Raw genomic sequence first — 71,558 nt, forward strand, 5'->3', positions numbered from 1 at the left:
GTGATTTTCTCTGATTGGACAGCATTTAGAAAGTGAAGCAACACTCCATTCACTTCGCACAGTGAATTGAAGTGTTGGAACAGATTGCTTCTCTTTCAGAGAAACGCATGTGAGTTTCTGGTGAATGCTTGTAAGTAGCTTAAGGCACTTTCAAAGGAAAGTGATTTTCTCTGAAAGGACAGCATTTATAAGTGAAGCAACACTCCATTCACTTCGCACAGTGAATTGAAGTGTTGGAACAGACTGCTTCTCTTTCAGAGAAACGCATGTGAGTTTCTTTTGAATGCTTGCAAGTTGCTTAAGGCACATTCAAAGGAAAGTGATTTTCTCTGAAAGGACAGCATTTAGAAAGTGAAGCAACACTCCATTCACTTCGCACAGTGAGTTGAAGTGTTGGAACAGACTGCTTCTCTTTCAGAGAAACGCATGTGAGTTTTTTGTGAATGCTTGTAAGTAGCTTAAGGCACTTTCAAAGGAAAGTGATTTTCTCTGAAAGGACAGCATTTAGAAAGTGAAGCAACACTCCATTCACTTCGCACTGTGAATTGAAGTGTTGGACCAGACTGCTTCTCTTTCAGAGAAATGCATGTGAGTTTTTTGTGAATGCTTGAAAGTAGTTTAAGGCACTTTCAAAGGAAAGTGTTTTTCTCTGAAAGGACAGAATTTAGAAAGTGAAGCAACACTCCATTCACTTCGCACAGTGAATTGAAGTGTTGGAACAGACTGCTCCTCTTTCAGAGAAACGCATGTGAGTTTCTTCCTAATGCTTGCAAGTAGCTTAAGGCACTTTCAAAGGAAAGTGATTTTCTCTGATTGGACAGCATTTAGAAAGTGAAGCAACACTCCATTCACTTCGCACAGTGAATTGAAGTGTTGGAACAGACTGCTTCTCTTTCAAAGAAACGCATGTGAGTTTCTGGTGAATGCTTGTAAGTAGCTTAAGGCACTTTCAAAGGAAAGTGATTTTCTCTGAAAGAAGAGCATTTAGAAAGTGAAGCAACACTCCATTCCCTTCGAGCAGTGAATTGAAGTGTTGGAACAGAGTGCTTCTCATTCATAGAAACGCATTAGTGTTTCTTGTGAATGCTTGCAAGTTGCTTAAGGCACTTTCAAAGGAAAGTGATTTTCTCTGAAAGGACAGCATTTAGAAAGTGAAGCAACACTCCATTCACTTTGTACAGTGAATTGAAGTGTTCGAACAGACTGCTTCTCTTTCAGAGAAATGCATGTGAGTTTCTGTTGAATACTTGTAAGTAGCTTAAGGCTCTTTCAAAGGAAAGTGATTTTCGCTCAAAGGACAGCATTTAGAAAGTAAAGCAACACTCCATTCCATTCGCACAATAAATTGAAGTGTTGGAACAGACTGCTTCTCTTTCATAGAAACGCAATAGTGTTTCTTGTGAATGCTTGCAAGTAGATTAAGGCACATTCAAAGGAAAGTGATTTTCTCTGAAAGGACATAATTTAGAAAGTGAAGCAACACTCCATTCACTTCGCACAGTGAATTGAAGTGTTGGAACAGACTGCTTCTTTTTCAGAGAAATGCATGAGAGTGTCTGTTGAATGTTTGTAAGTAGCTTAAGTCACTTTCAAAGGAAAGTGATTTTCTCTGAATGGACAGCATTTAGAAAGTGAAGCAACACTCCATTCACTTCGCACATTGAATTGAAGTGTCGGAACAGACTGCTTCTCTTTCAGAGAAACGCATGTGAGTTTCTGGTGAATGCTTGTAAGTAGCTTAAGGCACTTTCAAAGGAAAGTGATTTTCTCTGAAAGGACAGCATTTAGAAAGTGAGGCAACACTCCATTCACTTCACACAGTGAATTGAAGTGTTGGAACAGACTGCTTCTCTTTCAGAGAAACGCATGTGAGTTTCTTCCTAATGCTTGCAAGTAGCTTAAGGCACTTTCAAAGGAAAGTGATTTTCTCTGAAAGGACAGCATTTAGAAAGTGAAGTAACACTCCATTCACTTCCCACAGTGAATTGAAGTGTTGGAACAGTCTGCTTCTCTTTCAGAGAAACGCATGTGAGTTTCTTCCTAATGCTTGCAAGTAGCTTAAGGAACTTTCAAAGGAAAGTGATTTTCTCTGAAAGGACAGCATTTAAAAAGTGAAGCAACTCTCCATTCACTTCGCACAGTGAATTGAAGTGTTGGAACAGACTGCTTCTCTTTCAGAGAAACGCATGTGAGTTTCCGGTGAATGCTTGTAAGTAGCTTAAGGCACTTTCAAAGGAAAGTGATTTTCTCTGAAAGGACAGCATTTAGAAAGTGAAGCAACACTCCATTTACTTCGCACAGTGAATTGAAGTGTTGGAACAGACTGATTCTCTTTCAGAGAAATGCATGTGAGTATAAGTTGAATGCTTGTAAGTAGCTTAAGGCACTTTCAAAGGAAAGTGATTTTGTCTGAAAGGACAGCATTTAGAAAGTGAAGCAACACTCCATTCACTTCGCACAGTGAATTGAAGTGTTGGAACAGACTGCTTCTCTTTCATATAAACGCATTAGTGTTTCTTGTGAATGCTTGCAAGTTGCTTAAGGCACTTTCAAAGGAAAGTGATTTTCTCTGAAAGGACATAATTTAGAAAGTGAAGCAACACTCCATTCACTTCGCACAGTGAATTGAAGTGTTGGAACAGACTGCTTCTCTTTCAGAGAAACGCATGTGAGTTTCTTCCTGATGCTTGCAAGTAGCTTAAGGCACTTTCAAAGGAAAGTGATTTTCTCTGATTGGACAGCATTTAGAAAGTGAAGCAACACTCCATTCACTTCGCACAGTGAATTGAAGTGTTGGAACAGATTGCTTCTCTTTCAGAGAAACGCATGTGAGTTTCTGGTGAATGCTTGTAAGTAGCTTAAGGCACTTTCAAAGGAAAGTGATTTTCTCTGAAAGGACAGCATTTATAAGTGAAGCAACACTCCATTCACTTCGCACAGTGAATTGAAGTGTTGGAACAGACTGCTTCTCTTTCAGAGAAACGCATGTGAGTTTCTTTTGAATGCTTGCAAGTTGCTTAAGGCACATTCAAAGGAAAGTGATTTTCTCTGAAAGGACAGCATTTAGAAAGTGAAGCAACACTCCATTCACTTCGCACAGTGAGTTGAAGTGTTGGAACAGACTGCTTCTCTTTCAGAGAAACGCATGTGAGTTTTTTGTGAATGCTTGTAAGTAGCTTAAGGCACTTTCAAAGGAAAGTGATTTTCTCTGAAAGGACAGCATTTAGAAAGTGAAGCAACACTCCATTCACTTCGCACTGTGAATTGAAGTGTTGGACCAGACTGCTTCTCTTTCAGAGAAATGCATGTGAGTTTTTTGTGAATGCTTGAAAGTAGTTTAAGGCACTTTCAAAGGAAAGTGTTTTTCTCTGAAAGGACAGAATTTAGAAAGTGAAGCAACACTCCATTCACTTCGCACAGTGAATTGAAGTGTTGGAACAGACTGCTCCTCTTTCAGAGAAACGCATGTGAGTTTCTTCCTAATGCTTGCAAGTAGCTTAAGGCACTTTCAAAGGAAAGTGATTTTCTCTGATTGGACAGCATTTAGAAAGTGAAGCAACACTCCATTCACTTCGCACAGTGAATTGAAGTGTTGGAACAGACTGCTTCTCTTTCAAAGAAACGCATGTGAGTTTCTGGTGAATGCTTGTAAGTAGCTTAAGGCACTTTCAAAGGAAAGTGATTTTCTCTGAAAGAAGAGCATTTAGAAAGTGAAGCAACACTCCATTCCCTTCGAGCAGTGAATTGAAGTGTTGGAACAGAGTGCTTCTCATTCATAGAAACGCATTAGTGTTTCTTGTGAATGCTTGCAAGTTGCTTAAGGCACTTTCAAAGGAAAGTGATTTTCTCTGAAAGGACAGCATTTAGAAAGTGAAGCAACACTCCATTCACTTTGTACAGTGAATTGAAGTGTTCGAACAGACTGCTTCTCTTTCAGAGAAATGCATGTGAGTTTCTGTTGAATACTTGTAAGTAGCTTAAGGCTCTTTCAAAGGAAAGTGATTTTCGCTCAAAGGACAGCATTTAGAAAGTAAAGCAACACTCCATTCCATTCGCACAATAAATTGAAGTGTTGGAACAGACTGCTTCTCTTTCATAGAAACGCAATAGTGTTTCTTGTGAATGCTTGCAAGTAGATTAAGGCACATTCAAAGGAAAGTGATTTTCTCTGAAAGGACAGCATTTAGAAAGTGAAGCAACACTCCATTCACTTTGCACAGAGAATTGAAGTGTTGGAACAGATTACTTCTCTTTCAGAGAAATGCATGTGAGTTTCTGTTGAATGCTTGTAAGTAGCTTAAGGCACATTCAAAGGAAAATGATTTTCTCTGAAAGGACAGCATTTAGAAAGTGAAGCAACACTCCATTCACTTCGCACAGTGAATTGAAGTGTTGGACCAGACTGCTTCTCTTTCAGAGAAACGCATGTGAGTTTTTTGTGAATGCTTGAAAGTAGTTTAAGGCACTTTCAATGGAAAGTGATTTTCTCTGAAAGGACAGCATTTAGAAAGTGAGGCAACACTCCATTCACTTCGCACAGTGAATTGAAGTGTTGGAACAGACTGCTTCTCTTTCAGAGAAACGCATGTGAGTTTCTTCCTAATGCTTGCAAGTAGCTTAAGGCACTTTCAAAGGAAAGTGATTTTCTCTGAAAGGACAGCATTTAGAAAGTGAAGCAACACTCCATTCACTTCGGACAGTGAATTGAAGTGTTGGAACAGACTGCTTCTCTTTCAGAGAAACGCATGTGAGTTTCTTCCTGATGCTTGCAAGTAGCTTAAGGCACTTTCAAAGGAAAGTGATTTTCTCAGAAAGGACAGCATTTAGAAAGTGAAGCAACACTCCATTCACTTCGCACAGTGAACTGAAGTGTTGGAAAAGACTGTTTCTCTTTCAGAGAAACGCATGTGAGTTTCTGGTGAATGCTTGTAAGTAGCTTAAGGCACTTTCAAAGGAAAGTGATTTTCTCTGAAAGGACAGCATTTAGAAAGTGAAGCAACACTCCATTCACTTCGCACAGTGAATTGAAGTGTTGGAACAGACTGCTTCTCTTTCAGAGAAATGCATGTGAGTTTCTGTTGAATGCTTGTAAGTAGCTTAAGGCACTTTCAAAGGAAAGTGATTTTCTCTGAAAGGACAGCATTTAGAAAGTGAAGCAACACTCCATTCACTTCGCAGAGTGAATTGAAGTATTGGAACAGACTGCTTCTCTTTCAGAGAAACACATGTGAGTTTCTGGTGAATGCTTGTAAGTAGCTTAAGGCACTTTCAAAGGAAAGTGATTTTCTCTGAAAGGACAGCATTTAGAAAGTGAAGCAACACTCCATTCACTTCGCACAGTGAATTGAAGTGTTGGAACAGACTGCTTCTCTTTCAGAGAAACGCATGTGAGTTTCTTTTGAATGCTTGCAAGTTGCTTAAGGCACATTCAAAGGAAAGTGATTTTCTCTGAAAGGACAGCATTTAGAAACTGAAGCAACACTCCATTCACTTCGCACAGTGAATTGAAGTGTTCGAACAGACTGCTTCTCTTTAAGAGAAACGCATGTGAGTTTTTTGTGAATGCTTGAAAGTAGTTTAAGGCACTTTAAAAGGAAAGTGATTTTGTCTGAAAGGACAGCATTTAGAAAGTGAAGCAACACTCCATTCACTTCGCACGGTGAATTGAAGTGTTGGACCAGACTGCTTCTCTTTCAGAGAAATGCATGTGAGTTTCTGGTGAATGCTTGTAAGTAGCTTAAGGCACATTCAAAGGAAAATGATTTTCTCTGAAAGGACAGCATTTAGAAAGTGAAGCAACACTCCATTCACTTCGCACAGTGAATTGAAGTGTTGGAACAGACTGCTTCTCTTTCAGAGAAACGTATGTGAGTTTCTTATGAATGCTTGCAAGTTGCTTAAGGCACTTTCAAAGGAAAGTGATTTTCTCTGAAAGGACAGCATTTAGAAACTGAAGCAACACTCCATTCACTTCGCACAGTGAATTGAAGTGTTCGAACAGACTGCTTTTCTTTAAGAGAAACGCATGTGAGTTTTTTGTCAATGCTTGAAAGTAGTTTAAGGCACTTTAAAAGGAAAGTGATTTTGTCTGAAAGGACAGCATTTAGAAAGTGAAGCAACACTCCATTCACTTCGCACGGTGAATTGAAGTGTTGGACCAGTCTGCTTCTCTTTCAGAGAAACGCATGTGAGTTTCTTCCTAATGCTTGCAAGTAGCTTAAGGAACTTTCAAAGGAAAGTGATTTTCTCTGAAAGGACAGCATTTAGAAAGTGAAGCAACTCTCCATTCACTTCGCACAGTGAATTGAAGTGTTGGAACAGACTGCTTCTCTTTCAGAGAAACGCATGTGAGTTTCCGGTGAATGCTTGTAAGTAGCTTAAGGCACTTTCAAAGGAAAGTGATTTTCTCTGAAAGGACAGCATTTAGAAAGTGAAGCAACACTCCATTTACTTCGCACAGTGAATTGAAGTGTTGGAACAGACTGATTCTCTTTCAGAGAAATGCATGTGAGTATAAGTTGAATGCTTGTAAGTAGCTTAAGGCACTTTCAAAGGAAAGTGATTTTCTCTGAAAGGACAGCATTTAGAAAGTGAAGCAACACTCCATTCACTTCGCACAGTGAATTGAAGTGTTGGAACAGACTGCTTCTCTTTCATATAAACGCATTAGTGTTTCTTGTGAATGCTTGCAAGTTGCTTAAGGCACTTTCAAAGGAAAGTGATTTTCTCTGAAAGGACATAATTTAGAAAGTGAAGCAACACTCCATTCACTTCGCACAGTGAATTGAAGTGTTGGAACAGACTGCTTCTCTTTCAGAGAAACGCATGTGAGTTTCTTCCTGATGCTTGCAAGTAGCTTAAGGCACTTTCAAAGGAAAGTGATTTTCTCTGATTGGACAGCATTTAGAAAGTGAAGCAACACTCCATTCACTTCGCACAGTAAATTGAAGTGTTGGAACAGATTGCTTCTCTTTCAGAGAAACGCATGTGAGTTTCTGGTGAATGCTTGTAAGTAGCTTAAGGCACTTTCAAAGGAAAGTGATTTTCTCTGAAAGGACAGCATTTATAAGTGAAGCAACACTCCATTCACTTCGCACAGTGAATTGAAGTGTTGGAACAGACTGCTTCTCTTTCAGAGAAACGCATGTGAGTTTCTTTTGAATGCTTGCAAGTTGCTTAAGGCACATTCAAAGGAAAGTGATTTTCTCTGAAAGGACAGCATTTAGAAAGTGAAGCAACACTCCATTCACTTCGCACAGTGAGTTAAGTGTTGGAACAGACTGCTTCTCTTTCAGAGAAACGCATGTGAGTTTTTTGTGAATGCTTGTAAGTAGCTTAAGGCACTTTCAAAGGAAAGTGATTTTCTCTGAAAGGACAGCATTTAGAAAGTGAAGCAACACTCCATTCACTTCGCACTGTGAATTGAAGTGTTGGACCAGACTGCTTCTCTTTCAGAGAAACGCATGTGAGTTTTTTGTGAATGCTTGAAAGTAGTTTAAGGCACTTTCAAAGGAAAGTGTTTTTCTCTGAAAGGACAGAATTTAGAAAGTGAAGCAACACTCCATTCACTTCGCACAGTGAATTGAAGTGTTGGAACAGACTGCTCCTCTTTCAGAGAAACGCATGTGAGTTTCTTCCTAATGCTTGCAAGTAGCTTAAGGCACTTTCAAAGGAAAGTGATTTTCTCTGATTGGACAGCATTTAGAAAGTGAAGCAACACTCCATTCACTTCGCACAGTGAATTGAAGTGTTGGAACAGACTGCTTCTCTTTCAAAGAAACGCATGTGAGTTTCTGGTGAATGCTTGTAAGTAGCTTAAGGCACTTTCAAAGGAAAGTGATTTTCTCTGAAAGAAGAGCATTTAGAAAGTGAAGCAACACTCCATTCCCTTCGAGCAGTGAATTGAAGTGTTGGAACAGAGTGCTTCTCATTCATAGAAACGCATTAGTGTTTCTTGTGAATGCTTGCAAGTTGCTTAAGGCACTTTCAAAGGAAAGTGATTTTCTCTGAAAGGACAGCATTTAGAAAGTGAAGCAACACTCCATTCACTTTGTACAGTGAATTGAAGTGTTGGAACAGACTGCTTCTCTTTCAGAGAAATGCATGTGAGTTTCTGTTGAATACTTGTAAGTAGCTTAAGGCTCTTTCAAAGGAAAGTGATTTTCGCTCAAAGGACAGCATTTAGAAAGTAAAGCAACACTCCATTCCCTTCGCACAATAAATTGAAGTGTTGGAACAGACTGCTTCTCTTTCATAGAAACGCAATAGTGTTTCTTGTGAATGCTTGCAAGTAGATTAAGGCACATTCAAAGGAAAGTGATTTTCTCTGAAAGGACAGCATTTAGAAAGTGAAGCAACACTCCATTCACTTTGCACAGAGAATTGAAGTGTTGGAACAGACTGCTTCTCTTTCAGAGAAACGCATGTGAGTTTTTTGTGAATGCTTGAAAGTAGTTTAAGGCACTTTTAAAGGAAAGTGATTTTCAGTGAAAGGACAGCATTTAGAAAGTGAGGCAACACTCCATTCACTTCGCACAGTGAATTGAAGTGTTGGAACAGACTGCTTCTCTTTCAGAGAAACGCATGTGAGTTTCTTCCTAATGCTTGCAAGTAGCTTAAGGCACTTTCAAAGGAAAGTGATTTTCTCTGAAAGGACAGCATTTAGAAAGTGAAGCAACACTCCATTCACTTCGGACAGTGAATTGAAGTGTTGGAACAGACTGCTTCTCTTTCAGAGAAACGCATGTGAGTTTCTTCCTGATGCTTGCAAGTAGCTTAAGGCACTTTCAAAGGAAAGTGATTTTCTCAGAAAGGACAGCATTTAGAAAGTGAAGCAACACTCCATTCACTTCGCACAGTGAACTGAAGTGTTGGAAAAGACTGTTTCTCTTTCAGAGAAACGCATGTGAGTTTCTGGTGAATGCTTGTAAGTAGCTTAAGGCACTTTCAAAGGAAAGTGATTTTCTCTGAAAGGACAGCATTTAGAAAGTGAAGCAACACTCCATTCACTTCGCACAGTGAATTGAAGTGTTGGAACAGACTGCTTCTCTTTCAGAGAAATGCATGTGAGTTTCTGTTGAATGCTTGTAAGTAGCTTAAGGCACTTTCAAAGGAAAGTGATTTTCTCTGAAAGGACAGCATTTAGAAAGTGAAGCAACACTCCATTCACTTCGCAGAGTGAATTGAAGTATTGGAACAGACTGCTTCTCTTTCAGAGAAACACATGTGAGTTTCTGGTGAATGCTTGTAAGTAGCTTAAGGCACTTTCAAAGGAAAGTGATTTTCTCTGAAAGGACAGCATTTAGAAAGTGAAGCAACACTCCATTCACTTCGCACAGTGAATTGAAGTGTTGGAACAGACTGCTTCTCTTTCAGAGAAACGCATGTGAGTTTCTTTTGAATGCTTGCAAGTTGCTTAAGGCACATTCAAAGGAAAGTGATTTTCTCTGAAAGGACAGCATTTAGAAACTGAAGCAACACTCCATTCACTTCGCACAGTGAATTGAAGTGTTCGCACAGACTGCTTCTCTTTAAGAGAAACGCATGTGAGTTTTTTGTGAATGCTTGAAAGTAGTTTAAGGCACATTCAAAGGAAAATGATTTTCTCTGAAAGGACAGCATTTAGAAAGTGAAGCAACACTCCATTCACTTCGCACAGTGAATTGAAGTGTTGGAACAGACTGCTTCTCTTTCAGAGAAACGCATGTGAGTTTCTTCCTAATGCTTGCAAGTAGCTTAAGGCACTTTCAAAGGAAAGTGATTTTCTCTGAAAGGACAGCATTTAGAAACTGAAGCAACACTCCATTCACTTCGCACAGTGAATTGAAGTGTTCGAACAGACTGCTTCTCTTTAAGAGAAACGCATGTGAGTTTTTTGTGAATGCTTGAAAGTAGTTTAAGGCACTTTAAAAGGAAAGTGATTTTGTCTGAAAGGACAGCATTTAGAAAGTGAAGCAACACTCCATTCACTTCGCACGGTGAATTGAAGTGTTGGACCAGACTGCTTCTCTTTCAGAGAAACGCATGTGAGTTTCTGGTGAATGCTTGTAAGTAGCTTAAGGCACATTCAAAGGAAAATGATTTTCTCTGAAAGGACAGCATTTAGAAAGTGAAGCAACACTCCATTCACTTCGCACAGTGAATTGAAGTGTTGGAACAGACTGCTTCTCTTTCAGAGAAACGCATGTGAGTTTCTTCCTAATGCTTGCAAGTAGCTTAAGGCACTTTCAAAGGAAAGTGATTTTCTCTGAAAGGACAGCATTTAGAACGTGAGGCAACACTCTATTCACTTCACACAGTGAATTGAAGTGTTGGAACAGACTGCTTCTCTTTCAGAGAAACACATGTGAGTTTCTGGTGAATGCTTGTAAGTAGCTTAAGGCACTTTCAAAGGAAAGTGATTTTCTCTGAAAGGACAGCATTTAGAAAGTGAAGCAACACTCCATTTCCTTCGTGCAGTGAATTGAAGTGTTGGAACAGAATGCTTCTCTTTCATAGAAACGCATTAGTGTTTCTTGTGAATGCTTGCAAGTTGCTTAAGGCACTTTCAAAGGAAAGTGATTTTCTCTGAAAGGACATAATTTAGAAAGTGAAGCAACACTCCATTCACTTCGCACAGTGAATTGAAGTGTTCGAACAGACTGCTTCTCTTTCAGAGAAATGCATGTGAGTTTCCGTTGAATGCTTGTAAGTAGCTTAAGGCACTTTCAAAGGAAAGTGATTTTCTCTGAAAGGACAGCATTTAGAAAGTGAAGCAACACTCCATTCACTTCGCACATTGAATTGAAGTGTTGGAACAGACTGCTTCTCTTTCAGAGAAACGCATGTGAGTTTCTGGTGAATGCTTGTAAGTAGCTTAAGGCACTTTCAAAGGAAAGTGATTTTCTCTGAAAGGACAGCATTTAGAAAGTGAGGCAACACTCCATTCACCTCACACAGTGAATTGAAGTGTTGGAACAGACTGCTTCTCTTTCAGAGAAACGCATGTGAGTTTCTTCCTAATGCTTGCAAGTAGCTTAAGGCACTTTCAAAGGAAAGTGATTTTCTCTGAAAGGACAGCATTTAGAAAGTGAAGCAACACTCCATTCACTTCGCACAGTGAATTGAAGTGTTGGAACAGTCTGCTTCTCTTTCAGAGAAACGCATGTGAGTTTCTTCCTAATGCTTGCAAGTAGCTTAAGGCACTTTCAAAGGAAAGTGATTTTCTCTGAAAGGACAGCATTTAGAAAGTGAAGCAACACTCCATTCACTTCGCACAGTGAATTGAAGTGTTGGAACAGACTGCTTCTCTTTCAGAGAAACGCATGTGAGTTTCTGGTGAATGCTTGTAAGTCACTTAAGGCACTTTCAAAGGAAAGTGATTTTCTCTGAAAGGACAGCATTTAGAAAGTGAAGCAACACTCCATTCACTTCGCACAGTGAATTGAAGTGTTGGAACACACTGCTTCCCTTTAAGAGAAACGCATGTGAGTTTTTTGTGAATGCTTGAAAGTAGTTTAAGGCACTTTCAAAGGAAAGTGATTTTCTCTGAAAGGACAGCATTTAGAAAGTGAAGCAACACTCAATTCACTTTGTACAGTGAATTGAACTGTTGGAACAGACTGCTACTCTTTCAGAGAAATGCATGTGAGTTTCTGTTGAATGCTTGTAAGTAGCTTAAGGTACATTCAAAGGAAAGTGATTTTCTATGAAAGGACAGCATTTAGAAAGTAAAGCAACACTCCATTCCCTTCGAACAAAGAATTGAAGTGTTGGAACAGACTGCTTCTCTTTCATAGAAACGCATTAGTGTTTCTTGGGAATGCTTGCAAGTAGCTTAAGGCACTTTCAAAGGAAAGTGATTTTCTCTGAAAGGACAGCATTTAGATAGTGAAGTAACACTCCATTCACTTCGCACAGTGAATTGAAGTGTTGGAACAGACTGCTTCTCTTTCAGAGAAACGCTTGTGAGTTTCTTGTGAATTCTTGCAAGTTGCTTAAGGCACTTTCAAAGGAAAGTGATTTTCTCTGAAAGGACAGCATTTAGAAACTGAAGCAACACTCCATTCACTTCGCACAGTGAATTGAAGTGTTGGAACAGACTGCTTCTCTTTCAGAGAAACGCATGTGAGTTTCTTCCTAATGCTTGCAAGTAGCATAAGGCACTTTCAAAGGAAAGTGATTTTGTCTGAAAGGACAGCATTTAGAAAGTGAAGCAACACTCCATTCACTTCGCACGGTGAATTGAAGTGTTGGACCAGACTGCTTCTCTTTCAGAGAAACGCATGTGAGTTTCTGGTGAATGCTTGTAAGTAGCTTAAGGCACATTCAAAGGAAAATGATTTTCTCTGAAAGGACAGCATTTAGAAAGTGAAGCAACACTCCATTCACTTCGCACAGTGAATTGAAGTGTTGGAACAGACTGCTTCTCTTTCAGAGAAACGCATGTGAGTTTCTTCCTAATGCTTGCAAGTAGCTTAAGGCACTTTCAAAGGAAAGTGATTTTCTCTGAAAGGACAGCATTTAGAACGTGAGGCAACACTCTATTCACTTCACACAGTGAATTGAAGTGTTGGAACAGACTGCTTCTCTTTCAGAGAAACACATGTGAGTTTCTGGTGAATGCTTGTAAGTAGCTTAAGGCACTTTCAAAGGAAAGTGATTTTCTCTGAAAGGACAGCATTTAGAAAGTGAAGCAACACTCCATTTCCTTCGTGCAGTGAATTGAAGTGTTGGAACAGAATGCTTCTCTTTCATAGAAACGCATTAGTGTTTCTTGTGAATGCTTGCAAGTTGCTTAAGGCACTTTCAAAGGAAAGTGATTTTCTCTGAAAGGACATAATTTAGAAAGTGAAGCAACACTCCATTCACTTCGCACAGTGAATTGAAGTGTTCGAACAGACTGCTTCTCTTTCAGAGAAATGCATGTGAGTTTCTGTTGAATGCTTGTAAGTAGCTTAAGGCACTTTCAAAGGAAAGTGATTTTCTCTGAAAGGACAGCATTTAGAAAGTGAAGCAACACTCCATTCACTTCGCACATTGAATTGAAGTGTTGGAACAGACTGCTTCTCTTTCAGAGAAACGCATGTGAGTTTCTGGTGAATGCTTGTAAGTCGCTTAAGGCACTTTCAAAGGAAAGTGATTTTCTCTGAAAGGACAGCATTTAGAAAGTGAAGCAACACTCCATTCACTTCGCACAGTGAATTGAAGTGTTGGAACACACTGCTTCCCTTTAAGAGAAACGCATGTGAGTTTTTTGTGAATGCTTGAAAGTAGTTTAAGGCACTTTCAAAGGAAAGTGATTTTCTCTGAAAGGACAGCATTTAGAAAGTGAAGCAACACTCAATTCACTTTGTACAGTGAATTGAACTGTTGGAACAGACTGCTACTCTTTCAGAGAAATGCATGTGAGTTTCTGTTGAATGCTTGTAAGTAGCTTAAGGTACATTCAAAGGAAAGTGATTTTCTATGAAAGGACAGCATTTAGAAAGTAAAGCAACACTCCATTCCCTTCGAACAAAGAATTGAAGTGTTGGAACAGACTGCTTCTCTTTCATAGAAACGCATTAGTGTTTCTTGGGAATGCTTGCAAGTAGCTTAAGGCACTTTCAAAGGAAAGTGATTTTCTCTGAAAGGACAGCATTTAGATAGTGAAGCAACACTCCATTCACTTCGCACAGTGAATTGAAGTGTTGGAACAGACTGCTTCTCTTTCAGAGAAACGCTTGTGAGTTTCTTGTGAATTCTTGCAAGTTGCTTAAGGCACTTTCAAAGGAAAGTGATTTTCTCTGAAAGGACAGCATTTAGAAACTGAAGCAACACTCCATTCACTTCGCACAGTGAATTGAAGTGTTGGAACAGACTGCTTCTCTTTCAGAGAAACGCATGTGAGTTTCTTCCTAATGCTTGCAAGTAGCATAAGGCACTTTCAAAGGAAAGTGATTTTGTCTGAAAGGACAGCATTTAGAAAGTGAAGCAACACTCCATTCACTTCGCACGGTGAATTGAAGTGTTGGACCAGACTGCTTCTCTTTCAGAGAAACTCATGTGAGTTTCTGGTGAATGCTTGTAAGTAGCTTAAGGCACTTTCAAAGGAAAGTGATTTTCTCTGAAAGGACAGCATTTAGAAAGTGAAGCAACACTCCATTCACTTCGCACAGTGAATTGAAGTGTTGGAACAGACTGCTTCTCTTTCAGAGAAACGCATGTGAGTTTCTTCCTAATGCTTGCAAGTAGCTTAAGGCACTTTCAAAGGAAAGTGATTTTCTCTGAAAGGACAGCATTTAGAACGTGAGGCAACACTCTATTCACTTCACACAGTGAATTGAAGTGTTGGAACAGACTGCTTCTCTTTCAGAGAAACACATGTGAGTTTCTGGTGAATGCTTGTAAGTAGCTTAAGGCACTTTCAAAGGAAAGTGATTTTCTCTGAAAGGACAGCATTTAGAAAGTGAAGCAACACTCCATTTCCTTCGTGCAGTGAATTGAAGTGTTGGAACAGAATGCTTCTCTTTCATAAAAACGCATTAGTGTTTCTTATGAATGCTTGCAAGTTGCTTAAGGCACTTTCAAAGGAAAGTGATTTTCTCTGAAAGGACATAATTTAGAAAGTGAAGCAACACTCCATTCACTTCGCACAGTGAATTGAAGTGTTCGAACAGACTGCTTCTCTTTCAGAGAAATGCATGTGAGTTTCTGTTGAATGCTTGTAAGTAGCTTAAGGCACTTTCAAAGGAAAGTGATTTTCTCTGAAAGGACAGCATTTAGAAAGTGAAGCAACAGTCCATTCACTTCGCACATTGAATTGAAGTGTTGGAACAGACTGCTTCTCTTTCAGAGAAACGCATGTGAGTTTCTGGTGAATGCTTGTAAGTAGCTTAAGGCACTTTCAAAGGAAAGTGATTTTCTCTGAAAGGACAGCATTTAGAAAGTGAGGCAACACTCCATTCACCTCACACAGTGAATTGAAGTGTTGGAACAGACTGCTTCTCTTTCAGAGAAACGCATGTGAGTTTCTTCCTAATGCTTGCAAGTAGCTTAAGGCACTTTCAAAGGAAAGTGATTTTCTCTGAAAGGACAGCATTTAGAAAGTGAAGCAACACTCCATTCACTTCGCACAGTGAATTGAAGTGTTGGAACAGTCTGCTTCTCTTTCAGAGAAACGCATGTGAGTTTCTTTTGAATGCTTGCAAGTAGCTTAAGGCACTTTCAAAGGAAAGTGATTTTCTCTGAAAGGACAGCATTTAGAAAGTGAAGCAACACTCCATTCACTTCGCACAGTGAATTGAAGTGTTGGAACAGACTGCTTCTCTTTCAGAGAAACGCATGTGAGTTTCTGGTGAATGCTTGTAAGTCGCTTAAGGCACTTTCAAAGGAAAGTGATTTTCTCTGAAAGGACAGCATTTAGAAAGTGAAGCAACACTCCATTCACTTCGCACAGTGAATTGAAGTGTTGGAACACACTGCTTCCCTTTAAGAGAAACGCATGTGAGTTTTTTGTGAATGCTTGAAAGTAGTTTAAGGCACTTTCAAAGGAAAGTGATTTTCTCTGAAAGGACAGCATTTAGAAAGTGAAGCAGCACTCAATTCACTTTGTACAGTGAATTGAACTGTTGGAACAGACTGCTTCTCTTTCAGAGAAATGCATGCATGAGTTTCTGTTGAATGCTTGTAAGTAGCTTAAGGTACATTCAAAGGAAAGTGATTTCCTATGAAAGGACAGCATTTAGAAAGTAAAGCAACACTCCATTCCCCTCGAACAAAGAATTGAAGTGTTGGAACAGACTGCTTCTCTTTCATAGAAACGCATTAGTGTTTCTTGGGAATGCTTGCAAGTAGCTTAAGGCACTTTCAAAGAAAAGTGATTTTCTCTGAAAGGACAGCATTTAGATAGTGAAGCAACACTCCATTCACTTCGCACAGTGAATTGAAGTGTTGGAACAGACTGCTTCTCTTTCAGAGAAACGCATGTGAGTTTCTTGTGAATTCTTGCAAGTTGCTTAAGGCACTTTCAAAGGAAAGTGATTTTCTCTGAAAGACAGCATTTAGAAACTGAAGCAACACTAAATTCACTTCGCACAGTGAATTGAAGTGTTGGAACAGACTGCTTCTCTTTCAGAGAAACGCATGTGAGTTTTTTGTGAATGCTTGAAAGTAGTTTAAGGCACTTTCAAAGGAAAGTGTTTTTCTCTGAAAGGACAGCATTTAGAAAGTGAAGCAACACTCCATTCACTTCGCACAGTGAATTGAAGTATTGGAACAGACTGCTTATCTTTCAGAGAAACGCATGTGAGTTTCTTCCTAATGCTTGCAAGTAGCTTAAGGCACTTTCAAAGGAAAGTGATTTTCTCTGATTGGACAGCATTTAGAAAGTGAAGCAACACTCCATTCACTTCGCACAGTGAATTGAAGTGTTGGAACAGACTGCTTCTCTTTCAGAGAAACGCATGTGAGTTTCTGGTGAATGCTTGTAAGTAGCTTAAGGCACTTTCAAAGGAAAGTGATTTTCTCTGAAAGGACAGCATTTAGAAAGTGAAGCAACACTCCATTCACTTCGCACAGTGAATTGAAGTGTTGGAACAGACTGCTTCTCTTTCAGAGAAACGCATTAGTGTTTCTTGTGCATGCTTGCAAGTTGCTTAAGGCACTTTCAAAGGAAAGTGATTTTCTCTGAAAGGACAGCATTTAGAAAGTGAAGCAACACTCCATTCACTTCGCACAGAGAATTGAAGTGTTGGAACACACTGCTTCTCTTTCATAGAAACGCATTAGTATTTCTTGTGAATGCTTGCAAGTAGCTTAAGGCACTTTCAAAGAAAGTGATTTTCTCTGAAAGGACAGCATTTAGAAAGTGAAGCAACACTCCATTCACTTCGCAGAGTGAATTGAAGTATTGGAACAGACTGCTTCTCTTTCAGAGAAACACATGTGAGTTTCTGGTGAATGCTTGTAAGTAGCTTAAGGCACTTTCAAAGGAAAGTTATTTTCTCTGAAAGGACAGCATTTAGAAAGTGAAGCAACACTCCATTCACTTCGCACAGTGAATTGAAGTTTTGGAACAGACTGCTTCTCTTTCAGAGAAACGCATGTGAGTTTCTTTTGAATGCTTGCAAGTTGCTTAAGGCACATTCAAAGGAAAGTGATTTTCTCTGAAAGGACAGCATTTAGAAACTGAAGCAACACTCCATTCACTTCGCGCAGTGAATTGAAGTGTTCGAACAGACTGCTTCTCTTTAAGAGAAACGCATGTGAGTTTTTTGTGAATGCTTGAAAGTAGTTTAAGGCACTTTCAAAGGAAAGTGATTTTGTCTGAAAGGACAGCATTTAGAAAGTGAAGCAACACTCCATTCACTTCGCACGGTGAATTGAAGTGTTGGACCAGACTGCTTCTCTTTCAGAGAAACGCATGTGAGTTTCTGGTGAATGCTAGTAAGTAGCTTAAGGCACATTCAAAGGAAAATGATTTTCTCTGAAAGGACAGCATTTAGAAAGTGAAGCAACACTCCATTCACTTCGCACAGTGAATTGAAGTGTTGGAACAGACTGCTTCTCTTTCAGAGAAACGCATGTGAGTTTTTTGTGAATGCTTGAAAGTAGTTTAAGGCACTTTCAATGGAAAGTGATTTTCTCAAAGGACAGCATTTAGAAAGTGAGGCAACACTCTATTCACTTCGCACAGTGAATTGAAGTGTTGGAACAGACTGCTTCTCTTTCAGAGAAACGCATGTGAGTTTCTTCCTAATGCTTGCAAGTAGCTTAAGGCACTTTCAAAGGAAAGTGATTTTCTCTGAAAGGACAGCATTTAGAAAGTGAAGCAACACTCCATTCACTTCGCACAGTGAATTGAAGTGTTGGAACAGACTGCTTCTCTTTCAGAGAAACGCATGTGGGTTTCTTCCTGATGCTTGCAAGTAGCTTAAGGCACTTTCAAAGGAAAGTGATTTTCTCTGAAAGGACAGCATTTAGAAAGTGAAGCAACACTAAATTCACTTCGCAAAGTGAATTGAAGTGTTGGAACAGACTGCTTCTATTTCAGAGAAACGCATGTGAGTTTTTTATGAATGCTTGAAAGTAGTTAAAGGCACTTTCAAAGGAAAGTGATTTTCTCTGAAAGGACAGCATTTAGAAAGTGAGGCAACACTACATTCACTTCACACAGTGACTTGAAGTGTTGGAACAGACTGCTTCTCTTTCAGAGAAACGCATGTGAGTTTCTTCCTAATGCTTGCAAGTAGCATAAGGCACTTTCAAAGGAAAGTGATTTTCTCTGAAAGGACAGCATTTAGAAAGTGAAGCAACACTCCATTCACTTCGCACAGTGAATTGATGTGTTGGAACAGTCTGCTCCTCTTTCAGAGAAACGCATGTGAGTTTCTTCCTAATGCTTGCAAGTAGCTTAAGGCACTTTCAAAGGAAAGTGATTTTCTCTGAAAGGACAGCATTTAGAAAGTGAAGCAACACTCCATTCACTTCGCACAGTGAATTGAAGTGTTGGAACAGACTGCTTCTCTTTCAGAGAAACGCATGTGAGTTTCCGGTGAATGCTTGTAAGTAGCTTAAGGCACTTTCAAAGGAAAGTGATTTTCTCTGAAAGGACAGCATTTAGAAAGTGAAGCAACACTCCATTCACTTCGCACAGTGAATTGAAGTGTTGGAACAGACTGCTTCTCTTTCAGAGATATGCATGTGAGTTTAAGTTGAATGCTTGTAAGTAGCTTAAGGCACTTTCAAAGGAAAGTGATTTTCTCTGAAAGGACAGCATTTAGAAAGTGAAGCAACACTCCATTCACTTCGCACAGTGAATTGAAGTATTGAAACAGACTGCTTCTCTTTCAGAGAAACGGATGTGAGTTTCTGGTGAATGCTTGTAAGTAGCTTAAGGCACTTTCAAAGGAAAGTGATTTTCTCTGAAAGGACAGCATTTAGAAAGTGAAGCAACACTCCATTCACTTCGCACAGTGAATTGAAGTGTTGGAACAGACTGCTTCTCTTTCATATAAACGCATTAGTGTTTCTTGTGAATGCTTGCAAGTTGCTTAAGGCACTTTCAAAGGAAAGTGATTTTCTCTGAAAGGACATAATTTAGAAAGTGAAGCAACACTCCATTCACTTCGCACAGTGAATTGAAGTGTTGGAACAGACTGCTTCTCTTTCAGAGAAATGCATTTGAGTGTCTGTTGAATGCTTGTAAGTAGCTTAAGGCACTTTCAAAGGAAAGTGATTTTCTCTGAAAGGACAGCATTTAGAAAGTGAAGCAACACTCCATTCACTTCGCACATTGAATTGAAGTGTTGGAACAGACTGCTTCTCTTTCAGAGAAACGCATGTGAGTTTCTGTTGAATGCTTGTAAGTAGCTTAAGGCACTTTGAAAGGAAAGTGATTTTCTCTGAAAGGACAGCATTTAGAAAGTGAGGCATCACTCCATTCACTTCACACAGTGAATTGAAGTGTTGGAACAGACTGCTTCTCTTTCACAGAAATGCATGTGAGTTTCTGTTGAATGCTTGTAAGTAGCTTAAGGCACTTTCAAAGGAAAGTGATTTTCTCTGAAAGGACAGCATTTAGAAAGTGAAGCAACACTCCATTCACTTCGCACATTGAATTGAAGTGTTGGAACAGACTGCTTCTCTTTCAGAGAAACGCATGTGAGTTTCTGGTGAATGCTTGTAAGTAGCTTAAGGCACTTTCAAAGGAAAGTGATTTTCTCTGAAAGGACAGTGTTTAGAAAGTGAGGCAACACTCCATTCACTTGGCACAGTGAATTGAAGTGTTGGAACCGACAGCTTCTCTTTCAGAGAAACGCATGTGAGTTTCTGGTGAATGCTTGTTAGTAGCTTAAGGCACTTTCAAAGGACAGTGATTTTCTCTGAAAGGACAGCATTTAGAAAGTGAAGCAACACTCCATTCCCTTCGAGCAGTGAATTGAAGTGTTGGAACAGACTGCTTCTCTTTCATATAAACGCATTAGTGTTTCTTGTGAATGCTTGCAAGTTGCTTAAGGCACTTTCAAAGGAAAGTGATTTTCTCTGAAAGGACATAAGTTAGAAAGTGAAGCAACACTCCATTCACTTCGCACAGTGAATTGAAGTGTTGGAACAGACTGCTTCTCTTTCAGAGAAATGCATGTGAGTTTCTGTTGAATGCTTGTAAGTAGCTTAAGGCACTTTCAAAGGAAAGTGATTTTCTCTGAAAGGACAGCATTTAGAAAGTGCAGCAACACTCCATTCACTTCGCACATTGAATTGAAGTGTTGGAACAGACTGCTTCTCTTTCAGAGAAACGCATGTGAGTTTCTGGTGAATGCTTGTAAGTAGCTTAAGGCACTTTTAAAGGAAAGTGATTTTCTCTGAAAGGACAGCATTTAGAAAGTGAGGCAACACTCCATTCACTTCACACAGTGAATTGAAGTGTTGGAACAGACTGCTTCTCTTTCAGAGAAACGCATGTGAGTTTCTTCCTAATGCTTGCAAGTAGCTTAAGGCACTTTCAAAGGAAAGTGATTTTCTCTGAAAGGACAGCATTTAGAAAGTGAAGCAACACTCCATTCACTTCGCACAGTGAATTGAAATGTTGGAACAGTCTGCTTCTCTTTCAGAGAAACGCATGTGAGTTTCTTCCTAATGCTTGCAAGTAGCTTAAGGCACTTTCAAAGGAAAGTGATTTTCTCTGAAAGGACAGCATTTAGAAAGTGAAGCAACACTCCATTCACTTCGCAGAGTGAATTGAAGTATTGGAACAGACTGCTTCTCTTTCAGAGAAACACATGTGAGTTTCTGGTGAATGCTTGTAAGTAGCTTAAGGCACTTTCAAAGGAAAGTGATTTTCTCTGAAAGGACAGCATTTAGAAAGTGAAGCAACACTCCATTCACTTCGCACAGTGAATTGAAGTGTTGGAACAGACTGCTTCTCTTTCAGAGAAACGCATGTGAGTTTCTTTTGAATGCTTGCAAGTTGCTTAAGGCACATTCAAAGGAAAGTGATTTTCTCTGAAAGGACAGCATTTAGAAAGTGAAGCAACACTCCATTCACTTCGCACAGTGAATTGAAGTGTTCGAACAGACAGCTTCTCTTTAAGAGAAACGCATGTGAGTTTTTTGTGAATGCTTGAAAGTAGTTTAAGGCACTTTAAAAGGAAAGTGATTTTGTCTGAAAGGACAGCATTTAGAAAGTGAAGCAACACTCCATTCACTTCGCACGGTGAATTGAAGTGTTGGACCAGACTGTTTCTCTTTCAGAGAAACGCATGTGAGTTTCTGGTGAATGCTTGTAAGTAGCTTATGGCACATTCAAAGGAAAATGATTTTCTCTGAAAGGACAGCATTTAGAAAGTGAAGCAACACTCCATTCACTTCGCACAGTGAATTGAAGTGTTGGAAGAGACTGCTTCTCTTTCAGAGAAACGCATGTGAGTTTGTTGTGAATGCTTGAAAGTAGTTTAAGGCACTTTCAATGGAAAGTGATACTCTCTGAAAGGACAGCATTTAGAAAGTGAGGCAACACTCCATTCACTTCGCACAGTGAATTGAAGTGTTGGAACAGACTGCTTCTCTTTCAGAGAAACGCATGTGAGTTTCTTCCTAATGCTTGCAAGTAGCTTAAGGCACTTTCAAAGGAAAGTGATTTTCTCTGAAAGGACAGCATTTAGAAAGTGAAGCAACACTCCATTCACTTCGCACAGTGAATTGAAGTGTTGGAACAGACTGCTTCTCTTTCAGAGAAACGCATGTGAGTTTCTTCCTGATGCTTGCAAGTAGCTTAAGGCACTTTCAAAGGAAAGTGATTTTCTCTGAAAGGACAGCATTTAGAAAGTGAAGCAACACTAAATTCACTTCGCACAGTGAATTGAAGTGTTGGAACAGACTGCTTCTCTTTCAGAGAAACGCATGTGAGTTTTTTATGAATGCTTGAAAGTAGTTAAAGGCACTTTCATAGGAAAGTGATTTTCTCTGAAAGGACAGCATTTAGAAAGTGAGGCAACACTCCATTCACTTCACACAGTGACTTGAAGTGTTGGAACAGACTGCTTCTCTTTCAGAGAAACGCATGTGAGTTTCTTCCTAATGCTTGCAAGTAGCTTAAGGCACTTTCAAAGGAAAGTGATTTTCTCTGAAAGGACAGCATTTAGAAAGTGAGGCAACACTCCATTCACTTTGCACAGTGAATTGAAGTATTGGAACAGACTGCTTCTCTTTCATATAAACGCATTAGTGTTTCTTGTGAATGCTTGCAAGTTGCTTAAGGCACTTTCAAAGAAAGTGATTTTCTCTGAAAGGACATAATTTAGAAAGTGAAGCAACACTCCATTCACTTCGCACAGTGAATTGAAGTGTTGGAACAGACTGCTTCTCTTTCAGAGAAATGCATGTGAGTGTCTGTTGAATGCTTGTAAGTAGCTTAAGGCACTTTCAAAGGAAAGTGATTTTCTCTGAAAGGACAGCATTTAGAAAGTGAATCAACACTCCATTCACTTCGCACATTGAATTGAAGTGTTGGAACAGACTGCTTCTCTTTCAGAGAAACGCATGTGAGTTTCTGTTGAATGCTTGTAAGTAGCTTAAGGCACTTTGAAAGGAAAGTGATTTTCTCTGAAAGGACAGCATTTAGAAAGTGAGGCAACACTCCATTCACTTCACACAGTGAATTGAAGTGTTGGAACAGACTGCTTCTCTTTCAGAGAAATGCATGTGAGTTTCTGTTGAATGCTTGTAAGTAGCTTAAGGCACTTTCAAAGGAAAGTGATTTTCTCTGAAAGGACAGCATTTAGAAAGTGAAGCAACACTCCATTCACTTCGCACATTGAATTGAAGTGTTGGAACAGACTGCTTCTCTTTCAGAGAAACGCATGTGAGTTTCTGGTGAATGCTTGTAAGTAGCTTAAGGCACTTTCAAAGGAAAGTGATTTTCTCTGAAAGGACAGCATTTAGAAAGTGAGGCAACACTCCATTCACTTCACACAGTGAATTGAAGTGTTGGAACAGACTGCTTCTCTTTCAGAGAAACGCATGTGAGTTTTTTGTGAATGCTTGAAAGTAGTTTAAGGCACTTTCAATGGAAAGTGATTTTCTCTGAAAGGACAGCATTTAGAAAGTGAGGCAACACTCCATTCACTTCGCACAGTGAATTGAAGTGTTGGAACAGACTGCTTCTCTTTCAGAGAAACGCATGTGAGTTTCTTCCTAATGCTTGCAAGTAGCTTAAGGCACTTTCAAAGGAAAGTGATTTTCTCTGAAAGGACAGCATTTAGAAAGTGAAGCAACACTCCATTCACTTCGCACAGTGAATTGAAGTGTTGGAACAGACTGCTTCTCTTTCAGAGAAACGCATGTGAGTTTCTTCCTGATGCTTGCAAGTAGCTTAAGGCACTTTCAAAGGAAAGTGATTTTCTCTGAAAGGACAGCATTTAGAAAGTGACGCAACACTAAATTCACTTCGCACAGTGAATTGAAGTGTTGGAACAGACTGCTTCTCTTTCAGAGAAACGCATGTGAGTTTTTTATGAATGCTTGAAAGTAGTTAAAGGCACTTTCAAAGGAAAGTGATTTTCTCTGAAAGGACAGCATTTAGAAAGTGAGGCAACACTCCATTCACTTCACACAGTGACTTGAAGTGTTGGAACAGACTGCTTCTCTTTCAGAGAAACGCATGTGAGTTTCTTCCTAATGCTTGCAAGTAGCTTAAGGCACTTTCAAAGGAAAGTGATTTTCTCTGAAAGGACAGCATTTAGAAAGTGAAGCAACACTCCATTCACTTCGCACAGTGAATTGAAGTATTGGAACAGACTGCTTCTCTTTCAGAGAAACGGATGTGAGTTTCTGGTGAATGCTTGTAAGTAGCTTAAGGCACTTTCAAAGGAAAGTGATTTTCTCTGAAAGGACAGCATTTAGAAAGTGAAGCAACACTCCATTCACTTCGCACAGTGAATTGAAGTGTTGGAACAGACTGCTTCTCTTTCAGAGAAACGCATTAGTGTTTCTTGTGAATGCTTGCAAGTTGCTTAGGGCACTTTCATAGGAAAGTGATTTTCTCTGAAAGGACATAATTTAGAAAGTGAAGCAACACTCCATTCACTTCGCACAGTGAATTGAAGTGTTGGAACAGACTGCTTCTCTTTCAGAGATATGCATGTGAGTGTCTGTTGAATGCTTGTAAGTAGCTTAAGGCACTTTCAAAGGAAAGTGATTTTCTCTGAAAGGACAGCATTTAGAAAGTGAAGCAACACTCCATTCACTTCGCACATTGAATTGAAGTGTTGGAACAGACTGCTTCTCTTTCAGAGAAACGCATGTGAGTTTCTGTTGAATGCTTGTAAGTAGCTTAAGGCACTTTGAAAGGAAAGTGATTTTCTCTGAAAGGACAGCATTTAGAAAGTGAGGCAACACTCCATTCACTTCACACAGTGAATTGAAGTGTTGGAACAGACTGCTTCTCTTTCAGAGAAATGCATGTGAGTTTCTGTTGAATGCTTGTAAGTAGCTTAAGGCACTTTCAATGGAAAGTGATTTTCTCTGAAAGGACAGCATTTAGAAAGTGAAGCAACACTCCATTCACTTCGCACATTGAATTGAAGTGTTGGAACAGACTGCTTCTCTTTCAGAGAAACGCATGTGAGTTTCTGGTGAATGCTTGTAAGTAGCTTAAGGCACTTTCAAAGGAAAGTGATTTTCTCTGAAAGGACAGCATTTAGAAAGTGAGGCAACACTCCATTCACTTCACACAGTGAATTGAAGTGTTGGAACAGACTGCTTCTCTTTCAGAGAAACGCATGTGAGTTTCTTCCTAATGCTTGCAAGTAGCTTAAGGCACTTTCAAAGGAAAGTGATTTTCTCTGAAAGGACAGCATTTAGAAAGTGAAGTAACACTCCATTCACATCGCACAGTGAATTGAAGTGTTGGAACAGTCTGCTTCTCTTTCAAAGAAACGCTTGTGAGTTTCTTCCTAATGCTTGCAAGTAGCTTAAGGCACTTTCAAAGGAAAGTGATTTTCTCTGAAAGGACAGCATTTAGAAAGTGAAGCAACACTCCATTCACTTCGCACAGTGAATTGAAGTGTTGGAACAGACTGCTTCTCTTTCAGAGAAACGCATGTGAGTTTCCGGTGAATGCTTGTAAGTAGCTTAAGGCACTTTCAAAGGAAAGTGATTTTCTCTGAAAGGACAGCATTTAGAAAGTGAAGCAACACTCCATTCACTTCGCACAGTGAATTGAAGTGTTGGAACAGACTGATTCTCTTTCAGAGAAATGCATGTGAGTTTAATTTGAATGCTTGTAAGTAGCTTAAGGCACTTTCAAAGGAAAGTGATTTTCTCTGAAAGGACAGCATTTAGAAAGTGAAGCAACACTCCATTCACTTCGCACAGTGAATTGAAGTGTTGGAACCGACTGCTTCTCTTTCAGAGAAACGTATGTGAGTTTCTTATGAATGCTTGCAAGTTGCTTAAGGCACTTTCAAAGGAAAGTGATTTTCTCTGAAAGGACAGCATTTAGAAAGTGAAGCAACACTCCGTTCACTTCGCACAGTGAATTGAAGTGTTGGAACAGACTGCTTCTCTTTCAGAGAAACGCATGTGAGTTTTTTATGAATGCTTGAAAGTAGTTTAAGGCACTTTCAAAGGAAAGTGATTTTCTCTGAAAGAACAGTGTTTAGAAAGTGAGGCAACACTCCATTCACTTCGCACAGTGAATTGAAGTGTTGGAACAGACTGCTTCTCTTTCAGAGAAACGCATGTGAGTTTCTGGTGAATGCTTGTTAGTAGCTTAAGGCACTTTCAAAGGACAGTGATTTTCTCTGAAAGGACAGCATTTAGAAAGTGAAGCAACACTCCATTCCCTTCGAGCAGTGAATTGAAGTGTTGGAACAGACTGCTTCTCTTTCATATAAACGCATTAGTTTTTCTTGTGAATGCTTGCAAGTTGCTTAAGGCACTTTCAAAGGAAAGTGATTTTCTCTGAAAGGACATAATTTAGAAAGTGAAGCAACAATCCATTCACTTCGCACAGTGAATTGAAGTGTTGGAACAGACTGCTTCTCTTTCAGAGAAATGCATGTGAGTTTCTGTTGAATGCTTGTAAGTAGCTTAAGGCACTTTCAAAGGAAAGTGATTTTCTCTGAAAGGACAGCATTTAGAAAGTGCAGCAACACTCCATTCACTTCGCACATTGAATTGAAGTGTTGGAACAGACTGCTTCTCTTTCAGAGAAACGCATGTGAGTTTCTGGTGAATGCTTGTAAGTAGCTTAAGGCACTTTTAAAGGAAAGTGATTTTCTCTGAAAGGACAGCATTTTGAAAGTGAGGCAACACTCCATTCACTTCACACAGTGAATTGAAGTGTTGGAACAGACTGCTTCTCTTTCAGAGAAACGCATGTGAGTTTCTTCCTAATGCTTGCAAGTAGCTTAAGGCACTTTCAAAGGAAAGTGATTTTCTCTGAAAGGACAGCATTTAGAAACTGAAACAACACTCCATTCACTTCGCACAGTGAATTGAAATGTTGGAACAGTCTGCTTCTCTTTCAGAGAAACGCATGTGAGTTTCTTCCTAATGCTTGCAAGTAGCTTAAGGCACTTTCAAAGGAAAGTGATTTTCTCTGAAAGGACAGCATTTAGAAAGTGAAGCAACACTCCATTCACTTCGCACAGTGAATTGAAGTGTTGGAACAGACTGCTTCTCTTTCAGAGAAACGCATGTGAGTTTCTGGTGAATGCTTGTAAGTAGCTTAAGGCACTTTCAAAGGAAAGTGATTTTCTCTGAAAGGACAGCATTTAGAAAGTGAAGCAACACTCCATTCACTTCGCACAGTGAATTGAAGTGTTGGAACAGACTGCTTCTCTTTCAGAGAAATGCATGTGAGTTTAAGTTGAATGCTTGTAAGTAGCTTAAGGCACTTTCAAAGGAAAGTGATTTTCCCTGAAAGGACAGCATTTAGAAAGTGAAGAAGCACTCCATTCACTTCGCAGAGTGAATTGAAGTATTGGAACAGACTGCTTCTCTTTCAGAGAAACGCATGTGAGTTTCTGGTGAATGCTTGTAAGTAGCTTAAGGCACTTTCAAAGGAAAGTGATTTTCTCTGAAAGGACAGCATTTAGAAAGTGAAGCAACACTCCATTCACTTCGCACAGTGAATTGAAGTGTTGGAACAGACTGCTTCTCTTTCAGAGAAATGCATGTGAGTTTCTGTTGCATGCTTGTAAGTAGCTTAAGGCTCTTTCAAAGGAAAGTGATTTTCTCTGAAAGGACAGCATTTAGAAAGTAAAGCAACACTCCATTCCCTTTGCACAATAAATTGAAGTGTTGGAACAGACTGCTTCTCTTTCATAGAAATGCATTAGTGTGTCTTGTGAATGCTTGCAAGTAGCTTAAGGCACTTTCAAAGGAAAGTGATTTTCTCTGAAAGGACAGCATTTAGAAAGTGAAGCAACACTCCATTCACTTCGCACATTGAATTGAAGTGTTGGAACAGATTACTTCTCTTTCAGAGAAATGCATGTGAGTTTCTGTTGAATGCTTGTAAGTAGCTTAAGGCACATTCAAAGGAAAAAGATTTTCTCTGAAAGGACAGCATTTAGAAAGTGAAGCAACACTCCATTCACTTCGCACTGTGACTTGAAGTGTTGGAACAGACTGCTTCTCTTTCAGAGAAACGCATGTGAGTTTTTTGTGAATGCTTGAAAGTAGTTTAAGGCACTTTCAAAGGAAAGTGTTTATCTCTGAAAATACGGAATTTAGAAAGTGAAGCAACACTCCATTCACTTCGCACAGTGAATTGAAGTGTTGGAACAGACTGCTTCTCTTTCAGAGAAATGCATGTGAGTTTCTTCCTAATGCTCGCAAGTAGCTTAAGGCACTTCCAAAGGAAAGTGTTTTTCTCTGATTGGACAGCATTTAGAAAGTGAAGCAACACTCCATTCACTTCGCACAGTGAATTGAAGTGTTGGAACAGACTGCTTCTCTTTCAGAGAAACGCATGTGAGTTTCTGGTGAATGCTTGTAAGTAGCTTAAGGAACTTTCAAAGGAAAGTGTTTTTCTCTGAAAGGACAGCATTTAGAAAGTGAAGCAACACTCCATTCCCTTCGTGCAGTGAATTGAAGTGTTGGAACAGAGTGCTTCTCTTTCATAGAAACGCATTAGTGTTTCTTGTGAATGCTTGCAAGTTGCTTAAGGCACTTTCAAAGGAAAGTGATTTTCTCTGAAAGGACAGCATTTAGAAAGTGAAGCAACACTCCATTCACTTTGTACAGTGAATTGAAGTGTTGGAACAGACTGCTTCTCTTTCAGAGAAATGCATGTGAGTTTCTGTTGAATGCTTGTAAGTAGCTTAAGGCTCTTTCAAAGGAAAGTGATTTTCTCTGAAAGGACAGCATTTAGAAAGTGAAGCAACACTCCATTCACTTCGCACAGTGAATTGAAGTGTTGGAACAGACTGCTTCTCTCTCAGAGAAACGCATGTGAGTTTCTTTTGAATGCTTGCAAGTTGCTTAAGGCACATTCAAAGGAAAGTGATTTTCTCTGAAAGGACAGCATTTAGAAACTGAAACAACACTCCATTCACTTCGCACAGTGAATTGAAGTGTTGGAACAGACTGCTTCTCTTTCAGAGAAACGCATGTGAGTTTCTTCCTAATGCTTGCAAGTAGCTTAAGGCACTTTCAAAGGAAAGTGATTTTCTCTGATTGGACAGCATTTAGAAAGTGAAGCAACACTCCATTCACTTCGCACAGTGAATTGAAGTGTTGGAACAGATTGCTTCTCTTTCAGAGAAACGCATGTCAGTTTCTGGTGAATGCTTGTAAGTAGCTTCAGGCACTTTCAAAGGAAAGTGATTTTCTCTGAAAAGACAGCATTTAGAAAGTGAAGCAACACTCCATTCACTTCGCACAGTGAATTGAAGTGTTGGAACAGACTGCTTCTCTTTCAGAGAAACGCATGTGAGTTTCTTTTGAATGCTTGCAAGTTGCTTAAGGCACATTCAAAGGAAAGTGATTTTCTCTGAAAGGACAGCATTTAGAAAGTGAAGCAACACTCCATTCACTTCGCACAGTGAGTTGAAGTGTTGGAACAGACTGCTTCTCTTTCAGAGAAACGCATGTGATTTTTTTGTGAATGCTTGAAACTAGTTTAAGGCACTTTCAAAGGAAAGTGATTTTCTCTGAAAGGACAGCATTTAGAGAGTGAAGCAACACTCCATTCACTTCGCACTGTGAATTGAAGTGTTGGACCAGACTGCTTCTCTTTCAGAGAAACGCATGTGAGTTTTTTGTGAATGCTTGAAAGTAGTTTAAGGCACTTTCAAAGGAAAGTGTTTTTCTCTGAAAGGACAGAATTTAGAAAGTGAAGCATCACTCCATTCACTTCGCACAGTGAATTGAAGTGTTGGAACAGACTGCTCCTCTTTCAGAGAAACGCATGTGAGTTTCTTCCTAATGCTTGCAAGTAGCTTAAGGCACTTTCAAAGGAAAGTGATTTTCTCTGATTGGACAGCATTTCGAAAGTGAAGCAACACTCCATTCACTTCGCACAGTGAATTGAAGTGTTGGAACAGACTGCTTCTCTTTCAAAGAAACGCATGTGAGTTTCTGGTGAATGCTTGTAAGTAGCTTAAGGCACTTTCAAAGGAAAGTGATTTTCTCTGAAAGAAGAGCATTTAGAACGTGAAGCAACACTCCATTCCCTTCGAGCAGTGAATTGAAGTGTTGGAACAGAGTGCTTCTCATTCATAGAAACGCATTAGTGTTTCTTGTGAATGCTTGCAAGTTGCTTAAGGCACTTTCAAAGGAAAGTGATTTTCTCTGAAAGGACAGCATTTAGAAAGTGAAGCAACACTCCATTCACTTTGGACAGTGAATTGAAGTGTTGGAACAGACTGCTTCTCTTTCAGAGAAATGCATGTGAGTTTCTGTTGAATGCTTGTAAGTAGCTTAAGGCTTTCAAAGGAAAGTGATTTTCTCTCAAAGGACAGCATTTAGAAAGTAAAGCAACACTCCATTCCCTTCGCACAATAAATTGAAGTGTTGGAACAGACTGCTTCTCTTTCATAGAAACGCAATAGTGTTTCTTGTGAATGCTTGCAAGTAGCTTAAGGCACATTCAAAGGAAAGTGATTTTCTCTGAAAGGACAGCATTTAGAAAGTGAAGCAACACTCCATTCACTTCGCACAGAGAATTGAAGTGTTGAAACAGATTACTTCTCTTTTAGAGAAATGCATGTGAGTTTCTGTTGAATGCTTGTAAGTAGCTTAAGGCACATTCAAAGGAAAATGATTTTCTCTGAAAGGACAGCATTTAGAAAGTGAAGCAACACTCCATTCACTTCGCACAGTGAATTGAAGTGTTGGAACAGACTGCTTTTCTTTCAGAGAAACGCATGTGAGTTTTTTGTGAATGCTTGAAAGTAGTTTAAGGCACTTTCAATGGAAAGTGATTGTCTCTGAAAGGACAGCATTTAGAAAGTGAGGCAACACTCCATTCACTTCGCACAGTGAATTGAAGTGTTGGAACAGACTGCTTCTCTTTCAGAGAAACGCATGTGAGTTTCTTCCTAATGCTTGCAAGTAGCTTAAGGCACTTTCAAAGGAAAGTGATTTTCTCTGAAAGGACAGCATTTAGAAACTGAAGCAACACTCCATTCACTTCGCACAGTGAATTGAAGTGTTGGAACAGACTGCTTCTCTTTCAGAGAAACGCATGTGAGTTTCTTCCTGATGCTTGCAAGTAGCTTGAGGCACTTTCAAAGGAAAGTGATTTTCTCAGAAAGGACAGCATTTAGAAAGTGAAGCAACACTCCATTCACTTCGCACAGTGAACTGAAGTGTTGGAAAAGACTATTTCTCTTTCAGAGAAACGCATGTGAGTTTCTGGTGAATGCTTGTAAGTAGCTTAAGGCACTTTCAAAGGAAAGTGATTTTCTCTGAAAGGACAGCATTTAGAAAGTGAAGCAACACTCCATTCACTTCGCACAGTGAATTGAAGTGTTGGAACAGACTGCTTCTCTTTCAGAGAAATGCATGTGAGTTTCTGTTGAATGCTTGTAAGTAGCTTAAGGCACTTTCAAAGGAAAGTGATTTTCTCTGAAAGGACAGCATTTAGAAAGTGAAGCAACACTCCATTCACTTCGCAGAGTGAATTGAAGTATTGGAACAGACTGCTTCTCTTTCAGAGAAACACATGTGAGTTTCTGGTGAATGCTTGTAAGTAGCTTAAGGCACTTTCAAAGGAAAGTGATTTTCTCTGAAAGGACAGCATTTAGAAAGTGAAGCAACACTCCATTCACTTCGCACCGTGAATTGAAGTGTTGGACCAGACTGCTTCTCTTTAAGAGAAACGCATGTGAGTTTCTGGTGAATGCTTGTAAGTAGCTTAAGGCACATTCAAAGGAAAATGATTTTCTCTGAAAGGACAGCATTTAGAAAGTGAAGCAACACTCCATTCACTTCGCACAGTGAATTGAAGTGTTGGAACAGACTGCTTCTCTTTCAGAGAAACGCATGTGAGTTTTTTGTGAATGCTTGAAAGTAGTTTAAGGCACTTTCAATGGAAAGTGATTTTCTCTGAAAGGACAGCATTTAGAAAGTGAGGCAACACTCCATTCACTTCGCACAGTGAATTGAAGTGTTGGAACAGACTGCTTCTCTTTCAGAGAAACACATGTGAGTTTCTTCCTAATGCTTGCAAGTAGCTTAAGGCACTTTCAAAGGAAAGTGATTTTCTCTGAAAGGACAGCATTTAGAAAGTGAAGCAACACTCCATTCACGTCGCACAGTGAGTTGAAGTGTTGGAACAGACTGCTTCTTTTCAGAGAAACGCATGTGAGTTTCTTCCTGATGCTTGCAAGTAGCTTAAGGCACTTTCAAAGGAAAGTGATTTTCTCAGAAAGGACAGCATTTAGAAAGTGAAGCAACACTCCATTCACTTCGCACAGTGAATTGAAGTGTTGGAAAAGACTGTTTCTCTTTCAGAGAAACGCATGTGTGTTTCTGGTGAATGCTTGTAAGTAGCTTAAGGCACTTTCAAAGGAAAGTGATTTTCTCTGAAAGGACAGCATTTAGAAAGTGAAGCAACACTCCATTCACTTCGCACATTTAATTGAAGTGTTGGAACAGACTGCTTCTCTTTCAGAGAAATGCATGTGAGTTTCTGTTGAATGCTTGTAAGTAGCTTAAGGCACTTTCAAAGGAAAGTGATTTTCTCTGAAAGGACAGCATTTAGAAAGTGAAGCAACACTCCATTCACTTCGCAGAGTGAATTGAAGTATTGGAACAGACTGCTTCACTTTCAGAGAAACACATGTGAGTTTCTGGTGAATGCTTGTAAGTAGCTTAAGGCACTTTCAAAGGAAAGTGATTTTCTCTGAAAGGACAGCATTTAGAAAGTGAAGCAACACTCCATTCACTTCGCACAGTGAATTGAAGTGTTGGAACAGACTGCTTCTCTTTCAGAGAAACGCATGTGAGTTTCTTTTGAATGCTTGCAAGTTGCTTAAGGCACATTCAAAGGAAAGTGATTTTCTCTGAAAGGACAGCATTTAGAAACTGAAGTAACACTCCATTCACTTCGCACAGTGATTTGAAGTGTTCGAACAGACTGCTTCTCTTTAAGAGAAACGCATGTGAGTTTTTTATGAATGCTTGAAAGTAGTTTAAGGCACTTTACAAAGGAAAGTGATTTTGTCTGAAAGGACAGCATTTAGAAAGTGAGGCAACACTCCATTCACTTCGCACAGTGAATTGAAGTGTTGGAACAGACTGCTTCTCTTTCAGAGAAACGCATGTGAGTTTCTTCCTAATGCTTGCAAGTAGCTTAAGGCACTTTCAAAGGAAAGTGATTTTCTCTGAAAGGACAGCATTTAGAAACTGAAGCAACACTCCATTCACTTCGCACAGTGAATTGAAGTGTTGGAACAGACTGCTTCTCTTTCAGAGAAACGCATGTGAGTTTCTTCCTGATGCTTGCAAGTAGCTTGAGGCACTTTCAAAGGAAAGTGATTTTCTCAGAAAGGACAGCATTTAGAAAGTGAAGCAACACTCCATTCACTTCGCACAGTGAACTGAAGTGTTGGAAAAGACTATTTCTCTTTCAGAGAAACGCATGTGAGTTTCTGGTGAATGCTTGTAAGTAGCTTAAGGCACTTTCAAAGGAAAGTGATTTTCTCTGAAAGGACAGCATTTAGAAAGTGAAGCAACACTCCATTCACTTCGCACAGTGAATTGAAGTGTTGGAACAGACTGCTTCTCTTTCAGAGAAATGCATGTGAGTTTCTGTTGAATGCTTGTAAGTAGCTTAAGGCACTTTCAAAGGAAAGTGATTTTCTCTGAAAGGACAGCATTTAGAAAGTGAAGCAACACTCCATTCACTTCGCAGAGTGAATTGAAGTATTGGAACAGACTGCTTCTCTTTCAGAGAAACACATGTGAGTTTCTGGTGAATGCTTGTAAGTAGCTTAAGGCACTTTCAAAGGAAAGTGATTTTCTCTGAAAGGACAGCATTTAGAAAGTGAAGCAACACTCCATTCACTTCGCACAGTGAATTGAAGTGTTGGAACAGACTGCTTCTCTTTCAGAGAAACGCATGTGAGTTTCTTTTGAATGCTTGCAAGTTGCTTAAGGCACATTCAAAGGAAAGTGATTTTCTCTGAAAGGACAGCATTTAGAAACTGAAGCAACACTCCATTCACTTCGCACAATGAATTGAAGTGTTCGAACAGACTGCTTCTCTTTAAGAGCAACGCATGTGAGTTTTTTGTGAATGCTTGAAAGTAGTTTAAGGCACTTTAAAAGGAAAGTGATTTTGTCTGAAAGGACAGCATTTAGAAAGTGAAGCAACACTCCATTCACTTCGCACCGTGAATTGAAGTGTTGGACCAGACTGCTTCTCTTTAAGAGAAACGCATGTGAGTTTCTGGTGAATGCTTGTAAGTAGCTTAAGGCACATTCAAAGGAAAATGATTTTCTCTGAAAGGACAGCATTTAGAAAGTGAAGCAACACTCCATTCACTTCGCACAGTGAATTGAAGTGTTGGAACAGACTGCTTCTCTTTCAGAGAAACGCATGTGAGTTTTTTGTGAATGCTTGAAAGTAGTTTAAGGCACTTTCAATGGAAAGTGATTTTCTCTGAAAGGACAGCATTTAGAAAGTGAGGCAACACTCCATTCACTTCGCACAGTGAATTGAAGTGTTGGAACAGACTGCTTCTCTTTCAGAGAAACACATGTGAGTTTCTTCCTAATGCTTGCAAGTAGCTTAAGGCACTTTCAAAGGAAAGTGATTTTCTCTGAAAGGACAGCATTTAGAAAGTGAAGCAACACTCCATTCATTTCGCACAGTGAATTGAAGTGTTGGAACAGACTGCTTCTTTTCAGAGAAACGCATGTGAGTTTCTTCCTGATGCTTGCAAGTAGCTTAAGGCACTTTCAAAGGAAAGTGATTTTCTCAGAAAGGACAGCATTTAGAAAGTGAAGCAACACTCCATTCACTTCGCACAGTGAATTGAAGTGTTGGAAAAGACTGTTTCTCTTTCAGAGAAACGCATGTGTGTTTCTGGTGAATGCTTGTAAGTAGCTTAAGGCACTTTCAAAGGAAAGTGATTTTCTCTGAAAGGACAGCATTTAGAAAGTGAAGCAACACTCCATTCACTTCGCACAGTTAATTGAAGTGTTGGAACAGACTGCTTCTCTTTCAGAGAAATGCATGTGAGTTTCTGTTGAATGCTTGTAAGTAGCTTAAGGCACTTTCAAAGGAAAGTGATTTTCTCTGAAAGGACAGCATTTAGAAAGTGAAGCAACACTCCATTCACTTCGCAGAGTGAATTGAAGTATTGGAACAGACTGCTTCACTTTCAGAGAAACACATGTGAGTTTCTGGTGAATGCTTGTAAGTAGCTTAAGGCACTTTCAAAGGAAAGTGATTTTCTCTGAAAGGACAGCATTTAGAAAGTGAAGCAACACTCCATTCACTTCGCACAGTGAATTGAAGTGTTGGAACAGACTGCTTCTCTTTCAGAGAAACGCATGTGAGTTTCTTTTGAATGCTTGCAAGTTGCTTAAGGCACATTCAAAGGAAAGTGATTTTCTCTGAAAGGACAGCATTTAGAAACTGAAGTAACACTCCATTCACTTCGCACAGTGATTTGAAGTGTTCGAACAGACTGCTTCTCTTTAAGAGAAACGCATGTGAGTTTTTTATGAATGCTTGAAAGTAGTTTAAGGCACTTTACAAAGGAAAGTGATTTTGTCTGAAAGGACAGCATTTAGAAAGTGAAGCAACACTCCATTCACTTCGCACGGTGAATTGAAGTGTTGGAACAGACTGCTTCTCTTTCAGAGAAACGCATGTGAGTTTCTGGTGAATGCTTGTAAGTAGCTTGAGGCACGTTCAAAGGAAAGTGATTTTCTCTGAAAGGACAGCATTTAGAAAGTGAGGCAACACTCTATTCACTTCACACAGTGAATTGAATTGTTGGAACAGACTGCTTCTCTTTCAGAGAAACACATGTGAGTTTCTGGTGAATGCTTGTAATTAGCTTAAGGCACTTTCAAAGGAAAGTGATTTTCTCTGAAAGGACAGCATTTTGAAAGTGAAGCAACACTCCATTTCCTTCGTGCAGTGAATTGAAGTGTTGGAACAGAATGCTTCTCTTTCATAGAAACGCATTAGTGTTTCTTGTGAATGCTTGCAAGTTGCTTAAGGCACTTTCAAAGGAAAGTGATTTTCTCTGAAAGGACAGCATTTAGAAAGTGAAGCAACACTCCATTCACTTCGCACAGTGAATTGAAGTGTTCGAACAGACTGCTTCTCTTTCAGAGAAATGCATGTGAGTTTCTGTTGAATGCTTGTAAGTAGCTTAAGGCACTTTCAAAGGAAAGTGATTTTCTCTGAAAGGACAGCATTTAGAAAGTGAAGCAACACTCCATTCACTTCGCACATTGAATTGAAGTGTTGGAACAGACTGCTTCTCTTACAGAGAAACGCATGTGAGTTTCTGGTGAATGCTTGTAAGTAGCTTAAGGCACTTTCAAAGGAAAGTGATTTTCTCTGAAAGGACAGCACTTAGAAAGTGAGGCAACACTCCATTCACCTCACACAGTGAATTGAAGTTATGGAACAGACTGCTTCTCTTTCAGAGAAACGCATGTGAGTTTCTTCCTAATGCTTGCAAGTAGCTTAAGGCACTTTCAAAGGAAAGTGATTTTCTCTGAAAGGACAGCATTTAGAAAGTGAAGCAACACTCCATTCACTTCGCACAGTGAATTGAAGTGTTGGAACAGTCTGCTTCTCTTTCAGAGAAACGCATGTGAGTTTCTTCCTAATGCTTGCAAGTAGCTTAAGGCACTTTCAAAGGAAAGTGATTTTCTCTGAAAGGACAGCATTTAGAAAGTGAAGCAACACTCCATTCACTTCGCACAGTGAATTGAAGTGTTGGAACAGACTGCTTCTCTTTCAGAGAAACGCATGTGAGTTTCTGGTGAATGCTTGTAAGTAGCTTAAGGCACTTTCAAAGGAAAGTGATTTTCTCTGAAAGGACAGCATTTAGAAAGTGAAGCAACACTCCATTCACTTCGCACAGTGAATTGAAGTGTTGGAACACACTGCTTCCCTTTAAGAGAAACGCATGTGAGTTTTTTGTGAATGCTTGTAAGTAGCTTAAGGCACTTTCAAAGGAAAGTGATTTTCTCTGAAAGGACAGCATTTAGAAAGTGAAGCAACACTCAATTCACCTTGTACAGTGAATTGAACTGTTGGAACAGACTGCTTCTCTTTCAGAGAAATGCATGTGAGTTTCTGTTGAATGCTTGTAAGTAGCTCTAGGCACTTTCAAAGGAAAGTGATTTTCTATGAAAGGACAGCATTTAGAAAGTAAAGCAACACTCCATTCCCTTCGAACAAAGAATTGAAGTGTTGGAACAGACTGCTTTTCTTTCATAGAAACGCATTAGTGTTTCTTGGGAATGCTTGCAAGTAGCTTAAGGCACTTTCAAAGGAAAGTGATTTTCTCTGAAAGGACAGCATTTAGATAGTGAAGCAACACTCCATTCACTTCGCACAGTGAATTGAAGTGTTGGAACAGACTGCTTCTCTTTCAGAGAAACGCATGTGAGTTTCTTGTGAATTCTTGCAAGTTGCTTAAGGCACTTTCAAAGGAAAGTGATTTTCTCTGAAAGGACAGCATTTAGAAACTGAAGCAACACTCCATTCACTTCGCACAGTGAATTGAAGTGTTGGAACAGACTGCTTCTCTTTCAGAGAAACGCATGTGAGTTTCTTCCTAATGCTTGCAAGTAGCTTAAGGCACTTTCAAAGGAAAGTGATTTTCTCTGATTGGACAGCATTTAGAAAGTGAAGCAACACTCCATTCACTTCGCACAGTGAATTGAAGTGTTGGAACAGACTGCTTCTCTTTCAGAGAAACGCATGTGAGTTTCTGGTGAATGCTTGTAAGTAGCTTAAGGCACTTTCAAAGGAAAGTGATTTTCTCTGAAAGGACAGCATTTAGAAAGTGAAGTAACACTCCATTCCCTTCGTGCAGTGAATTGAAGTGTTGGAACAGAGTGCTTCTCATTCATAGAAACGCATTAGTGTTTCTTGTGCATGCTTGCAAGTTGCTTAAGGCACTTTCAAAGGAAAGTGATTTTCTCTGAAAGGACAGCATTTAGAAAGTGAAGCAACACTCCATTCACTTCGCACAGAGAATTGAAGTGTTGGAACACACTGCTTCTCTTTCATAGAAACGCATTTGTATTTCTTGTGAATGCTTGCAAGTAGCTTAAGGCACTTTCAAAGGAAAGTGATTTTCTCTGAAAGGACAGCATTTAGAAAGTGAAGCAACACTCCATTCACTTCGCAGAGTGAATTGAAGTATTGGAACAGACTGCTTCTCTTTCAGAGAAACGCATGTGAGTTTCTGGTGAATGCTTGTAAGTAGCTTAAGGCACTTTCAAAGGAAAGTGATTTTCTCTGAAAGGACAGCATTTAGAAAGTGAAGCAACACTCCATTCACTTCGTGCAGTGAATTGAAGTGTTGGAACAGAGTGCTTCTCATTCATAGAAACGCATTAGTGTTTCTTGTGAATGCTTGCAAGTTGCTTAAGGCACTTTCAAAGGAAAGTGATTTTCTCTGAAAGGACAGCATTTAGAAAGTGAAGCAACACTCCATTCACTTTGTACTGTGAATTGAAGTGTTGGAACAGACTGCTTCTCTTTCAGAGAAATGCATGTGAGTTTCTGTTGAATGCTTGTAAGTAGCTTAAGGCACATTCAAAGGAAAGGGATTTTCTCTGAAAGGACAGCATTTAGAAAGTGAAGCAACACTCCATTCACTTCGCACAGTGAATTGAAGTGTTGGAACAGACTGCTTCTCTTTCAGAGAAACGCATGTGAGTTTTTTGTGAATGCTTGAAAGTAGTTTAAGGCACTTTCAATGGAAAGTGATTTTCTCTGAAAGGACAGCATTTAGAAAGTGAGGCAACACTCCATTCACTTCGCACAGTGAATTGAAGTGTTGGAACAGACTGCTTCTCTTTCAGAGAAACGCATGTGAGTTTCTTCCTAATGCTTGCAAGTAGCTTAAGGCACTTTCAAAGGAAAGTGATTTTCTCTGAAAGGACAGCATTTAGAAAGTGAAGCAACACTCCATTCACTTCGCACAGTAAATTGAAGTGTTGGAACAGACTGCTTCTCTTTCAGAGAAACGCATGTGAGTTTCTTCCTGATGCTTGCAAGTAGCTTAAGGCACTTTCAAAGGAAAGTGATTTTCTCTGAAAGGACAGCATTTAGAAACTGAAGCAACACTCCATTCACTTCGCACAGTGAATTGAAGTGTTGGAACAGACTGTTTCTCTTTCAGAGAAACGCATGTGAGTTTCTGGTGAATGCTTGTAAGTAGCTTAAGGCACTTTCAAAGGAAAGTGATTTTCTCTGAAAGGACAGCATTTAGAAAGTGAAGCAACACTCCATTCACTTCGCACAGTGAATTGAAGTGTTGGAACAGACTGCTTCTCTTTCAGAGAAACGCATGTGAGTTTCTTTTGAATGCTTGCAAGTTGCTTAAGGCACATTCAAAGGAAAGTGATTTTCTCTGAAAGGACAGCATTTAGAAACTGAAGCAACACTCCATTCACTTCGCACAGTGAATTGAAGTGTTGGAACAGACTGCTTCTCTTTCAGAGAAACGCATGTGAGTTTCTTGTGAATTCTTGCAAGTTGCTTAAGGCACTTTCAAAGGAAAGTGATTTTCTCTGAAAGGACAGCATTTAGAAACTGAAGCAACACTCCATTCACTTCGCACAGTGAATTGAAGTGTTGGAACAGAATGCTTCTCTTTAAGAGAAACGCATGTGAGTTTTTTGTGAATGCTTGAAAGTAGTTTAAGGCACTTTCAAAGGAAAGTGATTTTCTCTGAAAGGACAGAATTTAGAAAGTGATGCAACACTCCATTCACTTCGCACAGTGAATTGAAGTGTTGGAACAGACTGCTTCTCTTTCAGAGAAACGCATGTGAGTTTCTTCCTAATGCTTGTAAGTAGCTTAAGGCACTTTCAAAGGAAAGTGATTTTCTCTGAAAGGACAGCATTTAGAAAGTGAAGCAACACTCCATTCCCTTCATGCAGTGAATTGAAGTGTTGGAACAGAGTGCTTCTCTTTCATAGAAACGCATTAGTGTTTCTTGTGAATGCTTGCAAGTTGCTTAAGGCACTTTCAAAGGAAAGTGATTTTCTCTGAAAGGACAGCATTTAGAAAGTGAAGCAACACTCCATTCACTTTGTACAGTGAATTGAAGTGTTGGAACAGACTGCTTCTCTTTCAGAGAAACGCATGTGAGTTTCTTCCTAATGCTTGCAAGTAGCTTAAGGCACTTTCAAAGGAAAGTGATTTTCTCGGAGAGGACAGCATTTAGAAAGTGAAGCAACACTCCATTCACTTTGTACAGTGAATTGAAGTGTTGGAACAGACAGCTTCTCTTTCAGAGAAATGCATGTGAGTTTCTGTTGAATGCTTGTAAGTAGCTTAAGGCACATTCAAAGGAAAGGGATTTTCTCTGAAAGGACAGCATTTAGAAAGTGAAGCAACACTCCATTCACTTCGCACAGTGAATTGAAGTGTTGGAACAGACTGCTTCTCTTTCAGAGAACGCATGTGAGTTTTTTGTGAATGCTTGAAAGTAGTTTAAGGCACTTTCAATGAAAAGTGATTTTCTCTGAAATGACAGCATTTAGAAAGTGAGGCAACACTCCATTCACTTCGCACAGTGAATTGAAATGTTGGAACAGACTGCTTCTCTTTCAGAGAAACGCATGTGAGTTTCTTCCTAATGCTTGCAAGTAGCTTAAGGCACTTTCAAAGGAAAGTGATTTTCTCTGAAAGGACAGCATTTAGAATGTGAAGCAACACTCCATTCACTTCGCACAGTGAATTGAAGTGTTGGAACAGACTGCTTCTCTTTCAGAGAAACGCATGTGAGTTTCTTCCTGATGCTTGCAAGTAGCTTAAGGCACTTTCAAAGGAAAGTGATTTTCTCTGAAAGGACAGCATTTAGAAAGTGAAGCAACACTCCATTCAATTCGCACAGTGAATTGAAGTATTGGAACAGACTGTTTCTCTTTCAGAGAAACGCATGTGAGTTTCTGGTGAATGCTTGTAAGTAGCTTAAGGCACTTTCAAAGGAAAGTGATTTTCTCTGAAAGGACAGCATTTAGAAAGTGAAGCAACACTCCATTCACTTCGCACAGTTAATTGAAGTGTTGGAACAGACTGCTTCTCTTTCAGAGAAATGCATGTGAGTTTCTGTTGAATGCTTGTAAGTAGCTTAAGGCACTTTCAAAGGAAAGTGATTTTCTCTGAAAGGACAGCATTTAGAAAGTGAAGCAACACTCGATTGACTTCGCAGAGTGAATTGAAGTATTGGAACAGACTGCTTCTCTTTCAGAGAAACGCATGTGAGTTTCTGGTGAATGCTTGTAAGTAGCTAAAGGCACTTTCAAAGGAAAGTGATTTTCTCTGAAAGGACATAATTTAGAAAGTGAAGCAACACTCCATTCACTTCGCACAGTGAATTGAAGTGTTGGAACAGACTGCTTCTCTTTCGTAGAAACGCATTAGTGTTTCTTGTGAATGCTTGCAAGTTGCTTAAGGCACTTTCAAAGGAAAGTGATTTTCTCTGAAAGGACATAATTTAGAAAGTGAAGCAACACTCCATTCACTTCGCACAGTGAATTGAAGTGTTCGAACAGACTCCTTCTCTTTCAGAGAAATGCATGTGAGTTTCTGTTGAATGCTTGTAAGTAGCTTAAGGCACTTTCAAAGGAAAGTGATTTTCTCTGAAAGGACAGCATTTAGAAACTGAAGCAACACTCCATTCACTTCGCACAGTGAATTGAAGTGTTGGAACAGACTGCTTCTCTTTCAGAGAAACGCATGTGAGTTTTTTGTGAATGCTTGAAAGTAGTTTAAGGCACTTTCAAAGGAAAGTGTTTTTCTCTGAAAGGACAGCATTTAGAAAGTGAAGCAACACTCCATTCACTTCGCACAGTGAATTGAAGTGTTGGAACAGACTGCTTCTCTTTCAGAGAAACGCATGTGAGTTTCTTCCTAATGCTTGCAAGTAGCTTAAGGCACTTTCAAAGGAAAGTGATTTTCTCTGATTGGACAGCATTTAGAAAGTGAAGCAACACTCCATTCACTTCGCACAGTGAATTGAAGTGTTGGAACAGACTGCTTCTCTTTCAGAGAAACGCATGTGAGTTTCTCGTGAATGCTTGTAAGTAGCTTAAGGCACTTTCAAAGGAAAGTGATTTTCTCTGAAAGGACAGCATTTAGAAAGTGAAGTAACACTCCATTCCCTTCGTGCAGTGAATTGAAGTGTTGGAACAGAGTGCTTCTCATTCATAGAAACGCATTAGTGTTTCTTGTGCATGCTTGCAAGTTGCTTAAGGCACTTTCAAAGGAAAGTGATTTTCTCTGAAAGGACAGCATTTAGAAAGTGAAGCAACACTCCATTCACTTCGCACAGAGAATTGAAGTGTCGGAACACACTGCTTCTCTTTCATAGAAACGCATTTGTATTTCTTGTGAATGCTTGCAAGTAGCTTAAGGCACTTTCAAAGGAAAGTGATTTTCTCTGAAAGGACAGCATTTAGAAAGTGAAGCAACACTCCATTCACTTCGCAGAGTGAATTGAAGTATTGGAACAGACTGCTTCTCTTTCAGAGAAACGCATGTGAGTTTCTGGTGAATGCTTGTAAGTAGCTTAAGGCACTTTCAAAGGAAAGTGATTTTCTCTGAAAGGACAGCATTTAGAAAGTGAAGCAACACTCCATTCACTTCGCACAGTGAATTGAAGTGTTGGAACAGACTGCTTCTCTTTCAGAGAAACGCATGTGAGTTTCTGGTGAATGCTTGTAAGTAGCTTAAGGCACTTTCAAAGGAAAGTGATTTTCTCTGAAAGGACAGCATTTAGAAAGTGAAGCAACACTCCATTCCCTTCGTGCAGTGAATTGAAGTGTTGGAACAGAGTGCTTCTCATTCATAGAAACGCATTAGTGTTTCTTGTGAATGCTTGCAAGTTGCTTAAGGCACTTTCAAAGGAAAGTGATTTTCTCTGAAAGGACAGCATTTAGAAAGTGAAGCAACACTCCATTCACTTTGTACTGTGAATTGAAGTGTTGGAACAGACTGCTTCTCTTTCAGAGAAATGCATGTGAGTTTCTGTTGAATGCTTGTAAGTAGCTTAAGGCACATTCAAAGGAAAGGGATTTTCTCTGAAAGGACAGCATTTAGAAAGTGAAGCAACACTGCATTCACTTCGCACAGTGAATTGAAGTGTTGGAACAGACTGCTTCTCTTTCAGAGAAACGCATGTGAGTTTTTTGTGAATGCTTGAAAGTAGTTTAAGGCACTTTCAATGGAAAGTGATTTTCTCTGAAAGGACAGCATTTAGAAAGTGAGGCAACACTCCATTCACTTCGCACAGTGAATTGAAGTGTTGGAACAGACTGCTTCTCTTTCAGAGAAACGCATGTGAGTTTCTTCCTAATGCTTGCAAGTAGCTTAAGGCACTTTCAAAGGAAAGTGATTTTCTCTGAAAGGACAGCATTTAGAAAGTGAAGCAACACTCCATTCACTTCGCACAGTAAATTGAAGTGTTGGAACAGACTGCTTCTCTTTCAGAGAAACGCATGTGAGTTTCTTCCTGATGCTTGCAAGTAGCTTAAGGCACTTTCAAAGGAAAGTGATTTTCTCTGAAAGGACAGCATTTAGAAACTGAAGCAACACTCCATTCACTTCGCACAGTGAATTGAAGTGTTGGAACAGACTGTTTCTCTTTCAGAGAAACGCATGTGAGTTTATGGTGAATGCTTGTAAGTAGCTTAAGGCACTTTCAAAGGAAAGTGATTTTCTCTGAAAGGACAGCATTTAGAAAGTGAAGCAACACTCCATTCACTTCGCACAGTGAATTGAAGTGTTGGAACAGACTGCTTCTCTTTCGTAGAAACGCATTAGTGTTTCTTGTGAATGCTTGCAAGTTGCTTAAGGCACTTTCAAAGGAAAGTGATTTTCTCTGAAAGGACATAATTTAGAAAGTGAAGCAACACTCCATTCACTTCGCACAGTGAATTGAAGTGTTCGAACAGACTCCTTCTCTTTCAGAGAAATGCATGTGAGTTTCTGTTGAATGCTTGTAAGTAGCTTAAGGCACTTTCAAAGGAAAGTGATTTTCTCTGAAAGGACAGCATTTAGAAACTGAAGCAACACTCCATTCACTTCGCACAGTGAATTGAAGTGTTGGAACAGACTGCTTCTCTTTCAGAGAAACGCATGTGAGTTTTTTGTGAATGCTTGAAAGTAGTTTAAGGCACTTTCAAAGGAAAGTGTTTTTCTCTGAAAGGACAGCATTTAGAAAGTGAAGCAACACTCCATTCACTTCGCACAGTGAATTGAAGTGTTGGAACAGACTGCTTCTCTTTCAGAGAAACGCATGTGAGTTTCTTCCTAATGCTTGCAAGTAGCTTAAGGCACTTTCAAAGGAAAGTGATTTTCTCTGATTGGACAGCATTTAGAAAGTGAAGCAACACTCCATTCACTTCGCACAGTGAATTGAAGTGTTGGAACAGACTGCTTCTCTTTCAGAGAAACGCATGTGAGTTTCTGGTGAATGCTTGTAAGTAGCTTAAGGCACTTTCAAAGGAAAGTGATTTTCTCTGAAAGGACAGCATTTAGAAAGTGAAGTAACACTCCATTCCCTTCGTGCAGTGAATTGAAGTGTTGGAACAGAGTGCTTCTCATTCATAGAAACGCATTAGTGTTTCTTGTGCATGCTTGCAAGTTGCTTAAGGCACTTTCAAAGGAAAGTGATTTTCTCTGAAAGGACAGCATTTAGAAAGTGAAGCAACACTCCATTCACTTCGCACAGAGAATTGAAGTGTCGGAACACACTGCTTCTCTTTCATAGAAACGCATTTGTATTTCTTGTGAATGCTTGCAAGTAGCTTAAGGCACTTTCAAAGGAAAGTGATTTTCTCTGAAAGGACAGCATTTAGAAAGTGAAGCAACACTCCATTCACTTCGCAGAGTGAATTGAAGTATTGGAACAGACTGCTTCTCTTTCAGAGAAACGCATGTGAGTTTCTGGTGAATGCTTGTAAGTAGCTTAAGGCACTTTCAAAGGAAAGTGATTTTCTCTGAAAGGAGAGCATTTAGAAAGTGAAGCAACACTCCATTCACTTCGCACAGTGAATTGAAGTGTTGGAACAGACTACTTCTCTTTCAGAGAAACGCATGTGAGTTTCTGGTGAATGCTTGTAAGTAGCTTAAGGCACTTTCAAAGGAAAGTGATTTTCTCTGAAAGGACAGCATTTAGAAAGTGAAGCAACACTCCATTCCCTTCGTGCAGTGAATTGAAGTGTTGGAACAGAGTGCTTCTCATTCATAGAAACGCATTAGTGTTTCTTGTGAATGCTTGCAAGTTGCTTAAGGCACTTTCAAAGGAAAGTGATTTTCTCTGAAAGGACAGCATTTAGAAAGTGAAGCAACACTCCATTCACTTTGTACTGTGAATTGAAGTGTTGGAACAGACTGCTTCTCTTTCAGAGAAATGCATGTGAGTTTCTGTTGAATGCTTGTAAGTAGCTTAAGGCACATTCAAAGGAAAGGGATTTTCTCTGAAAGGACAGCATTTAGAAAGTGAAGCAACACTGCATTCACTTCGCACAGTGAATTGAAGTGTTGGAACAGACTGCTTCTCTTTCAGAGAAACGCATGTGAGTTTTTTGTGAATGCTTGAAAGTAGTTTAAGGCACTTTCAATGGAAAGTGATTTTCTCTGAAAGGACAGCATTTAGAAAGTGAGGCAACACTCCATTCACTTCGCACAGTGAATTGAAGTGTTGGAACAGACTGCTTCTCTTTCAGAGAAACGCATGTGAGTTTCTTCCTAATGCTTGCAAGTAGCTTAAGGCACTTTCAAAGGAAAGTGATTTTCTCTGAAAGGACAGCATTTAGAAAGTGAAGCAACACTCCATTCACTTCGCACAGTAAATTGAAGTGTTGGAACAGACTGCTTCTCTTTCAGAGAAACGCATGTGAGTTTCTTCCTGATGCTTGCAAGTAGCTTAAGGCACTTTCAAAGGAAAGTGATTTTCTCTGAAAGGACAGCATTTAGAAACTGAAGCAACACTCCATTCACTTCGCACAGTGAATTGAAGTGTTGGAACAGACTGTTTCTCTTTCAGAGAAACGCATGTGAGTTTCTGGTGAATGCTTGTAAGTAGCTTAAGGCACTTTCAAAGGAAAGTGATTTTCTCTGAAAGGACAGCATTTAGAAAGTGAAGCAACACTCCATTCACTTCGCACAGTGAATTGAAGTGTTGGAACAGACTGCTTCTCTTTCAGAGAAACGCATGTGAGTTTCTTTTGAATGCTTGCAAGTTGCTTAAGGCACATTCAAAGGAAAGTGATTTTCTCTGAAAGGACAGCATTTAGAAACTGAAGCAACACTCCATTCACTTCGCACAGTGAATTGAAGTGTTGGAACAGACTGCTTCTCTTTCAGAGAAACGCATGTGAGTTTCTTCCTAATGCTTGTAAGTAGCTTAAGGCACTTTCAAAGGAAAGTGATTTTCTCTGAAAGGACAGCATTTAGAAAGTGAAGCAACACTCCATTCCCTTCATGCAGTGAATTGAAGTGTTGGAACAGAGTGCTTCTCTTTCATAGAAACGCATTAGTGTTTCTTGTGAATGCTTGCAAGTTGCTTAAGGCACTTTCAAAGGAAAGTGATTTTCTCTGAAAGGACAGCATTTAGAAAGTGAAGCAACACTCCATTCACTTTGTACAGTGAATTGAAGTGTTGGAACAGACTGCTTCTCTTTCAGAGAAACGCATGTGAGTTTCTTCCTAATGCTTGCAAGTAGCTTAAGGCACTTTCAAAGGAAAGTGATTTTCTCGGAGAGGACAGCATTTAGAAAGTGAAGCAACACTCCATTCACTTTGTACAGTGAAATGAAGTGTTGGAACAGACAGCTTCTCTTTCAGAGAAATGCATGTGAGTTTCTGTTGAATGCTTGTAAGTAGCTTAAGGCACATTCAAAGGAAAGGGATTTTCTCTGAAAGGACAGCATTTAGAAAGTGAAGCAACACTCCATTCACTTCGCACAGTGAATTGAAGTGTTGGAACAGACTGCTTCTCTTTCAGAGAAACGCATGTGAGTTTTTTGTGAATGCTTGAAAGTAGTTTAAGGCACTTTCAATGAAAAGTGATTTTCTCTGAAATGACAGCATTTAGAAAGTGAGGCAACACTCCATTCACTTCGCAGAGTGAATTGAAATGTTGGAACAGACTGCTTCTCTTTCAGAGAAACGCATGTGAGTTTCTTCCTAATGCTTGCAAGTAGCTTAAGGCACTTTCAAAGGAAAGTGATTTTCTCTGAAAGGACAGCATTTAGAATGTGAAGCAACACTCCATTCACTTCGCACAGTGAATTGAAGTGTTGGAACAGACTGCTTCTCTTTCAGAGAAACGCATGTGAGTTTCTTCCTGATGCTTGCAAGTAGCTTAAGGCACTTTCAAAGGAAAGTGATTTTCTCTGAAAGGACAGCATTTAGAAAGTGAAGCAACACTCCATTCACTTCGCACAGTGAATTGAAGTATTGGAACAGACTGTTTCTCTTTCATAGAAACGCATGTGAGTTTCTGGTGAATGCTTGTAAGTAGCTTAAGGCACTTTCAAAGGAAAGTGATTTTCTCTGAAAGGACAGCATTTAGAAAGTGAAGCAACACTCCATTCACTTCGCACAGTTAATTGAAGTGTTGGAACAGACTGCTTCTCTTTCAGAGAAATGCATGTGAGTTTCTGTTGAATGCTTGTAAGTAGCTTAAGGCACTTTCAAAGGAAAGTGATTTTCTCTGAAAGGACAGCATTTAGAAAGTGAAGCAACACTCGATTGACTTCGCAGAGTGAATTGAAGTATTGGAACAGACTGCTTCTCTTTCAGAGAAACGCATGTGAGTTTCTGGTGAATGCTTGTAAGTAGCTAAAGGCACTTTCAAAGGAAAGTGATTTTCTCTGAAAGGACAGCATTTAGAAAGTGAAGCAACACTCCATTCACTTCGCACAGTGAATTGAAGTGTTGGAACAGACTGCTTCTCTTTCGTAGAAACGCATTAGTGTTTCTTGTGAATGCTTGCAAGTTGCTTAAGGCACTTTCAAAGGAAAGTGATTTTCTCTGAAAGGACATAATTTAGAAAGTGAAGCAACACTCCATTCACTTCGCACAGTGAATTGAAGTGTTCGAACAGACTCCTTCTCTTTCAGAGAAATGCATGTGAGTTTCTGTTGAATGCTTGTAAGTAGCTTAAGGCACTTTCAAAGGAAATTGATTTTCTCTGAAAGGACAGCATTTAGAAAGTGCAGCAACACTCCATTCACTTCGCACATTGAATTGAAGTGTTGGAACAGACTGCTTCTCTTTCAGAGAAACGCGTGTGAGTTTCTGGTGAATGCTTGTAAGTAGCTTAAGGCACTTTCAAAGGAAAGTGATTTTCTCTGAAAGGACAGCATTTAGAAAGTGAGGGAACACTCCATTCACCTCACACAGTGAAGTGAAGTGTTGGAACAGACTGCTTCTCTTTCAGAGAAACGCATGTGAGTTTCTTCCTAATGCTTGCAAGTAGCTTAAGGCACTTTCAAAGGAAAGTGATTTTCTCTGAAAGGACAGCATTTAGAAAGTGAAGCAACACTCCATTCACTTCGCACAGTGAATTGAAGTGTTGGAACAGTCTGCTTCTCTTTCAGAGAAACGCATGTGAGTTTCTTCCTAATGCTTGCAAGTAGCTTAAGGCACTTTCAAAGGAAAGTGATTTTCTCTGAAAGGACAGCATTTAGAAAGTGAAGCAACACTCCATTCACTTCGCACGGTGAATTCAAGTGTTGGAACAGACTGCTTCTGTTTCAGAGAAACGCATGTGAGTTTCTGGTGAATGCTTGTAAGTAGCTTAAGGCACTTTCAAAGGAAAGTGATTTTCTCTGAAAGGACAGCATTTAGAAAGTGAAGCAACACTCCATTCACTTCGCACAGTGAATTGAAGTATTGGAACAGACTGCTTCTCTTTCAGAGAAATGCATGTGAGTTTCTGTTGAATGCTTGTAAGTAGCTTAAGGCACTTTCAAAGGAAAGTGATTTTCTCTGAAAGGACAGCATTTAGAAAGTGAAGCAACACTCCATTCACTTCGCAGAGTGAATTGAAGTATTGGAACAGACTGCTTCTCTTTCCGAGAAACGCATGTGAGTTTCTGGTGAATGCTTGTAAGTAGCTTAAGGCACTTTCAAAGGAAAGTGATTTTCTCTGAAATGACAGCATTTAGAAAGTGAAGCAACACTCCATTCACTTCGCATAGTGAATTGAAGTGTTGGAACAGACTGCTTCTCTTTCAGAGAAACGCATGTGAGTTTCTTGTGAATGCTTGAAAGTAGTTTAAGGCACTTTCAAAGGAAAGTGATTTTCTCTGAAAGGACAGAATTTAGAAAGTGATGCAACACTCCATTCACTTTGCACAGTGAATTGAAGTGTTGGAACAGACTGCTTCTCTTTCAGAGAAACGCATGTGAGTTTCTTCCTAATGCTTGTAAGTAGCTTAAGGCACTTTCAAAGGAAAGTGATTTTCTCTGAAAGGTCAGCATTTAGAAAGTGAGGCAACACTCTATTCACTTCACACAGTGAATTGAAGTGTTGCAACAGACTGCTTCTCTTTCAGAGAAACGCATGTGAGTTTCTGGTGAATGCTTGTAAGTAGCTTAAGGCACTTTCAAAGGAAAGTGATTTTCTCTGAAAGGACAGCATTTAGAAAGTAAAGCAACACTCCATTCCCTTCGTGTAGTGAATTGAAGTGTTGGAACAGAATGCTTCTCTTTCATAGAAACGCATTAGTGTTTCTTGTGAATGCTTGCAAGTTGCTTAAGGCACTTTCAAAGGAAAGTGATTTTCTCTGAAAGGACATAATTTAGAAAGTGAAGCAACACTCCATTCACTTCGCACAGTGAATTGAAGTGTTCGAACAGACTGCTTCTCTTTCAGAGAAATGCATGTGAGTTTCTGTTGAATGCTTGTAAGTAGCTTAAGGCACTTTCAAAGGAAAGTGATTTTCTCTGAAAGGACAGCATTTAGAAAGTGAGGCAACACTCCATTCACCTCACACAGTGAATTGAAGTGTTGGAACAGACTGCTTCTCTTTCAGAGAAACGCATGTGAGTTTCTTCCTAATGCTTGCAAGTAGCTTAAGGCACTTTCAAAGGAAAGTGATTTTCTCTGAAAGGACAGCATTTAGAAAGTGAAGCAACACTCCATTCACTTCGCACAGTGAATTGAAGTGTTGGAACAGTCTGCTTCTCTTTCAGAGAAACGCATGTGAGTTTCTTCCTAATGCTTGCAAGTAGCTTAAGGCACTTTCAAAGGAAAGTGATTTTCTCTGAAAGGACAGCATTTAGAAAGTGAAGCAACACTCCATTCACTTCGCACAGTGAATTGAAGTGTTGGAACAGACTGCTTCTGTTTCAGAGAAACTCATGTGAGTTTCTGGTGAATGCTTGTAAGTAGCTTAAGGCACTTTCAAAGGAAAGTGATTTTCTCTGAAAGGACAGCATTTAGAAAGTGAAGCAACACTCCATTCACTTCGCAGAGTGAATTGAAGTATTGGAACAGACTGCTTCTCTTTCAGAGAAACGCATGTGAGTTTCTGGTGAATGCTTGTAAGTAGCTAAAGGCACTTTCAAAGGAAAGTGATTTTCTCTGAAATGACAGCATTTAGAAAGTGAAGCAACACTCCATTCACTTCGCACAGTGAATTGAAGTGTTGGAACAGACTGCTTCTCTTTCAGAGAAACGCATGTGAGTTTCTTGTGAATTCTTGCAAGTTGCTTAAGGCACTTTCAAAGGAAAGTGATTTTCTCTGAAAGGACAGCATTTAGAAACTGAAGCAACACTCCATTCACTTCGCACAGTGAATTGAAGTGTTGGAACAGACTGCTTCTCTTTCAGAGAAACGCATGTGAGTTTCTTCCTAATGCTTGCAAGTAGCTTATGGCACTTTCAAAGGAAAGTGATTTTCTCTGAAAGGACAGCATTTAGAAAGTGAGGCAACACTCTATTCACTTCACACAGTGAATTGAAGTGTTGGAACAGACTGCTTCTCTTTCAGAGAAACGCATGTGAGTTTCTTGTGAATTCTTGCAAGTTGCTTAAGGCACTTTCAAAGGAAAGTGATTTTCTCTGAAAGGACAGCATTTAGAAAGTGAAGCAACACTCCATTCACTTCGCACAGTGAATTGAAGTGTTGGAACAGACTGCTTCTCTTTCAGAGAAACGCATGTGAGTTTTTTGTGAATGCTTGAAAGTAGTTTAAGGCACTTTCAAAGGAAAGTGTTTTTCTCTGAAAGGACAGCATTTAGAAAGTGAAGCAACACTCCATTCACTTCGCACAGTGAATTGAAGTGTTGGAACAGACTGCTTCTCTTTCAGAGAAACGCATGTGAGTTTCTTCCTAATGCTTGCAAGTAGCTTAAGGCACTTTCAAAGGAAAGTGATTTTCTCTGATTGGACAGCATTTAGAAAGTGAAGCAACACTCCATTCACTTCGCACAGTGAATTGAAGTGTTGGAACAGACTGCTTCTCTTTCAGAGAAACGCATGTGAGTTTCTGGTGAATGCTTGTAAGTAGCTTAAGGCACTTTCAAAGGAAAGTGATTTTCTCTGAAAGGACAGCATTTAGAAAGTGAAGTAACACTCCATTCCCTTCGTGCAGTGAATTGAAGTGTTGGAACAGAGTGCTTCTCATTCATAGAAACGCATTAGTGTTTCTTGTGCATGCTTGCAAGTTGCTTAAGGCACTTTCAAAGGAAAGTGATTTTCTCTGAAAGGACAGCATTTAGAAAGTGAAGCAACACTCCATTCACTTCGCACAGAGAATTGAAGTGTTGGAACACACTGCTTCTCTTTCATAGAAACGCATTTGTATTTCTTGTGAATGCTTGCAAGTAGCTTAAGGCACTTTCAAAGGAAAGTGATTTTCTCTGAAAGGACAGCATTTAGAAAGTGAAGCAACACTCCATTCACTTCGCAGAGTGAATTGAAGTATTGGAACAGACTGCTTCTCTTTCATAGAAACGCATGTGAGTTTCTGGTGAATGCTTGTAAGTAGCTTAAGGCACTTTCAAAGGAAAGTGATTTTCTCTGAAAGGACAGCATTTAGAAAGTGAAGCAACACTCCATTCCCTTCGTGCAGTGAATTGAAGTGTTGGAACAGAGTGCTTCTCATTCATAGAAACGCATTAGTGTTTCTTGTGAATGCTTGCAAGTTGCTTAAGGCACTTTCAAAGGAAAGTGATTTTCTCTGAAAGGACAGCATTTAGAAAGTGAAGCAACACTCCATTCACTTTGTACTGTGAATTGAAGTGTTGGAACAGACTGCTTCTCTTTCAGAGAAATGCATTTGAGTTTCTGTTGAATGCTTGTAAGTAGCTTAAGGCACATTCAAAGGAAAGGGATTTTCTCTGAAAGGACAGCATTTAGAAAGTGAAGCAACACTCCATTCACTTCGCACAGTGAATTGAAGTGTTGGAACAGACTGCTTCTCTTTCAGAGAAACGCATGTGAGTTTTTTGTGAATGCTTGAAAGTAGTTTAAGGCACTTTCAATGGAAAGTGATTTTCTCTGAAAGGACAGCATTTAGAAAGTGAGGCAACACTCCATTCACTTCGCATAGTGAATTGAAGTGTTGGAACAGACTGCTTCTCTTTCAGAGAAACGCATGTGAGTTTCTTCCTAATGCTTGCAAGTAGCTTAAGGCACTTTCAAAGGAAAGTGATTTTCTCTGAAAGGACAGCATTTAGAAAGTGAAGCAACACTCCATTCACTTCGCACAGTAAATTGAAGTGTTGGAACAGACTGCTTCTCTTTCAGAGAAACGCATGTGAGTTTCTTCCTGATGCTTGCAAGTAGCTTAAGGCACTTTCAAAGGAAAGTGATTTTCTCTGAAAGGACAGCATTTAGAAACTGAAGCAACACTCCATTCACTTCGCACAGTGAATTGAAGTGTTGGAACAGACTGTTTCTCTTTCAGAGAAACGCATGTGAGTTTCTGGTGAATGCTTGTAAGTAGCTTAAGGCACTTTCAAAGGAAAGTGATTTTCTCTGAAAGGACAGCATTTAGAAAGTGAAGCAACACTCCATTCACTTCGCACAGTGAATTGAAGTGTTGGAACAGACTGCTTCTCTTTCAGAGAAACGCATGTGAGTTTCTTTTGAATGCTTGCAAGTTGCTTAAGGCACATTCAAAGGAAAGTGATTTTCTCTGAAAGGACAGCATTTAGAAACTGAAGCAACACTCCATTCACTTTGTACAGTGAATTGAAGTGTTGGAACAGACTGCTTCTCTTTCAGAGAAACGCATGTGAGTTTCTTGTGAATTCTTGCAAGTTGCTTAAGGCACTTTCAAAGGAAAGTGATTTTCTCTGAAAGGACAGCATTTAGAAACTGAAGCAACACTCCATTAACTTTGCACAGTGAATTGAAGTGTTGGAACAGAATGCTTCTCTTTAAGAGAAACGCATGTGAGTTTTTTGTGAATGCTTGAAAGTAGTTTAAGGCACTTTCAAAGGAAAGTGATTTTCTCTGAAAGGACAGAATTTAGAAAGTGATGCAACACTCCATTCACTTCGCACAGTGAATTGAAGTGTTGGAACAGACTGCTTCTCTTTCAGAGAAACGCATGTGAGTTTCTTCCTAATGCTTGTAAGTAGCTTAAGGCACTTTCAAAGGAAAGTGATTTTCTCTGAAAGGACAGCATTTAGAAAGTGAAGCAACACTCCATTCCCTTCATGCAGTGAATTGAAGTGTTGGAACAGAGTGCTTCTCTTTCATAGAAACGCATTAGTGTTTCTTGAGAATGCTTGCAAGTTGCTTAAGGCACTTTCAAAGGAAAGTGATTTTCTCTGAAAGGACAGCATTTAGAAAGTGAAGCAACACTCCATTCACTTTGTACAGTGAATTGAAGTGTTGGAACAGACTGCTTCTCTTTCAGAGAAACGCATGTGAGTTTCTTCCTAATGCTTGCAAGTAGCTTAAGGCACTTTCAAAGGAAAGTGATTTTCTCTGAAAGGACAGCATTTAGAAAGTGAAGCAACACTCCATTCACTTCGCACAGTGAATTGAAGTGTTGGAACAGACTGCTTCTCTTTCAGAGAAACGCATGTGAGTTTTTTGTGAATGCTTGAAAGTAGTTTAAGGCACTTTCAATGAAAAGTGATTTTCTCTGAAATGACAGCATTTAGAAAGTGAGGCAACACTCCATTCACTTCGCACAGTGAATTGAAATGTTGGAACAGACTGCTTCTCTTTCAGAGAAACGCATGTGAGTTTCTTCCTAATGCTTGCAAGTAGCTTAAGGCACTTTCAAAGGAAAGTGATTTTCTCTGAAAGGACAGCATTTAGAATGTGAAGCAACACTCCATTCATTTCGCACAGTGAATTGAAGTGTTGGAACAGACTGCTTCTCTTTCAGAGAAACGCATGTGAGTTTCTTCCTGATGCTTGCAAGTAGCTTAAGGCACTTTCAAAGGAAAGTGATTTTCTCTGAAAGGACAGCATTTAGAAAGTGAAGCAACACTCCATTCACTTCGCACAGTGAATTGAAGTATTGGAACAGACTGTTTCTCTTTCAGAGAAACGCATGTGAGTTTCTGGTGAATGCTTGTAAGTAGCTTAAGGCACTTTCAAAGGAAAGTGATTTTCTCTGAAAGGACAGCATTTAGAAAGTGAAGCAACACTCCATTCACTTCGCACAGTTAATTGAAGTGTTGGAACAGACTGCTTCTCTTTCAGAGAAATGCATGTGAGTTTCTGTTGAATGCTTGTAAGTAGCTTAAGGCACTTTCAAAGGAAAGTGATTTTCTCTGAAAGGACAGCATTTAGAAAGTGAAGCAACACTCGATTGACTTCGCAGAGTGAATTGAAGTATTGGAACAGACTGCTTCTCTTTCAGAGAAACGCATGTGAGTTTCTGGTGAATGCTTGTAAGTAGCTAAAGGCACTTTCAAAGGAAAGTGATTTTCTCTGAAATGACAGCATTTAGAAAGTGAAGCAACACTCCATTCACTTCGCACAGTGAATTGAAGTGTTGGAACAGACTGCTTCTCTTTCGTAGAAACGCATTAGTGTTTCTTGTGAATGCTTGCAAGTTGCTTAAGGCACTTTCAAAGGAAAGTGATTTTCTCTGAAAGGACATAATTTAGAAAGTGAAGCAACACTCCATTCACTTCGCACAGTGAATTGAAGTGTTCGAACAGACTCCTTCTCTTTCAGAGAAATGAATGTGAGTTTCTGTTGAATGCTTGTAAGTAGCTTAAGGCACTTTCAAAGGAAAGTGATTTTCTCTGAAAGGACAGCATTTAGAAAGTGAAGCAACACTCCATTCACTTCGCACATTGAATTGAAGTGTTGGAACAGACTGCTTCTCTTTCAGAGAAACGCATGTGAGTTTCTGGTGAATGCTTGTAAGTAGCTTAAGGCACTTTCAAAGGAAAGTGATTTTCTCTGAAAGGACAGCATTTAGAAAGTGAGGGAACACTCCATTCACCTCACACAGTGAAGTGAAGTGTTGGAACAGACTGCTTCTCTTTCAGAGAAACGCATGTGAGTTTCTTCCTAATGCTTGCAAGTAGCTTAAGGCACTTTCAAAGGAAAGTGATTTTCTCTGAAAGGACAGCATTTAGAAAGTGAAGCAACACTCCATTCACTTCGCACAGTGAATTGAAGTGTTGGAACAGTCTGCTTCTCTTTCAGAGAAACGCATGTGAGTTTCTTCCTAATGCTTGCAAGTCGCTTAAGGCACTTTCAAAGGAAAGTGATTTTCTCTGAAAGGACAGCATTTAGAATGTGAAGCAACACTCCATTCACTTCGCACAGTGAATTAAAGTGTTGGAACAGACTGCTTCTGTTTCAGAGAAACGCATGTGAGTTTCTGGTGAATGCTTGTAAGTAGCTTAAGGCACTTTCAAAGGAAAGTGATTTTCTCTGAAAGGACAGCATTTAGAAAGTGAAGCAACACTCCATTCACTTCGCACAGTGAATTGAAGTATTGGAACAGACTGCTTCTCTTTCAGAGAAATGCATGTGAGTTTCTGTTGAATGCTTGTAAGTAGCTTAAGGCACTTTCAAAGGAAAGTGATTTTCTCTGAAAGGACAGCATTTAGAAAGTGAAGCAACACTCCATTCACTTCGCAGAGTGAATTGAAGTATTGGAACAGACTGCTTCTCTTTCCGAGAAACGCATGTGAGTTTCTGGTGAATGCTTGTAAGTAGCTAAAGGCACTTTCAAAGGAAAGTGATTTTCTCTGAAATGACAGCATTTAGAAAGTGAAGCAACACTCCATTCACTTCGCACAGTGAATTGAAGTGTTGGAACAGACTGCTTCTCTTTCAGAGAAACGCATGTGAGTTTCTTGTGAATTCTTGCAAGTAGCTTAAGGCACTTTCAAAGGAAAGTGATTTTCTCTGAAAGGACAGCATTTAGAAACTGAAGCAACACTCCATTCACTTCGCACAGTGAATTGAAGTGTTGGAACAGAATGCTTTTCTTTAAGAGAAACGCATGTGAGATTTTTGTGAATGCTTGAAAGTAGTTTAAGGCACTTTCAAAGGAAAGTGATTTTCTCTGAAAGGACAGAATTTAGAAAGTGATGCAACACTCCATTCACTTTGCACAGTGAATTGAAGTGTTGGAACAGACTGCTTCTCTTTCAGAGAAACGCATGTGAGTTTCTTCCTAATGCTTGTAAGTAGCTTAAGGCACTTTCAAAGGAAAGTGATTTTCTCTGAAAGGTCAGCATTTAGAAAGTGAGGCAACACTCTATTCACTTCACACAGTGAATTGAAGTGTTGCAACAGACTGCTTCTCTTTCAGAGAAACGCATGTGAGTTTCTGGTGAATGCTTGTAAGTAGCTTAAGGCACTTTCAAAGGAAAGTGATTTTCTCTGAAAGGACAGCATTTAGAAAGTAAAGCAACACTCCATTCCCTTCGTGCAGTGAATTGAAGTGTTGGAACAGAATGCTTCTCTTTCATAGAAACGCATTAGTGTTTCTTGTGAATGCTTGCAAGTTGCTTAAGGCACTTTCAAAGGAAAGTGATTTTCTCTGAAAGGACATAATTTAGAAAGTGAAGCAACACTCCATTCACTTCGCACAGTGAATTGAAGTGTTCGAACAGACTGCTTCTCTTTCAGAGAAATGCATGTGAGTTTCTGTTGAATGCTTGTAAGTAGCTTAAGGCACTTTCAAAGGAAAGTGATTTTCTCTGAAAGGACAGCATTTAGAAAGTGAGGCAACACTCCATTCACCTCACACAGTGAATTGAAGTGTTGGAACAGACTGCTTCTCTTTCAGAGAAACGCATGTGAGTTTCTTCCTAATGCTTGCAAGTAGCTTAAGGCACTTTCAAAGGAAAGTGATTTTCTCTGAAAGGACAGCATTTAGAAAGTGAAGCAACACTCCATTCACTTCGCACAGTGAATTGAAGTGTTGGAACAGTCTGCTTCTCTTTCAGAGAAACGCATGTGAGTTTCTTCCTAATGCTTGCAAGTAGCTTAAGGCACTTTCAAAGGAAAGTGATTTTCTCTGAAAGGACAGCATTTAGAAAGTGAAGCAACACTCCATTCACTTCGCACAGTGAATTGAAGTGTTGGAACAGACTGCTTCTGTTTCAGAGAAACTCATGTGAGTTTCTGGTGAATGCTTGTAAGTAGCTTAAGGCACTTTCAAAGGAAAGTGATTTTCTCTGAAAGGACAGCATTTAGAAAGTGAAGCAACACTCCATTCACTTCGCAGAGTGAATTGAAGTATTGGAACAGACTGCTTCTCTTTCAGAGAAACGCATGTGAGTTTCTGGTGAATGCTTGTAAGTAGCTAAAGGCACTTTCAAAGGAAAGTGATTTTCTCTGAAATGACAGCATTTAGAAAGTAAAGCAACACTCCATTCACTTCGCACAGTGAATTGAAGTGTTGGAACAGACTGCTTCTCTTTCAGAGAAACGCATGTGAGTTTCTTGTGAATTCTTGCAAGTTGCTTAAGGCACTTTCAAAGGAAAGTGATTTTCTCTGAAAGGACAGCATTTAGAAACTGAAGCAACACTCCATTCACTTCGCACAGTGAATTGAAGTGTTGGAACAGACTGCTTCTCTTTCAGAGAAACGCATGTGAGTTTCTTCCTAATGCTTGCAAGTAGCTTATGGCACTTTCAAAGGAAAGTGATTTTCTCTGAAAGGACAGCATTTAGAAAGTGAGGCAACACTCTATTCACTTCACACAGTGAATTGAAGTGTTGGAACAGACTGCTCCTCTTTCAGAGAAACGCATGTGAGTTTCTTGTGAATTCTTGCAAGTTGCTTAAGGCACTTTCAAAGGAAAGTGATTTTCTCTGAAAGGACAGCATTTAGAAACTGAAGCAACACTCCATTCACTTCGCACAGTGAATTGAAGTGTTGGAACAGACTGCTTCTCTTTCAGAGAAACGCATGTGAGTTTTTTGTGAATGCTTGAAAGTAGTTTAAGGCACTTTCAAAGGAAAGTGTTTTTCTCTGAAAGGACAGCATTTAGAAAGTGAAGCAACACTCCATTCACTTCGCACAGTGAATTGAAGTGTTGGAACAGACTGCTTCTCTTTCAGAGAAACGCATGTGAGTTTCTTCCTAATGCTTGCAAGTAGCTTAAGGCACTTTCAAAGGAAAGTGATTTTCTCTGATTGGACAGCATTTAGAAAGTGAAGCAACACTCCATTCACTTCGCACAGTGAATTGAAGTGTTGGAACAGACTGCTTCTCTTTCAGAGAAACGCATGTGAGTTTCTCGTGAATGCTTGTAAGTAGCTTAAGGCACTTTCAAAGGAAAGTGATTTTCTCTGAAAGGACAGCATTTAGAAAGTGAAGTAACACTCCATTCCCTTCGTGCAGTGAATTGAAGTGTTGGAACAGACTGCTTCTCTTTCATAGAAACGCATTAGTGTTTCTTGTGCATGCTTGCAAGTTGCTTAAGGCACTTTCAAAGGAAAGTGATTTTCTCTGAAAGGACAGCATTTAGAAAGTGAAGCAACACTCCATTCACTTCGCACAGAGAATTGAAGTGTTGGAACACACTGCTTCTCTTTCATAGAAACGCATTTGTATTTCTTGTGAATGCTTGCAAGTAGCTTAAGGCACTTTCAAAGGAAAGTGATTTTCTCTGAAAGGACAACATTTAGAAAGTGAAGCAACACTCCATTCACTTCGCAGAGTGAATTGAAGTATTGGAACAGACTGCTTCTCTTTCAGAGAAACGCATGTGAGTTTCTGGTGAATGCTTGTAAGTAGCTTAAGGCACTTTCAAAGGAAAGTGATTTTCTCTGAAAGGACAGCATTTAGAAAGTGAAGCAACACTCCATTCCCTTCGTGCAGTGAATTGAAGTGTTGGAACAGAGTGCTTCTCATTCATAGAAACGCATTAGTGTTTCTTGTGAATGCTTGCAAGTTGCTTAAGGCACTTTCAAAGGAAAGTGATTTTCTCTGAAAGGACAGCATTTAGAAAGTGAAGCAACACTCCATTCACTTTGTACTGTGAATTGAAGTGTTGGAACAGACTGCTTCTCTTTCAGAGAAACGCATGTGAGTTTCTTCCTAATGCTTGCAAGTAGCTTAAGGCACTTTCAAAGGAAAGTGATTTTCTCTGAAAGGACAGCATTTAGAAAGTGAAGCAACACTCCATTCACTTCGCACAGTAAATTGAAGTGTTGGAACAGACTGCTTCTCTTTCAGAGAAACGCATGTGAGTTTCTTCCTGATGCTTGCAAGTAGCTTAAGGCACTTTCAAAGGAAAGTGATTTTATCTGAAAGGACAGCATTTAGAAACTGAAGCAACACTCCATTCACTTCGCACAGTGAATTGAAGTGTTGGAACAGACTGTTTCTCTTTCAGAGAAACGCATGTGAGTTTCTGGTGAATGCTTGTAAGTAGCTTAAGGCACTTTCAAAGGAAAGTGATTTTCTCTGAAAGGACAGCATTTAGAAAGTGAAGCAACACTCCATTCACTTCGCACAGTGAATTGAAGTGTTGGAACAGACTGCTTCTCTTTCAGAGAAACGCATGTGAGTTTCTTTTGAATGCTTGCAAGTTGCTTAAGGCACATTCAAAGGAAAGTGATTTTCTCCGAAAGGACAGCATTTAGAAACTGAAGCAACACTCCATTCACTTCGCACAGTGAATTGAAGTGTTGGAACAGACTGCTTCTCTTTCAGAGAAACGCATGTGAGTTTCTTGTGAATTCTTGCAAGTTGCTTAAGGCACTTTCAAAGGAAAGTGATTTTCTCTGATAGGACAGCATTTAGAAACTGAAGCAACACTCCATTCACTTCGCACAGTGAATTGAAGTGTTGGAACAGAATGCTTCTCTTTAAGAGAAACGCATGTGAGTTTTTTGTGAATGCTTGAAAGTAGTTTAAGGCACTTTCAAAGGAAAGTGATTTTCTCTGAAAGGACAGAATTTAGAAAGTGATGCAACACTCCATTCACTTCGCACAGTGAATTGAAGTGTTGGAACAGACTGCTTCTCTTTCAGAGAAACGCATGTGAGTTTCTTCCTAATGCTTGTAAGTAGCTTAAGGCACTTTCAAAGGAAAGTGATTTTCTCTGAAAGGACAGCATTTAGAAAGTGAAGCAACACTCCATTCCCTTCATGCAGTGAATTGAAGTGTTGGAACAGAGTGCTTCTCTTTCATAGAAACGCATTAGTGTTTCTTGTGAATGCTTGCAAGTTGCTTAAGGCACTTTCAAAGGAAAGTGATTTTCTCTGAAAGGACAGCATTTAGAAAGTGAAGCAACACTCCATTCACTTTGTACAGTGAATTGAAGTGTTGGAACAGACTGCTTCTCTTTCAGAGAAACGCATGTGAGTTTCTTCCTAATGCTTGCAAGTAGCTTAAGGCACTTTCAAAGGAAAGTGATTTTCTCGGAGAGGACAGCATTTAGAAAGTGAAGCAACACTCCATTCACTTTGTACAGTGAATTGAAGTGTTGGAACAGACAGCTTCTCCTTCAGAGAAATGCATGTGAGCTTCTGTTGAATGCTTGTAAGTAGCTTAAGGCATATTCAAAGGAAAGGGATTTTCTCTGAAAGGACAGCATTTAGAAAGTGAAGCAACACTCCATTCACTTCGCACAGTGAATTGAAGTGTTGGAACAGACTGCTTCTCTATCAGAGAAACGCATGTGAGTTTTTTGTGAATGCTTGAAAGTAGTTTAAGGCACTTTCAATGAAAAGTGATTTTCTCTGAAATGACAGCATTTAGAAAGTGAGGCAACACTCCATTCACTTCGCACAGTGAATTGAAATGTTGGAACAGACTGCTTCTCTTTCAGAGAAACGCATGTGAGTTTCTTCCTAATGCTTGCAAGTAGCTTAAGGCACTTTCAAAGGAAAGTGATTTTCTCTGAAATGACAGCATTTAGAATGTGAAGCAACACTCTATTCACTTCTCACAGTGAATTGAAGTGTTGGAACAGACTGCTTCTCTTTCAGAGAAACGCATGTGAGTTTCTTCCTGATGCTTGCAAGTAGCTTAAGGCACTTTCAAAGGAAAGTGATTTTCTCTGAAAGGACAGCATTTAGAAAGTGAAGCAACACTCCATTCACTTCGCACAGTGAATTGAAGTATTGGAACAGACTGTTTCTCTTTCAGAGAAACGCATGTGAGTTTCTGGTGAATGCTTGTAAGTAGCTTAAGGCACTTTCAAAGGAAAGTGATTTTCTCTGAAAGGACAGCATTTAGAAAGTGAAGCAACACTCCATTCACTTCGCACAGTTAATTGAAGTGTTGGAACAGACTGCTTCTCTTTCAGAGAAATGCATGTGAGTTTCTGTTGAATGCTTGTAAGTAGCTTAAGGCACTTTCAAAGGAAAGTGATTTTCTCTGAAAGAACAGCATTTAGAAAGTGAAGCAACACTCGATTGACTTCGCAGAGTGAATTGAAGTATTGGAACAGACTGCTTCTCTTTCAGAGAAACGCATGTGAGTTTCTGGTGAATGCTTGTAAGTAGCTAAAGGCACTTTCAAAGGAAAGTGATTTTCTCTGAAATGACAGCATTTAGAAAGTGAAGCAACACTCCATTCACTTCGCACAGTGAATTGAAGTGTTGGAACAGACTGCTTCTCTTTCAGAGAAACGCATGTGAGTTTCTTGTGAATTCTTGCAAGTTGCTTAAGGCACTTTCAAAGGAAAGTGATTTTCTCTGAAAGGACAGCATTTAGAAACTGAAGCAACACTCCATTCACTTCGCACAGTGAATTGAAGTGTTGGAACAGAATGCTTTTCTTTAAGAGAAACGCATGTGAGTTTTTTGTGAATGCTTGAAAGTAGTTTAAGGCACTTTCAAAGGAAAGTGATTTTCTCTGAAAGGACAGAATTTAGAAAGTGATGCAACACTCCATTCACTTTGCACAGTGAATTGAAGTGTTGGAACAGACTGCTTCTCTTTCAGAGAAACGCATGTGAGTTTCTTCCTAATGCTTGTAAGTAGCTTAAGGCACTTTCAAAGGAAAGTGATTTTCTCTGAAAGGTCAGCATTTAGAAAGTGAGGCAACACTCTATTCACTTCACACAGTGAATTGAAGTGTTGCAACAGACTGCTTCTCTTTCAGAGAAACGCATGTGAGTTTCTGGTGAATGCTTGTAAGTAGCTTAAGGCACTTTCAAAGGAAAGTGATTTTCTCTGAAAGGACAGCATTTAGAAAGTAAAGCAACACTCCATTCCCTTCCTGCAGTGAATTGAAGTGTTGGAACAGAATGCTTCTCTTTCATAGAAACGCATTAGTGTTTCTTGTGAATGCTTGCAAGTTGCTTAAGGCACTTTCAAAGGAAAGTGATTTTCTCTGAAAGGACATAATTTAGAAAGTGAAGCAACACTCCATTCACTTCGCACAGTGAATTGAAGTGTTCGAACAGACTGCTTCTCTTTCAGAGAAATGCATGTGAGTTTCTGTTGAATGCTTGTAAGTAGCTTAAGGCACTTTCAAAGGAAAGTGATTTTCTCTGAAAGGACAGCATTTAGAAAGTGAGGCAACACTCCATTCACCTCACACAGTGAATTGAAGTGTTGGAACAGACTGCTTCTCTTTCAGAGAAACGCATGTGAGTTTCTTCCTAATGCTTGCAAGTAGCTTAAGGCACTTTCAAAGGAAAGTGATTTTCTCTGAAAGGACAGCATTTAGAAAGTGAAGCAACACTCCATTCACTTCGCACAGTGAATTGAAGTGTTGGAACAGTCTGCTTCTCTTTCAGAGAAACGCATGTGAGTTTCTTCCTAATGCTTGCAAGTAGCTTAAGGCACTTTCAAAGGAAAGTGATTTTCTCTGAAAGGACAGCATTTAGAAAGTGAAGCAACACTCCATTCACTTCGCACAGTGAATTGAAGTGTTGGAACAGACTGCTTCTGTTTCAGAGAAACTCATGTGAGTTTCTGGTGAATGCTTGTAAGTAGCTTAAGGCACTTTCAAAGGAAAGTGATTTTCTCTGAAAGGACAGCATTTAGAAAGTGAAGCAACACTCCATTCACTTCGCAGAGTGAATTGAAGTATTGGAACAGACTGCTTCTCTTTCAGAGAAACGCATGTGAGTTTCTGGTGAATGCTTGTAAGTAGCTAAAGGCACTTTCAAAGGAAAGTGATTTTCTCTGAAATGACAGCATTTAGAAAGTGAAGCACACTCCATTCACTTCGCACAGTGAATTGAAGTGTTGGAACAGACTGCTTCTCTTTCAGAGAAACGCATGTGAGTTTCTTGTGAATTCTTGCAAGTTACTTAAGGCACTTTCAAAGGAAAGTGATTTTCTCTGAAAGGACAGCATTTAGAAACTGAAGCAACACTCCATTCACTTCGCACAGTGAATTGAAGTGTTGGAACAGACTGCTTCTCTTTCAGAGAAACGCATGTGAGTTTCTTCCTAATGCTTGCAAGTAGCTTATGGCACTTTCAAAGGAAAGTGATTTTCTCTGAAAGGACAGCATTTAGAAAGTGAGGCAAGACTCTATTCACTTCACACAGTGAATTGAAGTGTTGGAACAGACTGCTTCTCTTTCAGAGAAACGCATGTGAGTTTTTGGTGAATGCTTGTAAGTAGCTTAAGGCACTTTCAAAGGAAAGTGATTTTCTCTGAAAGGACAGCATTTAGAAAGTAAAGCAACACTCCATTCCCTTCGTGCAGTGAATTGAAGTTTTGGAACAGAATGCTTCTCTTTCATAGAAACGCATTAGTGTTTCTTGTGAATGCTTGCAAGTTGCTTAAGGCACTTTCAAAGGAAAGTGATTTTCTCTGAAAGGACATAATTTAGAAAGTGAAGCAACACTCCATTCACTTCGCACAGTGAATTGAAGTGTTCGAACAGACTGCTTCTCTTTCAGAGAAATGCATGTGAGTTTCTGTTGAATGCTTGTAAGTAGCTTAAGGCACTTTCAAAGGAAAGTGATTTTCTCTGAAACGACAGCATTTAGAAAGTGAGGCAACACTCCATTCACCTCACACAGTGAATTGAAGTGTTGGAACAGACTGCTTCTCTTTCAGAGAAACGCATGTGAGTTTCTTCCTAATGCTTGCAAGTAGCTTAAGGCACTTTCAAAGGAAAGTGATTTTCTCTGAAAGGACAGCATTTAGAAAGTGAAGCAACACTCCATTCACTTCGCACAGTGAATTGAAGTGTTGGAACAGTCTGCTTCTCTTTCAGAGAAACGCATGTGAGTTTCTTCCTAATGCTTGCAAGTAGCTTAAGGCACTTTCAAAGGAAAGTGATTTTCTCTGAAAGGACAGCATTTAGAAAGTGAAGCAACACTCCACTCACTTCGCACAGTGAATTGAAGTGTTGGAACAGACAGCTTCTGTTTCAGAGAAACGCATGTGAGTTTCTGGTGAATGCTTGTAAGTAGCTTAAGGCACTTTCAAAGGAAAGTGATTTTCTCTGAAAGGACAGCATTTAGAAAGTGAACCAACACTCCATTCACTTCGCAGAGTGAATTGAAGTATTGGAACAGACTGCTTCTCTTTCAGAGAAACGCATGTGAGTTTCTGGGGAATGCTTGTAAGTAGCTAAAGGCACTTTCAAAGGAAAGTGATTTTCTCTGAAATGACAGCATTTAGAAAGTGAAGCAACACTCCATTCACTTCGCACAGTGAATTGAAGTGTTGGAACAGACTGCTTCTCTTTCAGAGAAACGCATGTGAGTTTCTTGTGAATTCTTGCAAGTTGCTTAAGGCACTTTCAAAGGAAAGTGATTTTCTCTGAAAGGACAGCATTTAGAAACTGAAGCAACACTCCATTCACTTCGCACAGTGAATTGAAGTGTTGGAACAGACTGCTTCTCTTTCAGAGAAACGCATGTGAGTTTCTTCCTAATGCTTGCAAGTAGCTTAAGGCACTTTCAAAGGAAAGTGATTTTCTCTGAAAGGACAGCATTTAGAAACTGAAGCAACACTCCATTCACTTCGCACAGTGAATTGAAGTGTTGGAACAGAATGCTTTTCTTTAAGAGAACCGCATGTGAGTTTTTTGTGAATGCTTGAAAGTAGTTTAAGGCACTTTCAAAGGAAAGTGATTTTCTCTGAAAGGACAGAATTTAGAAAGTGATGCAACACTCCATTCACTTTGCACAGTGAATTGAAGTGTTGGAACAGACTGCTTCTCTTTCAGAGAAACGCATGTGAGTTTCTTCCTAATGCTTGTAAGTAGCTTAAGGCACTTTCAAAGGAAAGTGATTTTCTCTGAAAGGTCAGCATTTAGAAAGTGAGGCAACACTCTATTCACTTCACACAGTGAATTGAAGTGTTGCAACAGACTGCTTCTCTTTCAGAGAAACGCATGTGAGTTTCTGGTGAATGCTTGTAAGTAGCTTAAGGCACTTTCAAAGGAAAGTGATTTTCTCTGAAAGGACAGCATTTAGAAAGTAAAGCAACACTCCATTCCCTTCGTGCAGTGAATTGAAGTGTTGGAACAGAATGCTTCTCTTTCATAGAAACGCATTAGTGTTTCTTGTGAATGCTTGCAAGTTGCTTAAGGCACTTTCAAAGGAAAGTGATTTTCTCTGAAAGGACATAATTTAGAAAGTGAAGCAACACTCCATTCACTTCGCACAGTGAATTGAAGTGTTCGAACAGACTGCTTCTCTTTCAGAGAAATGCATGTGAGTTTCTGTTGAATGCTTGTAAGTAGCTTAAGGCACTTTCAAAGGAAAGTGATTTTCTCTGAAAGGACAGCATTTAGAAAGTGAGGCAACACTCCATTCACCTCACACAGTGAATTGAAGTGTTGGAACAGACTGCTTCTCTTTCAGAGAAACGCATGTGAGTTTCTTCCTAATGCTTGCAAGTAGCTTAAGGCACTTTCAAAGGAAAGTGATTTTCTCTGAAAGGACAGCATTTAGAAAGTGAAGCAACACTCCATTCACTTCGCACAGTGAATTGAAGTGTTGGAACAGTCTGCTTCTCTTTCAGAGAAACGCATGTGAGTTTCTTCCTAATGCTTGCAAGTAGCTTAAGGCACTTTCAAAGGAAAGTGATTTTCTCTGAAAGGACAGCATTTAGAAAGTGAAGCAACACTCCATTCACTTCGCACAGTGAATTGAAGTGTTGGAACAGACTGCTTCTCTTTCAGAGAAATGCATGTGAGTTTCTGGTGAATGCTTGTAAGTAGCTTAAGGCACTTTCAAAGGAAAGTGATTTTCTCTGAAAGGACAGCATTTAGAAAGTGAAGCAACACTCGATTGACTTCGCAGAGTGAATTGAAGTATTGGAACAGACTGCTTCTCTTTCAGAGAAACGCATGTGAGTTTCTGGTGAATGCTTGTAAGTAGCTAAAGGCACTTTCAAAGGAAAGTGATTTTCTCTGAAATGACAGCATTTAGAAAGTGAAGCAACACTCCATTCACTTCGCACAGTGAATTGAAGTGTTGGAACAGACTGCTTCTCTTTCGTAGAAACGCATTAGTGTTTCTTGTGAATGCTTGCAAGTTGCTTAAGGCACTTTCAAAGGAAAGTGATTTTCTCTGAAAGGACATAATTTAGAAAGTGAAGCAACACTCCATTCCCTTCGCACAGTGAATTGAAGTGTTCGAACAGACTCCTTCTCTTTCAGAGAAATGCATGTGAGTTTCTGTTGAATGCTTGTAAGTAGCTTAAGGCACTTTCAAAGGAAAGTGATTTTCTCTGAAAGGACAGCATTTAGAAAGTGAAGCAACACTCCATTCACTTCGCACATTGAATTGAAGTGTTGGAACAGACTGCTTCTCTTTCAGAGAAACGCATGTGAGTTTCTGGTGAATGCTTGTAAGTAGCTTAAGGCACTTTCAAAGGAAAGTGATTTTCTCTGAAAGGACAGCATTTAGAAAGTGAGGGAACACTCCATTCACCTCACACAGTGAAGTGAAGTGTTGGAACAGACTGCTTCTCTTTCAGAGAAACGCATGTGAGTTTCTTCCTAATGCTTGCAAGTAGCTTAAGGCACTTTCAAAGGAAAGTGATTTTCTCTGAAAGGACAGCATTTAGAAAGTGAAGCAACACTCCATTCACTTCGCACAGTGAATTGAAGTGTTGGAACAGTCTGCTTCTCTTTCAGAGAAACGCATGTGAGTTTCTTCCTAATGCTTGCAAGTAGCTTAAGGCACTTTCAAAGGAAAGTGATTTTCTCTGAAAGGACAGCATTTAGAATGTGAAGCAACACTCCATTCACTTCGCACAGTGAATTCAAGTGTTGGAACAGACTGCTTCTGTTTCAGAGAAACGCATGTGAGTTTCTGGTGAATGCTTGTAAGTAGCTTAAGGCACTTTCAAAGGAAAGTGATTTTCTCTGAAAGGACAGCATTTAGAAAGTGAAGCAACACTCCATTCACTTCGCACAGTGAATTGAAGTATTGGAACAGACTGCTTCTCTTTCAGAGAAATGCATGTGAGTTTCTGTTGAATGCTTGTAAGTAGCTTAAGGCACTTTCAAAGGAAAGTGATTTTCTCTGAAAGGACAGCATTTAGAAAGTGAAGCAACACTCCATTCACTTCGCAGAGTGAATTGAAGTATTGGAACAGACTGCTTCTCTTTCCGAGAAACGCATGTGAGTTTCTGGTGAATGCTTGTAAGTAGCTAAAGGCACTTTCAAAGGAAAGTGATTTTCTCTGAAAGGACAGCATTTAGAAAGTGAAGCAACACTCCATTCACTTCGCACAGTGAATTGAAGTGTTGGAACAGACTGCTTCTTTTTCAGAGAAACGCATGTGAGTTTCTTGTGAATTCTTGCAAGTTGCTTAAGGCACTTTCAAAGGAAAGTGATTTTCTCTGAAAGGACAGCATTTAGAAACTGAAGCAACACTCCATTCACTTCGCACAGTGAATTGAAGTGTTGGAACAGAATGCTTTTCTTTAAGAGAACCGCATGTGAGTTTTTTGTGAATGCTTGAAAGTAGTTTAAGGCACTTTCAAAGGAAAGTGATTTTCTCTGAAAGGACAGAATTTAGAAAGTGATGCAACACTCCATTCACTTTGCACAGTGAATTGAAGTGTTGGAACAGACTGCTTCTCTTTCAGAGAAACGCATGTGAGTTTCTTCCAAATGCTTGTAAGTAGCTTAAGGCACTTTCAAAGGAAAGTGATTTTCTCTGAAAGGTCAGCATTTAGAAAGTGAGGCAACACTCTATTCACTTCACACAGTGAATTGAAGTGTTGCAACAGACTGCTTCTCTTTCAGAGAAACGCATGTGAGTTTCTGGTGAATGCTTGTAAGTAGCTTAAGGCACTTTCAAAGGAAAGTGATTTTCTCTGAAAGGACAGCATTTAGAAAGTAAAGCAACACTCCATTCCCTTCGTGCAGTGAATTGAAGTGTTGGAACAGAATGCTTCTCTTTCATAGAAACGCATTAGTGTTTCTTGTGAATGCTTGCAAGTTGCTTAAGGCACTTTCAAAGGAAAGTGATTTTCTCTGAAAGGACATAATTTAGAAAGTGAAGCAACACTCCATTCACTTCGCACAGTGAATTGAAGTGTTCGAACAGACTGCTTCTCTTTCAGAGAAATGCATGTGAGTTTCTGTTGAATGCTTGTAAGTAGCTTAAGGCACTTTCAAAGGAAAGTGATTTTCTCTGAAAGGACAGCATTTAGAAAGTGAGGCAACACTCCATTCACCTCACACAGTGAATTGAAGTGTTGGAACAGACTGCTTCTCTTTCAGAGAAACGCATGTGAGTTTCTTCCTAATGCTTGCAAGTAGCTTAAGGCACTTTCAAAGGAAAGTGATTTTCTCTGAAAGGACAGCATTTAGAAAGTGAAGCAACACTCCATTCACTTCGCACAGTGAATTGAAGTGTTGGAACAGTCTGCTTCTCTTTCAGAGAAACGCATGTGAGTTTCTTCCTAATGCTTGCAAGTAGCTTAAGGCACTTTCAAAGGAAAGTGATTTTCTCTGAAAGGACAGCATTTAGAAAGTGAAGCAACACTCCATTCACTTCGCACAGTGAATTGAAGTGTTGGAACAGACTGCTTCTGTTTCAGAGAAACTCATGTGAGTTTCTGGTGAATGCTTGTAAGTAGCTTAAGGCACTTTCAAAGGAAAGTGATTTTCTCTGAAATGACAGCATTTAGAAAGTGAGGCAACACTCCATTCACTTCGCACAGTGAATTGAAGTGTTGGAACAGACTGCTTCTCTATCAGAGAAACGCATGTGAGTTTTTTGTGAATGCTTGAAAGTAGTTTAAGGCACTTTCAATGAAAAGTGATTTTCTCTGAAATGACAGCATTTAGAAAGTGAGGCAACACTCCATTCACTTCGCACAGTGAATTGAAATGTTGGAACAGACTGCTTCTCTTTCAGAGAAACGCATGTGAGTTTCTTCCTAATGCTTGCAAGTAGTTTAAGGCACTTTCAAAGGAAAGTGATTTTCTCTGAAATGACAGCATTTAGAATGTGAAGCAACACTCCATTCACTTCTCACAGTGAATTGAAGTGTTGGAACAGACTGCTTCTCTTTCAGAGAAACGCATGTGAGTTTCTTCCTGATGCTTGCAAGTAGCTTAAGGCACTTTCAAAGGAAAGTGATTTTCTCTGAAAGGACAGCATTTAGAAAGTGAAGCAACACTCCATTCACTTCGCACAGTGAATTGAAGTATTGGAACAGACTGTTTCTCTTTCAGAGAAACGCATGTGAGTTTCTGGTGAATGCTTGTAAGTAGCTTAAGGCACTTTCAAAGGAAAGTGATTTTCTCTGAAAGGACAGCATTTAGAAAGTGAAGCAACACTCCATTCACTTCGCACAGTTAATTGAAGTGTTGGAACAGACTGCTTCTCTTTCAGAGAAATGCATGTGAGTTTCTGTTGAATGCTTGTAAGTAGCTTAAGGCACTTTCAAAGGAAAGTGATTTTCTCTGAAAGAACAGCATTTAGAAAGTGAAGCAACACTCGATTGACTTCGCAGAGTGAATTGAAGTATTGGAACAGACTGCTTCTCTTTCAGAGAAACGCATGTGAGTTTCTGGTGAATGCTTGTAAGTAGCTAAAGGCACTTTCAAAGGAAAGTGATTTTCTCTGAAATGACAGCATTTAGAAAGTGAAGCAACACTCCATTCACTTCGCACAGTGAATTGAAGTGTTGGAACAGACTGCTTCTCTTTCAGAGAAACGCATGTGAGTTTCTTGTGAATTCTTGCAAGTTGCTTAAGGCACTTTCAAAGGAAAGTGATTTTCTCTGAAAGGACAGCATTTAGAAACTGAAGCAACACTCCATTCACTTCGCACAGTGAATTGAAGTGTTGGAACAGAATGCTTTTCTTTAAGAGAAACGCATGTGAGTTTTTTGTGAATGCTTGAAAGTAGTTTAAGGCACTTTCAAAGGAAAGTGATTTTCTCTGAAAGGACAGAATTTAGAAAGTGATGCAACACTCCATTCACTTTGCACAGTGAATTGAAGTGTTGGAACAGACTGCTTCTCTTTCAGAGAAACGCATGTGAGTTTCTTCCTAATGCTTGTAAGTAGCTTAAGGCACTTTCAAAGGAAAGTGATTTTCTCTGAAAGGTCAGCATTTAGAAAGTGAGGCAACACTCTATTCACTTCACACAGTGAATTGAAGTGTTGCAACAGACTGCTTCTCTTTCAGAGAAACGCATGTGAGTTTCTGGTGAATGCTTGTAAGTAGCTTAAGGCACTTTCAAAGGAAAGTGATTTTCTCTGAAACGACAGCATTTAGAAAGTAAAGCAACACTCCATTCCCTTCGTGCAGTGAATTGAAGTGTTGGAACAGAATGCTTCTCTTTCATAGAAACGCATTAGTGTTTCTTGTGAATGCTTGCAAGTTGCTTAAGGCACTTTCAAAGGAAAGTGATTTTCTCTGAAAGGACATAATTTAGAAAGTGAAGCAACACTCCATTCACTTCGCACAGTGAATTGAAGTGTTCGAACAGACTGCTTCTCTTTCAGAGAAATGCATGTGAGTTTCTGTTGAATGCTTGTAAGTAGCTTAAGGCACTTTCAAAGGAAAGTGATTTTCTCTGAAAGGACAGCATTTAGAAAGTGAGGCAACACTCCATTCACCTCACACAGTGAATTGAAGTGTTGGAACAGACTGCTTCTCTTTCAGAGAAACGCATGTGAGTTTCTTCCTAATGCTTGCAAGTAGCTTAAGGCACTTTCAAAGGAAAGTGATTTTCTCTGAAAGGACAGCATTTAGAAAGTGAAGCAACACTCCATTCACTTCGCACAGTGAATTGAAGTGTTGGAACAGTCTGCTTCTCTTTCAGAGAAACGCATGTGAGTTTCTTCCTAATGCTTGCAAGTAGCTTAAGGCACTTTCAAAGGAAAGTGATTTTCTCTGAAAGGACAGCATTTAGAAAGTGAAGCAACACTCCATTCACTTCGCACAGTGAATTGAAGTGTTGGAACAGACTGCTTCTGTTTCAGAGAAACTCATGTGAGTTTCTGGTGAATGCTTGTAAGTAGCTTAAGGCACTTTCAAAGGAAAGTGATTTTCTCTGAAAGGACAGCATTTAGAAAGTGAAGCAACACTCCAT

This window comes from Myodes glareolus, chromosome 21 (genome assembly GCF_982192425.1).
Source record: "Myodes glareolus chromosome 21, mMyoGla1.1, whole genome shotgun sequence".
NCBI lineage: Eukaryota > Metazoa > Chordata > Mammalia > Rodentia > Cricetidae > Myodes > Myodes glareolus.